The sequence below is a fragment of the Triticum urartu genome, chromosome 6A (assembly GCF_056163025.1).
Source record: "Triticum urartu cultivar PI428250 chromosome 6A, HENAU_Tu73, whole genome shotgun sequence".
NCBI classification, from domain to species: domain Eukaryota; kingdom Viridiplantae; phylum Streptophyta; class Magnoliopsida; order Poales; family Poaceae; genus Triticum; species Triticum urartu.
In genome coordinates, this window is record NC_141878.1 from 90084565 (window position 1) to 90156653 (window position 72089).

The 72089-nt window shown below is 46.6% G+C and overlaps 1 protein-coding gene and 1 long non-coding RNA gene across 2 annotated transcripts; one reads left to right on the top strand and one right to left on the bottom strand.

Annotated features, from left to right (window-relative positions):
- The first annotated feature begins 7106 nt into the window (after positions 1-7106).
- LOC147964146 (uncharacterized) lies at positions 7107-8897 on the top strand. The gene is made up of 2 exons (XR_015607306.1): positions 7107-7354; positions 8599-8897. It is a non-coding gene; the product is annotated as an uncharacterized LOC147964146 (long non-coding RNA).
- Positions 8898-22422: 13525 nt separating this feature from the next.
- On the bottom strand, positions 22423-23619 carry LOC147964147 (uncharacterized). Its single transcript, XM_087529853.1, has 2 exons — positions 23492-23619; positions 22423-22852 (listed from the first exon to the last, which is right to left on the bottom strand). The coding sequence occupies exons 1-2, from the start codon at positions 23617-23619 to the stop codon at positions 22423-22425; spliced, it is 558 nt and encodes a 185-aa protein (XP_087385979.1).
- Positions 23620-72089: the final 48470 nt, after the last annotated feature.

Genomic DNA, 72089 nt, shown 5'->3' on the forward strand with positions numbered 1-72089 from the left:
AGTCTGGCCATTTGGTCTATACGCACTAACCATCTACGCGGGAGTAGTTATGGGTATCCCGCCGTCGTGGTATCAGCCGAAGCCTTCGTGACGTCAGCGACTGAGTGGCGCGCGCCGGATTGGACTGGAAGGCCACTAGGCTAGGTCTGCTTTCGGCCGCGTTCGCAACATGCAGGTGTGCTAAGGGCGATGGGCCCAGACCCCTGGGCGCTTAGGTTTAGACCGGCGTGCTGACCTCTCTATTGGTCTAGGTGGGGCTGCGACGTGTTGATCTTCCGAGGCCGGGCATGACCCAGGAAAGTGTGTCCGGCCAAATGGGATCGAGCGTGTTGGGGTATGTGGTGCACCCCTGCAGGGAAGTTAATCTATTCGAATAGCCGTGATCTTCGGTAACAGGACGATTCGGAGTTGTATCTTGACCTTATGACAACTAGAACCGGATACTTAATAAAACACACCCTTCCAAGTGCCAGATACAACCGGTGGTCGCTCTCTCACAGGGCGACGAGGGGAGGATCATCGGTTAGGGTTATGCTATGCGATGATACTTGGAGGACTTCAGTCTACTCCCTTCTACATGCTGCAAGACGGAGGCTGCCAGAAGCATAGTCTTCGAAAGGATTAGCTATCCCCCCTCTTATTCTGGCTTTCTGCAGTTCAGTCCACCGATATGGCCCTTACTCCATTTGATACCCATGCATATGTAGTGTAGCTCCTTGCTTGCGAGTACTTTGGATGAGTACTCACGGTTGCTTTCTCCCTCTTTTCCCCCTATCCCTTCTACCTGGTTGTCGCAACCAGATGCTGGAGTCCAGGAGCCAGACGCCACCGTCGACGACGACCCCTACTACACCGGAGGTGCCTACTACTACGTGATGCCCGCTGACGACGACCTGGAGTAGTTAGGAGGATCCCAGGCAGGAGGCCTGCGCCTCTTACGATCTGTATCCCAGTTTGTGCTAGCCTTCTTAAGGCAACTTGTTTAACTTATGTCTGTACTCAGATATTGTTGCTTCCGCTGACTCGTCTATGATCGAGCTCTTGTATTCGAGCCCTCGAGGCCCCTGGCTTATAATATGATGCTTGTATGACTTATTTTATTTGTAGAGTTGTGTTGTGATATCTTCCCGTGAGTCCTTGATCTTGATCGTACACATTTGCGTGTATGATTAGTGTACGGTCAAATCGGGGGCGTCACAAGTTGGTATCAGAGCCGACTGCCTGTAGGAATCCCCCTTCCACACTTCTTGGCCGAAGTCGAGTCTAGACATTGCAAAACTTTTACTAACATGGCTGTGTGCCTTATGGGCCCACGTCGCCATTGGGTGGTACTAGGATCTTTTACTTCTCGACACTTACTCTGGGGTTCTGAACTCTCTTCTATTCGGGTTAAACGATTTTTACTAAAATCTAACTTTAGGTTCTCGAAAATACTTTCTCCCGGAGAGGCCTTTCAGTCCAGATGATCACCGACTGCACCAGAAGATTTCGGAGATACTCTTTGATATTCTCTCGAGACTTTGTGCCCATCACTTTTGCTATTCCCGACCACCGATAAATCCTTATGGATAACTACTTACACTTGCCATTCATGCAATCATCCCCCATTGATCTTGTTATTACAAGATGCCCCGAAGTTTTCTCTATTGTTCCGAGAATACTTCGTGCCTACTGCCTAGCAGTTCCTTGCCACATGAATACCCCTTCAAATAAATCCTCGCACTTGTCGAGTATCCGCTCATCCCTAGTTGTTCATGAGTTTCGCAAAAGTCTTCAAAATAATATTCGATCTTCCGAAAATCCTCTGGAGCCTTTGGCTCTTGAAATTCTTGCTTGCTTGCATTATGGTTAGTCCCATAAGTCTCGTAGTCTTAATGACATTCCTTGTCATTATCATTTTGAGTCTGTTGACTCAATATGTTTGCGAATACACGCAATCATCATTGATCCTTATAAATTACTTCTCCGGCTAAGCTGCCATTCTTTTAACTAGAATTGGTTCTCGACCAATCCAATTGTCGTTGATTGTACCCTAAGGCTATTCAACTTATCCATCTCTAATCAGAGCATTGCTTCTGATCCCTTGATTTGGAGATCATAATTCCTTTGCATTTGAAAATTGAGTTAGTCAGTTGTTTCTATAAATTGATCTCCTTGCACTCTTCTTCCTCTAGTTGAGTACCGATGCTCACGTCAGATCCCTTGTGGACCATTAGGTCCATTGTTGGATTTTATCCGTCAGCATCCTTCATATTCAATAACTTTGTGAGACCTTCCCCTGATGCATAATGCCTTTGGTAAATTGTATCCTTTCCTTTTGTCAACCATGCTCTGCTTTCGAGCTGGTAATATTTACTCTTGAAGCTTATGGTATACGTTCCTAAGATGCCTTGATGGGTTGAACGTATGCCCTCCTTGATATGTGTGAACTCGAAAATTTTCACGAGTCATACTCTTCCAGTGTTTTGCTAGATAAAGTTTAAACATTACAACTTCTCCAAAAAAATGAGAAGTGAATGGAAGGTTATGCATTGAGGGAGTGGGAGTCGACCTTGAACCTTTGTGTTCATGCCCATGGACACGATGTAGATCCTATCATGGAAGCTTCTTGAAATAATAACTATTCCTTTGGTATAAGTTCATCTTATATCTGGGATCTGGCCTTTTTCAATCGTGGTTCCGACCATGTTCTCTTTTAAATACCATTTCTCGTGCAAGATTAAGCACTTGTCTTCTGTAGAGCAATACCCCCAGTCCAACCTCTACTTTGGTCTGTCATCGAGTATTACCCCCCTGGTATCTCAAGATTATCATGGAACTGCATAACATCTTATGAGTTCTTCATCAAGTGCTACATTCCCACTGGTTCCAATTTTTTCACGGGCTTTGAGTTATTAAACACTCAAGGACACCGATAACTGACTCGAGTCCGCATCGCGATTAAGCAACTCTTGTAACCCTCATTACTTACGAGTTTGAACTCAATCACATCATTCCTAGCCTGATTGGCTATATCCTTGTCGTGCCGATCTTAACTGGGCTACCTGGTCCTTCTTCCCAGAGCGTAATTTTTTACGATGAGCTAAGCTTACGTCGAATTTTCCTCGTCATACCCTTTCACCTTAAGCAACAAGCTTGAGTTCGAGTTTGTGTCGTAACTGTGGTTCCAATAACCTTTCGCTTCACCATTCATTTGACTTGATGTCATCGCCGATCGATTACATCTTGAAATCTCTCGACAAAGTGTGTTGTGATCATCATCAATCCTATGAGCTCTTCCAGGATATCAAATGAGTTCCTGATGAGTAATACCATCCTTGCCCTTGATGATCTGCGTTATCATCGACCTTTATTGCCTTCCCACCCACACAAGCTTGTTTGTGTTTGGTGTTATACCTTGAGTTCCTTGCTACCCAGCATTGTTCTTCTTTACCTTGGAGAATTACCACCTTTTATGTCAAGAATGTCGTGGGAATTGCTCCACCTCTTAGAAATTCTCAGTAAGATGATACTTTTCACCATCACCATTCTTCCTTGGTCCCCGTGTTGTTTTTTTACCGGGATACCAATATGCTGACGATGCTGCTTGGGTTCTGTACTTCTAGCAACCCTATTGCTTTGAAGTTAATGATCGACAGTTCGATCTTAGACTGTTGGATATTGAATCGTCACTCTAATAGTGATCTTGCTACCTAAGGTCACTGTCACACCTTTCAACTAATGATTAATGGAGTATGTTTTCCTCGAGCATACAACATTATATCATTTGAATTGGCAAGTTTCATCTTCTTGCTCACATTATTATGGAAATCCATCCGTTTGGAATTCTCGATGAATTTTCGCTGAGCCCGTCAGCCATCTCCTCATCCTCTCATTGGGTTAATGATGAACTCTTGTTAACGGAAATCACTTCATAGTTCATTTCCCGAGAATCTTACAGTGTCATCCCGTCAATTTGTGTTGCACCTTTCTTCTCAGGCATCCTGAGCCTGAGGTATCCTGACACCAATCATACCTGAATCTCCGTCAGATATGATGGTTGGGACAACTTTCCAAGAGTTATGATGTTGATCCTTTGATGACCCGGTAACATGATGTCATGCCTAGCACCCCCCCCTCGGCTGGAGGACCTATCATTATAGATTCCTTTTCAGCAAGGTTATCCGTTCATCCATGAGGAAATTGTAAGACTTATTCTACTAGTTATTCCTGATGGATCCTTCGTGTTTCCAAAGTCTGATCTTCACCTGAAGACCATGTCAATGCTATCTCGAAGCATATCAATGGTACTCCGATTTTCAACAGGAACATTTGAAGCACGATGCTAAATTTTATTTATCATTTATCCTAACACCGTTGTATGGGTAATATCATGAGATTCCTCCCCCCTTACCTAAAGAGTTTTCTACATTATATCCTGCCACGGATATCATGCTCTGCTTGTCCTTGGGAAGGATATATCCCTGAAATATGTGTTTAAACACATTTTCCTTTCCATTGTTCTGTTTAATATGATAATCATATTTTACTTTCCATTGGTTGTTTGAACCTTTCTTGTGATCTATATGATCTAAGCAGCAATATTCTACTACTTATGTAAACTCCTCGGTGTGCAATTCTGTCAGTAAGACCCTGTTACTATTGTTGATGACATTCCGGTAGCCACCGATGGACGAGAACCTTGCCTATTGCTCCGCCTCGTTCAACGAGCAGGAAAGTGGTTCTCTTCGTCCCTCGCCCTTGGTACCAACGTTGATGCCGGCATAACTGACTTGGTACTCTCTGACATGCCTTGCTATCATGACCGTGAAAGATGTCACTGCTCCTATTAAAAAAAACCACATGGTGGGCCCATAACCCACAGTTCCACAGGATCGAAACCTGACTGTCCTGTACACCCCCTATTCCCAAAGTTATTCCTCGCGCGTGGACTCGTATGTAATCCACAGGCCACTGTCCTAGTGGTCTATTCTGGTATCAGACGCAATACTTACTCTCGCTACTCTGAACCCCTTTCTCACTCTGGTTCAGGCTTCGAGCAACTATCTATCCGCTTGGAGCCTATTATGGTACCTTCGTACCTTACTCTTGAGGTATTTCATATGTTCAACTCGAGAGATAATCTTATACTAATTCATGGGTTAACCCCAGATTGTTTCCCTCAAAAGCATTATCTCGTAGTGAGCTGCCCCTTATCTTTTCGTAAGTACGATGGAGTTCCCGAAGAAATGATGACAAGTTTATCATGATGCATCGGAATAAAGGATTGAAGACATCAACGAAAGGAATTAACTTCTTCGAGAAGATCCGTTAGAATATCGTAACCAGAACTTTCCCCTTACTCCCCTCTTAAATCTCGGGACGAGATTTCTTGTAGTGGAGGAGAATTGTGACGCCCGGGTAATTAAGCTACAGTAATCCCCACTAATGATACCAGGTCACCTCGGTTACTGTGGATAAACTTGTGTTAGTTTGGAACCTAGTTCGAATTTCAAATTCAAAATCGAGCAAACAATAAAAGTTTTCAAATATTAAAAGTTAAATGTTCGGAGTGAACCAAATAATACATAGGTAATTATGGTGGAGAAACCAAACTTCGATAAAATGTTTAAAGGCCCTAAAACAATTAAAACAATAGTGAAAACAATTATTTAAATACCTTTTGTAATTAATAAAATGTCAAACTAATTTGTTTGCGGATTAGACTTTTTGTGACTATGGACTAAGTTGAAATACTAAATTAAATGCTACGTGTATATTTTAATAAAACTAAAATAATAGGAAACAAAACTAAGACAGAAAAGGTAAAATAAATAAAAAGTAAAAACAAAAGAAAAGAAAAGGGACCCCCACTGGGCCAACCGGCCCAGCTGACAGCCAGGCCAGCCCAACTGGCCCACCCGCACGGCCCAGCCGACCCCCACTCCTCCCTTATCCTCTCACCCCCACCCGAACCCTATCCACTCGCCCCCGCACTCCCCCCCACGTCGTTTCCCCCTCCCGATCCAATCCGGATCGGGGACGAGACCCCCACTCGCCCCACCCCGCTCGCCCCCCTCGCCCCCCCTCCCCGATCTGGATCGGGGGAAAAGGCGCCCCACCGCCGCCCGGAACCCCCGCCGGAGCCGCCCCGCCGCGGCCTGCCTCGTCGACGGCCACCTCGCCGGCGTGCCCGCTGCCTGAGGTCTCCGTGGACGCCGCCATCGCCCCGCGTGCCTCGGCCTCCTCCTCGCCCCGTACCGAGGCCGCCGTTCCAGCGCCGCGCCCCCCGACCTCGTCGCCCGCCGCCCTCGTCGCCGGAACGCCCCGTCGCCGCGGAACGCCTCCTCGTCCTCCTCCTCGCCGGTCTTCCCCGACCGCCCCCAAGCCCACTGCCCCGTTGCCCTACTCCCCTCCCCCCCCCGTGAGCTCCCCCCTTCGCCCTCCTCTCCCCCTAGGTCGCCTCGGCCGTCGCCGCTCGACGCGCTCCGGCGCCCCTAGGTCCTCCTCGCCCGTCGATTTGGGCGAACGCCCAGTCGGGCGCCGCAACGCCCTGTGCCCGCTAGCACCCCCCCCCCCCCCCCGGGCCACTGACTAGGGGGCCCCGCCCCATAACGTTTTTTTTAAAAAGAAAAGGAATTAAAAAAATAAAATAAATATAATTAATAAAAATGAAAATGATTTAATAAAATTAAATTATTAATTAATTAATTAATTAAGAAATTAATTAAGTTAATTAATCCAGTTTAATTAATTTAATTAACTAGTTAAGTTTAATTAAACTGTAATTAGATTAACCTAAACCCTAATTAACCTAATTAGAGGATGACAGGTGGGTCCCCCCTGCACCCACATGTCAGGTTGACCAAGTCAACTCTGTTGACTGCTGATGTCAGCATGACATCATGCTGATGTCATTAAATCATTTTCAAATTAATTAAATAATTAATTAAATCTCAGAAATTAATAAAATCTTTAGAAAATCATATCTTTTAATCCGTAACTCGGATTAAAATATTTTCAACATGAAAGTTGCTCAGAACGACGAGACGAATTTGAATACGCAGCCCGTTTATCCGCCACACATCCCTAGCATAGCGAACACGCAACTTTCCCCCTCTGTTTCATTTGTCCGAAAACGCGAAACACCGGGGATACTTCCCCGGATGTTTCCCCCCTTCACCGGTATCACCTCATACCGCGATAGGGCACCCCTAGCACCGATACTTGTCATGTCATGCATCGCTACGCATCTGTTTGCTTAAATATTTATTGTTTCTCCCCCCTCTTCTCTCGCTAGAACCCGGGACCGACGCCGCCGCTACCCAGTACGACTACGGAGTTGACGACCACTCTCTCTTGCCAGAGCAACCAGGCAAGCCCCCCCTTTGATCACCAGATATCGCCTACTCTTCTCTATACTGCTTGCATTAGAGTAGGGTAGCATGTTACTGCTTCCCGTTAATCCTATACTGATGCATAGCCTGTCCTTGCTACTACTGTTGTTACCTTTACCTGCAATCCTAATGCTTAGTATAGGATGCTAGTTTATCATCAGTGGCCCTACATCCTTGTCCGTCTGCTGTGCTATACTATCGGGCCGTGATCACTCAGGAGGTGATCACGGGTATATACTATTTACTTTATACATGATACATGTGGTGATTAAAGACGGGTCGGCTTGAGGAGCACCCGCGAGTGGAGTTTTGAGGCGGAGCGGCAGGGCAGGTTCCGACCACCTAGGAGAGAGGTGGGCCTGGCCCTGGTCGGCGTTCGCGGATACTTAACACGCTTAAGGAGATCTGGGTATTTGATCTGAGTCTGGCCATTTGGTCTATACGCACTAACCATCTACGCGGGAGTAGTTATGGGTATCCCGGCGTCATGGTATCAGCCGAAGCCTTCGTGACGTCAGCGACTGAGTGGCGCGCGCCGGATTGGACTGGAAGGCCACTAGGCTAGGTCTGCTTTCGGCCGCGTTCGCAACGTGCAGGTGTGCTAAGGGCGATGGGCCCAGACCCCTGGGCGCTTAGGTTTAGACCGGCGTGCTGACCTCTTTGTTGGTCTAGGTGGGGCTGCGACGTGTTGATCTTCCGAGGCCGGGCATGACCCAGGAAAGTGTGTCCGGCCAAATGGGATCGAGCGTGTTGGGGTATGTGGTGCACCCCCGCAGGGAAGTTAATCTATTCGAATAGCCGTGATCTTCGGTAACAGGACGATTCGGAGTTGTACCTTGACCTTATGACAACTAGAACCGGATACTTAATAAAACACACCCTTCCAAGTGCCAGATACAACCGGTGGTCGCTCTCTCACAGGGCGACGAGGGGAGGATCATCGGTTAGGGTTATGCTATGCGATGATACTTGGAGGACTTCAGTCTACTCCCTTCTACATGCTGCAAGACGGAGGCTGCCAGAAGCGTAGTCTTCGAAAGGATTAGCTATCCCCCCTCTTATTCTGGCTTTTTGCAGTTCAGTCCACCGATATGGCCCTTACTCCATTTGATACCCATGCATATGTAGTGTAGCTCCTTGCTTGCGAGTACTTTGGATGAGTACTCACGGTTGCTTTCTCCCTCTTTTCCCCCTATCCCTTCTACCTGGTTGTCGCAACCAGATGCTGGAGTCCAGGAGCCAGACGCCACCGTCGACGACGACCCCTACTACACCGGAGGTGCCTACTACTACGTGATGCCCGCTGACGACGACCTGGAGTAGTTAGGAGGATCCCAGGCAGGAGGCCTGTGCCTCTTACGATCTGTATCCCAGTTTGTGCTAGCCTTCTTAAGGCAACTTGTTTAACTTATGTCTGTACTCAGATATTGTTGCTTCCGCTGACTCGTCTATGATCGAGCTCTTGTATTCGAGCCCTCGAGGCCCCTGGCTTGTAATATGATGCTTGTATGACTTATTTTATTTGTAGAGTTGTGTTGTGATATCTTCCCGTGAGTCCTTGATCTTGATCATACACATTTGCGTGTATGATTAGTGTACGGTCAAATCGGGGGCGTCACAATTGATGAGCTTCTTCTGAAGTTTTTGAAGTTGACTGAAGATTTGCCAACCTCTGGTGACAGGTTGAGGACAGTTACTGGTTTTTCCCTATTGGCCATGGCCCACAAGATGAAGATATTGTTGCTGCTCACAATTTTGATTGTGGCATGATTGAAAGCCTGAAGATTGCAGTGACGAATGTTCGGTCTTCATATGCTCAATTGAGACATTCACAAGAGGAAAAATGTGGTCGGTATGAGAAGGATGATGGGCATATTTTGGATGAAATGAACCATCATGACGCTGGCGTTGGCGCTGATAATGTATGTTCTAGGTTTTTTGTGGCGTTGAACCTCTTTTGTGTATTATCTGGACTACTTGTCACTATTTTTGTTTTTTGTGATAGGCTGGAGTGGAATCTTCTGGTGTCCATGGAACTAGGGACGATGGAATTGGTCAGGTACAAGTACTTCTGCCATTCGTCCCTCTTCTTAAACTTGCATTTGTTGCGTTCCATTTTTATTGTATTTTTTGGTGTACTTCACGGTTGTAAAGTGTGTACTGCTTGTGCATAGTTGAAGTTTTTTATTTTTTTGTCGTTATCATCTTATTTTTGTTTTTGTTTTGTTCTATGCCTGTAGACTGATGTTTCTGCTTGTGATTTGCACAAAGAGACCTACGATGGCTCTGGGAAGGATGAGTTCTTGGCTGATGCATCGTCCCCTCCGGATGTTGTAGCTGATAAGGTATAGTTGTATTACTTGTTCTGTTAGTGTGATGTAATCTAATTTTTTGTTGTTGTTGTAAACTTGATTTACATTGTTATGTTCACCATATGCATTTTCATTTACATATGTTAGCTGCAATAGTTTTACATGTGTGAGCTTCAGTCTTTGACATAAGTGAATTGCATTGCATTTCGCATGCGTGGTCCATAATGTTTTACATACGTAAGCTTCAGTATTTAACATAGCTGAACTGCAGCATTTGACAAAGTGAACTGTAGTTCTTTTTTATGTATATGTGGGTTGAAGTTGTAGTTGTTTTGATACACGTGGGTTGCAGTTGTTTTGCATATGTGGACTGCAGTTGTTCTGTGTATGTTGTCAGCAGTCTTTGACATAAGTGTCCTGTGTGTTGTTGTGTTAATTATCCCCACGCTCATTTTGTGTTATTGTGTGTGTTTTAAACTTTCCACAGCCTGGAGAAGAAAACGTGGAAGTTCACATTGATCTGAATCAGGGTGGTTGTGCTATTGATGGTGGTGGCAGTGTTGATGCTTCTGCATCGGTTTCCGTCGACTGTGCAGACCCTTCTATAGCTCAAGAATCCCATGATGTTGTTTCCCCTAGTCGTCATGAAGATTCTGCTTGGCATTGAAAAGCCGCTGGAGAATGTCGTCCCTGCTGTTAGTGTTGTTGCTTCCCCTGTTTGTCTAGCGACCAACAATGTTCCTGAAGTATCGAGAGTGGAGCCTCATGTAGCTGAAGTATCTAAGGACGTTGCGGTTGACCAGACTGTTGTAAATCCAGAGAATGCTGATGTTGCTGCAGAAGGGCAGTCTAGTGAGGTTGTGGTGGATTCGTCGCAACCTATCCAAGAAAATGTTTTGGTCAGCTCTGAAGAACAACAGCATGAAGACTCTGACACTGAAGGCAAGAGTTTTGTTTCGAACAGTGCAGTTGAAGTTTTTCTCATTTCATTTTGTTTAATTACTATGGTATCTGTATTAGATGTTTAATGATAAGTGGAACTTGATCTTTTGTTTATGATTTTCAAAATAGCTAGCAGAATTTCTTTATCTTAATATTTGAACTTCACTATCTTGGATAAGTGAACTTCATCTTTTTATTACAGATGACGAACTTCCTGTTGTGACACCGTCGAGCATTGATCCAGCTCTTCTGAAAAGATACAATGAGTTGTATGCTGCTGTTACGAGGGTTCGGAAGGACAAGAAAAAGAAGTATGGTTTTTTAGAAATTGTTTTGTTCATATGTATTTTCTAATTTTCGTTTTTAGCCCTTTTTCTTTGTTGTTATTTTTTTGAGTATCTTATGTTTCAGTTTTTCATGAAAAATTCAGGGACATGATTGCTTTTAAAACTGAGATGGGTGATATTACCATTGGCGAAGTTGGTCAATCCTTTTGGGATAAAGGGATGCTCACTACAAGAGTTGTAGATCTTGGGGTTTCTTTGCTGGTAGATAAGTTTAAGGGATCTCCGACAATGGTTGTCCCGTACCATATTTGTGTAAGAATGCAGAAATTTTTGTTTTATTTTTTTGATTTTATTTTCTGATTTCGTGCGAAGACATGTTTTCTTGAGCACTATTTGATTTTGGGTTTTGTATTGGCAAACAAATATTTGGAATGGTGGTACTATAGGTGGGAGTGTTAAAATGACGTTCTCTTCAAAAGCCGAGGAGCGTGTTGATAAAAAGGATATGGTGAGTAACGTTTTTATGTGTCGAAAACTATATTTTGCGTGTTTGTTTTTATAGTGTTCTGTTTCTTCTTCTTATAATAATTTTATTTATTTGTGCTTCGAACAGGTCCTTTTTGCAACTTTTGATCCGCCAGATACGAGGGATGGCGTTGGTCATTATTGTGTAGTTGTGTTAAATGTGAAAGAAAGGCAATTTGAATTTCTTGACTCACTCAATAAACCTGGCAGCCCTGATGCGATCAGGGTTTTTAGGAGGATGGTTAAAAATATCAAGCGTGCATGGAAAGAAGGAAGCTCAAGTTCTGATGAGCCGCTAAATCCTCCTACACTTGATGGATTTGTGTTGAAACATGTCATTGTCCCAATGCATACTAATGGGTGTGTTCCATACAGCCCCTCTTCACCATACTGCTCATGTTTTTTTAATCTTCATTTTTGTGAAACTGATGTTTTTTATTCTTTTATTGCAGGCATGATTATGGATTCTATATGTTTCAATTCCTGCAGACTTGGGATGGTGTCCAAGTTGCTCAGTTTGGGGTGGAGCACATTGGCTATATCAAAAAGTCCATGCTCTATAGTTGGCTCACATCGAGAAAGTGTCCCCTTGATTTAACATCACTTTTAATTTTTGCAGATAAAGGTTGTTTCACTGAACTTCTTTATCCTTCCTTTATTTGTTTTTTGTCTACTGCTTGCTTCCGGTTCTTACGGGCTTTTTTTAATAGTTTATTTAGTTAAGTTCGTGATTTAGAATGTATGTGTATATTTATTTGTTGTGTTAATGAGATGTGTTTTATTTTTTGGGCAAGTGAGCTGTATTGTTCTTTATAAGTGGGCTGCATTGTTGTATACAAGTGGGCTGCATTGTTGTATACATTTTTCTATTCTGCATTGTTGTAGACAAGTGGACTGCATTGCTGTAGACAATTGTGTTGCATTCTATTCTTTAGTGAACTGCATTTTTTATTTTAATTAGATGTATTATATGTTTTTTGGTTTTGTATTTTGTGCTAAGTGTTTCCATGTTTTTTCTACACGTTTTTAGGATTTTATGGGGGGCTTCATGAAGGTTGTATGTCACCGTTCGAGTCTCAGGGTTTTGATGTGGTTATGGTTGATTGCACTATTGAAATCTCTCCAGATAATTCTGGTTCTTTGGCTGGAGATGGTTTGAACACAGCTGTGGTGTCTGGACCTGATGGTGGAAGTGTTTCTCGACCTAGCTCTCCACGCGATGTATTTGATGTTGATGATGATGATTTTGTTACATCGTGTCCTCGCGTCACGAGGACTCGGAGTGCAGCAATTAATCGTCCTCCTGTGGATGGCATTGAAGTTTTTTTGAACAAGAGGGCGGGTGAGAGGGCTTTTAAGTTGAGATGCTCTATAGAGAAATTGAAGCCTCTGAGGTTCAAATATATTGATGAGGCGAGGAAAATAAAGGATCTTGTTCTCAACAAAGATTTTGTAACCAAATACTACGAGTATATTTTATGTATGTGCCCTTTGATCCTTTTTGTGTGTTTTGTTTTTAATTTGAATTTTATTGATCCCATCTCTGTATGTTTACTGCAGGAATGTGTTCTTTATAGTGAACAGTCCTTTTGGTGATCTTGATACTTACACTGTTGACTATATCTATAATACATTTGGCAAAGGAGCTTTAATTGATTCGTATCTCATGGATTTTGTCATCAAGTACTGGAAGCAAGATCCTGAAATGGGTTTAGTTTATCATTCTGGTGAACATGTGCTACTTTCACCCTTATTTATCACGGTAAACGTGTGCTGTCATTTTTTTTCTATTGTACTGGTTTTTTATGTCCATGCATGCATGCATTGTTTATTCTTTTTTCATGTCCTTTCTTTGTTCTTTTTTCTTTGCAGTATGTTCTTCAGATGGAAACCTTTTGTGACGAGAGATGACGAAGGAAACCCTATGTTGCCAGTTGTGCATAGCTCGTTTGTTTTACAAGATGCAGTTAACCAGTTCAAGGTTATTGTGAGTGACGACATAAACCTGTTGGATGCAAAACTGGTAAGTGCATTGTTTCCTGTCTTTTATTTTTTCTGGTTTATTGCATTTCTTTTTCTAGTTAATTTTTGGAACAGTGGTTCTAGTGCTACGTGTCGAAATAAGTTTTCAGCCCATTTTTGTTTTTTATGTGAACAGATTATGATGACGCGCTCCAAGGATGGTCATTATTCCTTATACACGATGAACCAGCATCGCCAGACGTTTGATATCCATGACACTAGGAAGTACACTGGCCATGCTGATGTCACGACAAAGTGGCACATGAGTGATTACCACTCAGATTGCACTGAAGTGGTATGTCATTTTTTCCCGCCAAGTGCAAAGCTTTTTTGTGTTTCTCTTACTGCATTGTTTTATAAACTGCACATGCAATGTTAGCACACATAGGACCACACTTGTTTATGTAGTGCACTGCAACATATGCATGACAGAACTGCATTTTTCTTAGACCCCCCATAATCCTTGTAAAAAAGGAGATAAAAGGAAATGACCTCACGTGCATTTAAAAGAGGGATTGTCTAGACGTTGAGAACAACTTTTGTATTTTTTTAGTTCGTCTGAATCGTAATTTGATCTGTGGTGTGTGTTATTTTTACATTGTGCTTCCTTTTTTGCCAGATGAGGAGGATGACTCAGTTGCTGAAGGCGATTTATGGTGAAAAAATGTATAAATCTAAGAACCACCCTGACTGTGTTAAATTGGCAGCGAAGCCCTCTTACCCGGTCGTGCCAGCGCAAGGAGCAAATGAGTGCGGAATCTATGTTCTAAGGGTGACGCAGTTGTATGATGGCCAACGTCTAGTTGAGAAAATTATCAAAACCGACGTAACACCTTCTCTGTTTTCTTATTTTTTGTGTTACTTTTTTCATTATTTTACCTTTTCACTTTTTGTTCTTTATGACAACCGTTTATTTAATCAATGTCTGCATTTTTTTAATCTTCTTTTTCAGCCTACTGTTGAAGATTGGAAGGCAGAGTACATGTTCCAGCTGCTGTTCAATTCTTCGAACATGTTGTGTTATGAAGGCATGCTGCTTGAACTACGAGAACTGATTGCGGACCTCGGGCTTACTTCCCTGTCGCAATCGCAGACGCAGTCGTAGACGCATTAACAATCTACTTGGTAAAAACCCTGTGTATGGACAAGAACTGGGGGTCATGTTGTGTACTGTGTGGTGTCTAAGGTATATAATGTATGAAAATACTTTTGTTTTCTGTTGTTGTGATTTTTGTCTGCTTTTTTGCAGCAGTGTTTTATGGACGGATTTGTATTTGTATGTGTATTTTATATAAATAATTCATACAGTATATATGTGTATATTTTTATTTTTGTTGACTTACACGTTCTGTGTGAACTGGCATTTTGTCATGCTTATATGTATCTTATGTGTCCCATAAACTGCATTGCATGTGATGCCGAACTTCTTCGTCCAACAAAAGGCATTGCATTTTTGTCTACAAGTTTGTGCTGCACCTGATTTTTTTTGCTGCACTTTTTGTCGCGGACCCTGCATTCATGTGTGTATCCTGGAACTGCGTTGCTTTTACGATACTGCACTGCTTTTCCTAACCAAGTGCACTGCTTTTGCCTAAAGATGCGTCCTTCAGTTGGTAATTTTTTTATTGTTTGTATTGTAAGGTAGGGGGTCCCCCCCCCCCCGCCCATTTTTTGGTTGTCTATAGATTTGTATTTGCTCTTTGTATTCCCTGTACTTAGCGTACCGTGTGCGTTAGCACGAGGCCGAGCAGGGGAGTGGGAGGGGGCCCCCTCCCCACCCCCCTGCGAGGCCGAGCCTGGAACGAGCCGGAGCAGGCGGCGACGCGGCGTGCCGCGGCGCCGCATGCGCAGGCGAGTCCGTCACACCCCATCGCCTCCCTGTCTATCTTAGGGGTGTGGCTCTGGGGTTGCGTGCATCCTATTGTTGGAAAACAGAATGTTCGCACTGCGCCTGTCAACCAAGCGCACTACGTGCGTTAGCGCGAGGCCGAGCAGGGGGGTGGGAGGGAGGTCGTGACCCTCCCTCCCCACCCCACTGCGAGGCCGAGCCTGGAACAAGCCGGAGCAGGCGGCGACGTGGCATGCCGTGGCGCCGCATGCGCAGGCGAGTCCGTCACACCCCGTTGCCCCTATCTATCTTAGGGGTGTGGCTCTAGGGTTGTGTGCGTCCTATTGTTGGAAAAACAGAATGTCTGCACTGCGCCTGTCAACCAAACGCATTGCGTGCGTTAGCGTGAGGCCGAGCAGGAGGGGTGGGAGGGGGGTCATGACCCCCCTCCCCACCCCCCTGCGAGGCCGAGCCTGGAACGTGCCGGAGCAAGCGGAACGCGGCGTGCCGCGGCGCCGCATGCGCAGGCGAGTCCGTCACACCCCGTCGCCTCCCTGTCTATCTTAGGGGTGTGGCTCTGGGGTTGCGTGCGTCCTATTGTTGGAAAAACATAATGTCCGCACTGCGCCTGTCAACCAAGCGCACTGCGTGCGTTAGCGCGAGGCCAAGCAGGGGGTGGGAGGGGGGTCGTGACCCCCCCCCTCCCCACCCCCTGCGAGGCCGAGCCTAGAATGAGCCGGAGTAGACGGCGACGTGGCGTGCCGCGGCACCGCGCAGGCGAGTCCGTCACACCCCGTCGCCTCCCTGTCTACCATGCGTAGACGAGTGCGTCACACCCCGTGCGCCTATCAACCAAGCCAGGATGTGACATGGGATTGTGCCGTTGTATCCAAGTGAAAAGATTCGCCATGGTAGTGTTTTTGATTGGCTGGAAAAAATATTCGTCTAAGCGAACTGCAATGCTTTATTGACAGCACATCTTCCGTCCCATACCAGACTGCACATCGGGCTGCATATTTTTAAGATGAGGGGGTACTGGAGTAACTTGCTAGTTGTGCGTCGTTGGGCTTTGTTTGTTTTTGGGCTGTGAGAATTTGTTGGGCCTGTGTTCGAGGAGTGAAGACACATTGGGCCCAAGTCGTTCTGTGAGCATTGGTTCCTGGTACATTGTGTGCAGCCTAATGTTTAGTCCCACCTCGCCCGCGGAAGGCGCGCCCGACCTGTTTATAAGCGTTGGCGAGGCAGCCATATCGAACTCCTCTGGTTACTTATTTGGGCGCTTATACACGGTGCTCGCTGCTCTATGCTCTATGACCTGTGGGCCCATATGTGCCCGCCCCCATGCATTGTGACTCAGAACGACTCGCCTTCTGTGGGCGCAGACCTACTATGAGACTGGCTGGGGACAGGTGCACCTGTGGTGGTCAATTTTTTTCTTTGTATTTTCTATCTTAAGTATTTTTTTTCAATGCAGGGGCGTGCTGATGAGGACATGACTACCTTGGATACGACCAAAAATATTGCATACATGCATATTTGTAAGGTGATTTCTAATGCAAACTATTCAATAATCTATTTATGTTATCCAGAACAAAAATACTTCACACACTTTTGTGTTTTGTCTAATTGCAGGTGTATGGGACATTTGTACAATCCACATATGAAGATAAGGGAAAAGGAGAAGTTTAGGTTGTGTTCAAAAAGTCCTCTCACGTCACTTTTGGGCCAAGAGAAGATAGAGTCCAAGTCTCTCACGTTTTGGATTCAGATTCGGACTGCACAGACATACCTGACTCAAAACGCCAACAACTTTTTCATACGGACTCCGAATTGGGTGATTCTTTTTTTGTTGGAAACTAGATTTCGTGCTCTTTCCAACCCAATTGGATTCACCTTCAAATTCTTCCGGAGCGTTGAGTTACGGACGAAACAATCTGACGTTGCAGCAGAATCCGAGTCAAACTACAAGCCCAAAGGTGTTGCATCACCTCCACTTGGGCCCATGAGCCTTGTACGACCTACGGTTAGTTTTAGGCTGCCTTGGGACGTCCTCCCACCTCCTTGGCCGCCACCCCTTGCTCCTATATAAATAGATCCATCTAGTAGCTTTTTCCTTGGGTTTTGTTTAGATTAAAAGTTCGCCATAGCTGCAACTTCGCGTACTTCGTTTGTGTCCAACGACCAGACCAAGACGTCACAGAACCCCACCTTGATCAATAAAGCTTTCATCTTATATTCGCAATATCCAGATTGCAATCTCAGTTTCTTGCTTGTTCTTCGTTTGCTCGCAGGAAACAGGCCCTCGTGGTCAGGTTGATCGTGCTCCGGCGTGGTCAATAACCCCTCGGAAGTTGGTTTAGCGATTGCTAAGGCGCGACGTCTCGCACGTTCGTAGTCGGATCGTCAAGGTCGACTCCCACAGAAAACGATAGCCTCCATCTCATCGAAACATCGGGACACCCTCGCCTCTATCAAGTGGTATCAGTTTTCAGGTTGCTCGGTGAGAATTTCCAGTTTTCCTAGGTTAGATTTATTTTCTTACCTATTGTCCAAGAAAAAGCCACAAAAAAGAGTTAGATCTATTCATCCTTGGTCCAAGCCAGTCTGAGCCTTTGCAATTTTCTTTTCATTGCTTGCATAGTTGAAATATCGGTTGCATCATCGTGTCGAGTTGCTGGTCTTAGTGTCTATTTCGTTTAGAGTTTCGAGTTCTGTTCACATTAGTCACGCCACCGCTGCATCATTATCTCTTCCGCTGTCCACCACCCATCCATCAATTTCCACCACGTGCTACCCACCATTCATTGTCATAATAATAGTTGAGATCGTTCACATCTTCACTTGATCCAATCTGCATCTTATCTAGTTTGTTTTGGAAAGAGGGAGAAAAAAAACGAGAGAAAAAAAACGAGAGAAAAAAAAAGTCAGAGAAAAAAAGGAGAGAAAGAAAAAAAAAGTGTGAGGAAAAAAAAATAGAAAAAAAACAAAATTCGGATCTTTTTAGACTCAATCTCGTAGTTGAATTCGGATTGGAATCTGTTTTGTGCACTGTTCAGTAAAACAGCTTGGCTGTTGTTTCACATCATTATCTTTACTGCCGTTGTGATCTTCACTTATATCTTGCTGTCCAGAGCTACTTAGTATCCTTCATTGATGCTGGTTGTGCTACGACGTGACCTCATTAGTGTTCTAGGCTCGCGTCTCTAGTTCGGTCTAGCCTAGGACCAGCACAGTACCGTCGTTGAGCGTTTATTCAACATTGCATCTCTGAATTGATTATTGCTAATCTTTTGCTACCATATATAGCCAACCCAGCTCCACATATTTCTACACCGTGTATACGCACGTTCCCCTGGCAATCGCTTTACACAATCTTCGGAGTTATTTGACACCGCTGGTTGCCTGTCACCACCTGCCGCATGGTAAGAACTTGTAAGATATTGATATTTGCTTTACTGTGAGCACTTTACAACCACATCCTAGTAGTTCATAGGAACATTATTCTCGAATTTTTTTTCTTGTTTCTACTAATCATGACAGGTTCCAGAGATAGAAGTTCTTGGACGACGGACACATCTTCACCATCACGAGAGTTGGGACAACACACACAAGCATATGGTCAGGTTATCTCTTTACCATCATTTGAGGGTAGATTTAATCCTGCTATTTATCTAGCTTGGGAGCTTGAAGTAGAACAAGTTTTTAGTCACCATGATTTTTCTGAACTTGAGAGAGTACGAGCTACCATTAGAGCATTTACTGGTTTTGCTTCTGTTTGGTGGAGTGTACATTGTAAGAAAAACATTGATAACCAACCCACAACTTGGAAAGTTTTGAAAGCTGTAATGAGACAACAATTTTTTCCTCCTTACTATCGTCGTGAATTGCGTTGCAAATTGGAGCAATTAAAACAAGGCAGTAACAATGTTCATGCTTACTACCAAGAGTTCAAATCTTATATGCATCATTGTGACATAGAAGAATCTGAGGATGATACAATGAATAGATTTTTTGGTGGTTTGAACCATGATATTCAGGCAAGATTTCGGTATATTCCTCGTTGCATTACTGGTATGTATGTCCGTGCTTGTACCTTTGAGAGACAGATACAGGAGGATGCATTGGGTGACTACAACAACTACTATTCCAGTTCATGCTCACCATCGCCGGTTGGTTACTCCACTATTGCACCTACTAGAGCAGCCCCACCTCGGATTGTGAGCGCAATATCATCTCAAGAGTATGGTACATTGTCAACGTCCGTACCTACATCAGCTACATCTTTGCGAGGTAACAGTAAAGGTATTGATGATATAACTTCACATGAGAATAAAGCATGCCTAGTTAACTTGAATGCATCATGTGTTGAGTTACCTGTTGATTTGAGCACACCACCTATTTTAGAGACTCTTGTTACTGTCATGAATGCGTCATGTGATCAAACAACTGAAATATCAACAATTTTGAGTGCACCCACTGAATTAACTGTTGATGCAAAAGAACCAATGTTTAATCATTTTGATATGACCTCTAATCTTGATGATGATTCTGTATCCAATGACTTATTGCATGTTTGCTTATTTAAGCATGTTGTAGCATGTAAATTTGATGCAAGTAAGGTTTATTCATCGAAGTTAGGATGGTTTAATGATGAACATTGCCAATCTTTTGAAGAGAATAAGAGCTTCACTTATATGTGCAAACTGAGTTCCAATATTTTCATGCCTTCTACTTCCTGTGATAATTTTTTGGCTTTAGATTTTATGAACAATGAAAGTTACTCATGTATACATGTGACATATGTGCAAAAATCAAGGGAAGTTAAAATGGATAACATATACATATACAACATGTACACCTTGTCTCTTTTGTTAGCCACATTTCAGATTAAGCAATGCCGAGGACGGCTTTATTTTCAAAAAGGGGAGGATGATGAGGACATGACTACCTTGGATACGACCAAAAATATTGCATACATGCATATTTGTAAGGTGATTTCTAATGCAAACTATTCAATAATCTATTTATGTTATCCAGAACAAAAATACTTCACACACTTTTGTGTTTTGTCTAATTGCAGGTGTATGGGACATTTGTACAATCCACATATGAAGATAAGGGAAAAGGAGAAGTTTAGGTTGTGTTCAAAAAGTCCTCTCACGTCACTTTTGGGCCAAGAGAAGATAGAGTCCAAGTCTCTCACGTTTTGGATTCAGATTCGGACTGCACAGACATACCTGACTCAAAACGCCAACAACTTTTTCATACGGACTCCGAATTGGGTGATTCTTTTTTTGTTGGAAACTAGATTTCGTGCTCTTTCCAACCCAATTGGATTCACCTTCAAATTCATCCGGAGCGTTGAGTTACGGACGAAACAATCTGACGTTGCAGCAGAATCCGAGTCAAACTACAAGCCCAAAGGTGTTGCATCACCTCCACTTGGGCCCATGAGCCTTGTACGACCTACGGTTAGTTTTAGGCTGCCTTGGGACGTCCTCCCACCTCCTTGGCCGCCACCCCTTGCTCCTATATAAATAGATCCATCTAGTAGCTTTTTCCTTGGGTTTTGTTTAGATTAAAAGTTCGCCATAGCTGCAACTTCGCGTACTTCGTTTCTGTCCAACGACCAGACCAAGACGTCACAGAACCCCACCTTGATCAATAAAGCTTTCATCTTATATTCGCAATATCCAGATTGCAATCTCAGTTTCTTGCTTGTTCTTCGTTTGCTCGCAGGAAACAGGCCCTCGTGGTCAGGTTGATCATGCTCCGGCGTGGTCAATAACCCCTCGGAAGTTGGTTTAGCGATTGCTAAGGCGCGACGTCTCGCACGTTCGTAGTCGGATCGTCAAGGTCGACTCCCACAGAAAACGATAGCCTCCATCTCATCGAAACATCGGGGCACCCTCGCCTCTATCACGTGCACTGCTTAGCAAAACATCCTTGCACTGCATTGATCATGGTTCTGTACTGCATGTGCACGCATTCCGTACTACACATGTTTGCGCTACATTTTTGTGCACTGCATGGGTAGCATTTTTCTTTATTATTTTTCCCTCTTACGTATCATTTTTCTAGTGTACGGGTGTGCACTGCTTTGTTGTTTCTATGTGCACTGCATTCGTCATAGTCCTGTGCTGCAGGTGTACACATTTTGTATTGCGTGCATCCTTCGTTGTGCCAAAGTTGTGACTGGTTATGCCAATGCTGCGGAATGCATGACTTACATTTAAGTACTGCATCAGGTGCATTAATTCTGTGTTGTGCACTGTGAGAAAGTGCTTCTCTTGTGGTTCATTTTGAGCATGTACCGCCCTTCATGAACACATATAGTGAACTTCCTTGTAAGACTTTGGAGAACTGCACACATTTTTAGAGACCTATTACAGGACTGGCTGGGGCCTGGTTGTAGCTGGGTGGTCAATTTTTTTTCTTATCTGAAGCATTTTTTCTTTTGGAGTATATATATTTCGTGGTAGTACAAATGATGTCATTTGTACTGCTTGCACCAACGTTGAGTACTGCACTGCGCGTACCAAGTCTGTATGTTGTGCACTGAAGGAAAGTTGCTGCAGCCCCTTCGTTCTGCATTTATGCATGTACTGCACTTCATGTATACACTCTGTGAATTGCCTTATATTTGTTATGTGAACTGTATTCATGTTTCTTTATAAATATTAATATTAATGTTCTTTTTCTATAATTACTTTCTGTGGACTGCATGTGTACAAATGTGTAGTACTTATTTTTTCGCATTGTGAACTGCATTAATCTTTCTTTTTTAGGTATGAGTTGTAGTCAGATTACTTAATTTTTTAACGTTGTTTTTTAATATGTTTTGTATGTGAATAGTATATTTTGGTATCACACATTAAATTTTTCAAAGTTTTCTGGATACTTGTTCTAACACAAACTAATTTTAGCAAAAGCAATTGATCAGAAGCAAACTGTGATACAAAAGCAAACAACAGAAATAAAGTTTAATGATAATTCTAAAACGACATTGTTTTTACAAAAGAAAAGTTCGATATGAAGCAATGGACATAATCAAAAGCTTGCATACATGAAACAAAGAACAACACAATGACTAAAGTAAAGTGAAACTAAAACATAGCCCTGAATTATTTCTAGTTGCTGTATTGGATTATAGACTTGTTCTTCTTCTGCTTTGCTTCTTTGTCTCTTTTTTCCCTATCCAGTCCCATGATGACATCGTAGATGATTCTCCATGACTCATATGTTGCGAATGCATCTATTGCTGCATACTTGATAAGCTTTTCTGGCAGTGGGCAAAATCCCCACAGAGTATGGTCCTCCTTGCGGTTAATTTGTTTCTTCATGTCATGGTAGTGAATGTCTATCATCGTGCCGGCAACATCAGCCAAAGAGTCAAACTTCTTTTTATTGTATGGGTCTCTCCATTCCACCTGAATATCAATGTAGTTGTCAGAGTTGATCTCCAAACCAGATAGCTTCAGCTTGCTTTTGTCTCCTTCAATAGCGAATCCGACGAAGGTGTACTCACCATTCATGAGGAATTTGTCTAGTTCCATTGGCCTGCAAGATGTTTGTATAGAGTGAATATAGTTTATTTTCTTAGAAGTACCAGTGTTTTTGTTTTTTCTCAAACTAAACTGCAATATGAGTATCTGAATCTATTGCATTGAGTAGTTGCTAATACTTTGTTCAGCATAACTAGTAAATCTGATAATATATTGCATGAACAATGCATGTTTTGTGCATGATTGTATTCTTGAACTGAATTTCATACATGTTTTGTATAGTAATGTTGAAGTTTTCTATTGTTCAGTCAAATAGTTTGTATTTGGTAAAACCAAACAAAACTGTGTGTATTGCTAGATCATTTAATTCAAGAATTGAACACATGAGTGACATACATGGAGCCAGATGAAAACTGTCAATGAATTCATATGCCGTGCTTTTCAAAAATGAAAACCAAAGTTTAAATATTGGCGACTGCAGTGAAGAAAATTTAAAATCAATATTGACAATCAATAGTACAGATTGATAGTTATTCTGACCTGTCTTTAGCTGTAGAGATGTGGTAGACAAGGCATTCTTTTTCTATGCATAGCTGGAGCACTGCTGCCCGCTGTGGCTTCACGTAGTGCGTGTACTCGACATCAACGCCGACTAGTTTGACGGGAATTCCGCCGAGCTTCCTCCTGAGTGGACAGCATCTTGTCCATGTCTTCACCCTTGCTTGTGCAAATGACGTGGAGCTTGTGGTTGCCGTGGAGGTCGACGTCGTGGAGCTCCCTGGTGTACTTGCGGTGCTGCTTGTAAAGAGGTGCATCCACCATGACTCTCCTCTGCTCTCTCGTGTTTGTTCTGGAGAGAAGAGGTTGGTGAAAGGAATTTTGGAGAAGAAGATGTAATGGGGTTTTTTGGGGTACGAAGCAGTTGTGTTTTCTCGTCTACTCTCCTCTGCACTCCTTGACAAGACGTGGGAGATGTGGAGCGGGGTGGCAGCGTCGTGAGGCTCTGTTTTTAGTTACGTGGCAACTACAGAGAGGTTCTGCTATGAGGAGGCTCTGTTAGTGTGTTGGAGATCCGGAACGTCGTGTCCTCTTTTTTGTGACTTGTTCAGGTATGCACGCAACTGTCAAAAAATGTGATGATTGTGTTTTCGGTGAATTTTCCTGTTAAGTGCACTTCTTTGCTATCAGAACAGAATTGCCTCCACATAGTGTACTGCATGGAAGTGAAATTTATTCTTCGTGCACTGAATTATATCGGATTAGGATTGATACACATGTACGCACATTTAGTTTCTTGATGGAGTTCTTTCATGCAGTTCTTTTTTTATAACGGACTGCTTTGCTTAACTAACAGGGTGGCATTCTTCATTTTAGCCATACTGCAATGCAGTAGAAGGAGAAATGCATTTCAGAAAAAATAATACTTCGTGCTTCCATGTGGAGAACTGCATTGTTTGGTGTCGCGGACTGCATTTGTATGTTTACTTCGGGCTTTCTATCTTTTATTTATTAATAGCGGGCTGTAGTTTCTAGCAGTGCCCACGCACATTTTCTTTTGTTGTTGTTATTCATTTAAAAAATGTTTCTCATTTTTCTTTGATGTTTTATTTTTGAAGTTGTCGTTTTTTCTTAGTGGGCCTTGTTGGGCCTGTGTTCGAGGAGTGAAGACGCATTGGGCCCAAGTCGGCCTGTGAGCACGGCTAGAACCCGATGCGTTGTGTGCAGCCTAATGTTTAGTCCCACCTCGCCCGTGGAAGGCGCGCCCAACCTGTTTATAAGTGATGGTGAGGCAACTGTATCGAACTCCTCTGGTTACTTGTTTGGGCGCTTATACACGGCGCTCGCTGCTCTATGCTCTATGACCTGTGGCCCATGTGCGCCGGCCCCATGCATTGTGGCTCAGAACGGCTCGCCTACGGTGGGCATAGACCTACTACGAGACTGGCTAGGGACGGGTGCACCTATGGTGGTCAATTTTTTTTCTTTGTATTTTCTGTCATGTATTTTTTTAATGTAAGGGCGTGCACTGCTTAGCAAACCATCCTTGTCATGGTTCTAAGTCTGACAGTAGAATGGGGGTTGGGATGTAGAAGCAGCATCCTAGCTATGGAGGAGTTGTACACGCGAGTTTTACGAGTTCAGGCCCTTCTCAGAGGAAGTAACAGCCCTATGTCTCGGAGCCCTGAGGCGGTCGGCTGGATTATATGCTTGTATGTTACAGGGGGTGCGAACCCTTGTGCCTGTGGAGGGGGGTGGCTTATATAGAGTGCGCCAGGACCCCAGCCAGCCCACGACATAGAGGGTTTAAGGTACATTGAAGAGAGAACGTTACTGGTAACGCCCATATTAAAGTGCTGTGAATGCCAATTAAGCCTATGAGTAAATGCTCGATCATTGCATATGCAGAGTGGCTTTAGCTCTTCTGCCTGTCGAGTGACTTCTGTGATGGTCGAGTGACATCGATTCTTCCGAGTGGAACGTTTCCGGTCAAGTGAATGACGATACTCTTTGGATGATCCTGGCTTTAGGGTGCTGTCCTAGGGGAGGATGTCTAGATCAGGTCTATGACCCTACCCTAGGTACGTAGCTTCATCATTAGACCCCGAATGGTTCAGGGTTCGAGTGGAGAAGAACTTGATGATCCTTCTGATTCAGCTTTTGTGCTTTGAGAGTGTCTCGTCTAGAGGTCGAATGAACCTTCATGATGGCTTCAACTGCTTGTTCAGTCGCCTTGATCCATTCTTGGTTTTGTCGAGTGAACTTTCGTTGTTAAGTTTCGAGTGTTGATATGGAAAAATCTTCCGTCTGAAGGGTTGTTTCGCCGCCTGCGGATTTCGCGGGATTCGAATTTTGGGAAGCGCGCCGGGTAGGGGAGGCCGCAGTAATCGGGACGGATTAGGCAGGCCGCCTCGGTCTCTGCACCACCTTTTTTGCCACGTATCGCATGCGCGACTGTTGCGGGATTTGATAAGATCGTCCGGGCCTACAAGTCAGTCACTCGGAAGTGACCTTATATAAGACGCCGGACCGGGGCCTTTGAATAGTGCATCCCCATTCTTCTTCCTCCTCCTCAGATTCCTCCGATGCGCCTGCTTCTGCAATCGGCGTCGTCGTCCCGCTCGAACTCGATTCGCTGCCATGGGGAAGGAGAAGACGGTAGCGTTGGAGCGTGCGAAGAAGGCGACGGCGAAGGTGAAAGGGAAGAAGACCAGCCGGGGCGGATCTTCATCGAGGTCCGACCTGCCGCTTGGCTGGATCTAGGGCGACTGGATCCGCTCGAAAATCAGTCAAGATGACATTGATGACTTGGTGGAGGGAGGACTGATCCCTCATGAGTCGGCACGGCTCTCGGGGAACGAGACCGAGCCGCAGCCGCAGGAGGATGAGTGCGTCCTCCTCGCCACTCATGTCGACCGTGGGTTTTCTTTGCCTCCCCACCCTTTCTTTCGCGGTTTCTTGAACTTATTCGGGGCTCAACTCCACCACTTTTCTCCAAACACCATTGTGTACCTCGCTGCTTATGTGTCTACGTGTGAGAATTTCTTGGGTTGCCAACCGCACTGGGGTCTCTTCAAGCACATATTCACATGTCGCTCCCAAACGGTCAAGAAAGCCAACCCGAGTGACAAGAGGACGCACGTGATATAGATGTGCGGGGGTATTGGAATCCAAATGAGGAACAAGAGCACCTTCCGAGCTATGATCCTACCCGACTCGGTCCGGGGCTGGCAGTCGACCTGGTTTTACTGCAAGGACCAGCCGACCCCGGGTCAGTCGACTGGACTTCCCCCCTTTTCCATGGCTCGAGTGGAGAAGCCCTCCTCCTTGAGAGTGATCCCGGAAGAGAAGGCGCAGGTGAAGGTGTTGGTCGAGCGGGTCGTCCAACTTGTCCGTAACAGAGTGACTGGTATGGACCTGCTGGAGGTCTTCCTCAGTCGACGCATCCAACCACTCCAAGCTCATGACCATCCGATGTGGATGTACTCGGGACTCGAGGATTCCACTCGGATCCACCCGGAGGATGTTAGTGAGGACACAGTGGAGAAGTGGCTGAGGGGTATTACCGGCAACAAGGATAATCCCTGGGGGTCCAGGAGGGTGGTTCCATTCAACCATTTGCGCCAGCCGGAACAGGTACGATTCTGCATTGTCGAGTATCTTCTTGATTCACTATGTAACATCTTGTTGACGGTCGATTATCTTTCTTTTGTTCATTGTCTTTTCAGGCTCTTATTGATATGTACTCGATGCCCAATGGAGTGCAGGAGCAAAATGTCGAGGAAGGGGCGAGCGGGGGTGAGAGTGGTGAGTGGCACTCGGATGCAGAGGAGGACGAGGAGAGCGACGACTCGAGTGATGAAGAAGAGGTCGACTCGCCTCCTCACAGAGAAAGGAGGTCCAAGCACGCTCACGACCCGGCAAACACCCCTGATCTGGAGGCCGCACCGATCGGGCAGTCTTCAAATCGCCCTCGGACGTCTTCTCCGGTGCCGACTGAGAAGGGACCGAAATAGCTCAAGACTGTGCCGCCTCCTACCCCGAAACTATTGAAGGCCACATCCTCCAAACCGCCGAAGGCTTTTCCCAGAATCAAAGTGACCATTCCCACTGAGGGAGTCCTGGATTAGGGGGTGTTCGGGTAGCCGGACTATACCTTCAGCCGAACTCCAGGACTATGAAGATACAAGATTTAAGACTTCGTTCTGTGTCCGAATGGGACTTTCCTTGGCGTGGAAGGCAAGCTTGGTGATGCGGATATTCAAGATCTCCTACCATTGTAACCGACTTTCTGTAACCCTAACCCTCTCCGGTGTCTATATAAACCGGAGGGTTTTAGTCCGTAGGACAACTTCATCATACAACAATCATACCATAGGCTAGCTTCTAGGGTTTAGCGTCCTTGATCTCGTGGTAGATCTACTCTTGTACTACCCATATCATCAATATTAATCAAGCAGGACGTAGGGTTTTACCTCCATCAAGAGGGCCCGAACCTGGGTAAAACATCGTGTTCCTTGCCTCCTGTTACCATCCGGCCTAGACGCACAGTTCGGGACCCCCTACCCGAGATCCGCCGGTTTTGACACCGACATTGGTGCTTTCATTGAGAGTTCCTCTGTGTCGTCGCTTTTAGGCCCGATGGCTCCTTCAATCATCAACAACGATGCATTCCAGGGTGAGACTGTTCTCCCCGGATAGATCTTCGTCTTCGGCGGCTTCGCACTGCGGGCCAATTCTCTTGGCCACCTTGAGCAGATCGAAAGCTACGCCCCTGGCCATCAGGTCAGGTTTGGAAGCCTAAACTACACGGCTGACATCCGCGGGGACTTGATCTTCGACGGATTCGAGCCACAGCCAAGCGCGCCGCACTGTCTCGATGGGCATGATATAGCTCTGCCGCCGAACAGTGCCTTGGAGGCCTCACACGCATTGGTTCCGACCATTGATTCGGAGCCTACTGCGCCGATCGAGGATCAGCAGTTGGACGCTGCCTCAGGGGCTGCGATCTCAAAGGCGACCGAGCCGAACTCCAGCCCCGCACTCCGCATGGCCCGTGACTCCGAGGAGCCGGATTCCTTTCCGAACTCTGAGCCCCCCGCGCCCCTGCCGATCGAATCCGATTGGGCGCTGATGATGGAGTTCACTGCCGCAGACATCTTTCAGCACTCGCCCTTTGGCGACATCCTGAATTCGCTAAAGTCTCTCTCTTTATCAGGAGAGCCCTGGCCGGACTACGGTCAGCAAGGATGGGATTCGGATGATGAAGAAATTCAAAACCCACCCACCACCCACTTCGTAGCCACTGTCGACGACTTAACTGACATGCTCGACTTCGACTCCGAAGACATCGACGGTATGGACAACGATGCAGGAGACAACCAAGAACCAACGCCTATAGGGCATCGGACAGCCACCTCATCTCACGATGTGTACATGGTGGATACCCCTAAAGGAAGCAACAACGAGGAAAATGGGGATGGAAAGAGGGATCGATCTCTCGAAAAACAATCAAAGCGTCGGCGTAAACGACGACCCAAGCCCCGCCTCGATAAAGACCCAGCCATAGAGCAGGATGAGCTGGTAGACGACGAGCATGCCTTAGAGCAACCGTCCCAACAAGACAACCCGGACAGAGAAACCGAACATCCCTCCCCCGACGAAAATGGCATTCCGGACGACCCTACGCCGGACAAGCCCACGAAGCAGAAGAACCTCCACAAACGGCTCATTGCAACCGCACGCAGCCTGAAAAAGCAGAAGCGGAAGCTAAAAACTGCGGAATATGGACTCAGGATCAGATGGCATAAAGTAATCAATACCGCAGACAAATACGGCAATAGTTGCCGCACTAAAAGCTATCCAAAGAGAAAGCTACTGCCTGAATTCGACGAGGAGGCCTTAGAGCCCTCGCATTCCAAAAGTGAGAAAGCCACACGGTCGGATAGACGACCCCATGGCCAGCATAAAGCAGCAAGCAGCGCCGCACTTAAGCCGGCATGCGACCCACTTAAGGATTCGCATCATGGCCCGGCCAGGTCCATTTACGGGCCAAGAAAGCAAGCTCTCGTAAGCAATGCAATAAAGCCATCATCAGAATTCGGCACACCCAAATACAGGGGTGCCGCACACCCCCTATGTTTCACCGATGAGGTCCTGGATTATGAATTTCCAGCGGGATTCAAACCCGTAAACATAGAGGCATATGATGGAACAACAGACCCTGGAGTCTGGATCGAGGATTATATCCTCTACATACATATGGCTAGAGGAGATGACCTCCACGCCATAAAATACTTACCCCTCAAGCTTAAAGGGCCAGCCCGGCATTGGCTCAAAAGCCTTCCTGAAAACACAATCGGAAGTTGGGAAGAGCTCGAGGACGCTTTCCGAGCAAATTTTCAAGGGACCTATGTCCGCCCTCCGGATGCAGACGATCTTAGTCACATAACTCAACAGCCCGGAGAGTCAGCTCGGCAATTCTGGAATAGATTTCTTACTAAAAAGAATCAGATAGTCGACTGTCCGGACACTGAAGCCTTAGCGTCTTTCAGGCATAATGTCCGAGACGAATGGCTCGCCAGACACCTCGGCCAAGAAAAGCCAAGAACAATGGCCGCACTAACAAGCCTCATGACCCGCTTTTGCGCAGGAGAGGACAGCTGGTTGGCAAGATGCAGCACCAGTGACCCAAGTACATCCGAAACTAGGGATGGAAACGGAAAACCGCGACGCAATAAGGACCGTCACCGGACTAAGGAAAAAAGTTCGAAGAGCACGGCAGTCAACGCCGGATTCAAAAGCTCACGACAGAATCAGAAAAAGCCGCCCCTCCAAGATAACAGGGACGACCTATCCAACCTAAACAAAATCTTGGATAGGATATGTCAAATACACAGCACTCCCGGAAAGCCTGCTAACCATACCCACAGAGATTGTTGGGTTTTCAAACAATCCGGCAGACTCAACACCGAACACAAGGGGCTCGACACACCAAGCGAAGACGAGGACGAACCCTAAAAGCAGAGTACCAGGAAACAAAAGAATTTCCCACAAGAAGTAAAAATAGTAAACTTACTCCACATAACAAAACGTGCGGCGCCCATAAAGGTACGCGCCCCATGGCCTATCCCAAAGGAATCCTGCCACCGGTTGTCAAAACCAATCATCTTCGATCATCTGGATTATTCTAGATGTATCAGGAACCCAGGCTGGACTGCCCTGGTACACGATCCAATAATTGGCGGACTCTAGTTTTCAAATGTCCTTATGGATGGTGGCAGCGGACTCAACCTGATATATCAGGACTCAATCCGCCACATGGGGATCGACCCAAAAAGAATTCGCCACAGCAAAACCTCCTTTCAAGGAGTAACGCCAGGTCCGGACACCCATTGCATGGGTTTTCTCCGGCTCGAGGTTATTTTCGGCTCTGCCGATAACTTCCGTCGTGAAAAGCTGACTTTTGTAGGATCTAGAAGTAGATGTGTCTAGAGGGGGGGTGATTAGACACTTAGTGCTAAAGTTGCAATTTTTAAGCTTTTTCGGTTTAAGTGGAGTTTTGGGCACAATTTCAACATACACAATACATATCAAGCAAGCATGCAAAGAGTATATGAGCAGCAGAATGTAAAGCATGCAACTTGCAAGAATGTAAGGGGAAGGGTTTGGAGAATTCAAACGCAATTGGAGACACGGATGTTTTTCCCATGGTTCGGATAGGTGGTGCTATCCTACATCCACGTTGATGGAGACTTCAACCCACGAAGGGTAACGGTTGCGCGAGTCCACGGAGGGCTCCACCCATGAAGGGTAACGGTTGCGTGAGTCCACGGAGGGCTCCACCCACGAAAGGTCCACGAAGAAGCAACCACCCACAAAGGGTCCACGAAGAAGCAACCTTGTCTATCCCACCATGGCCATCGCCCACGAAGGACTTGCCTCACTAGCGGTAGATCTTCACGAAGTAGGCGATCTCCTTGCCCTTACAAACTCCTTGGTTCAACTCCACAATCTTGTCGGAGGCTCCCAAGTGACACCTAGCCAATCTAGGAGACACCACTCTCCAAGAAGTAACAAATGGTGTGTAGGTAATGAACTCCTTGCTCTTGTGCTTCAAATGATAGTCTCCCCAACACTCAACTCTCTCACATAGGATTTGGATTTTATGGAAAGAAGATTTGAGTGGAAAGCAACTTGGGGAAGGCTAGAGATCAAGATTCATATGGTAGGAATGGAATATCTTGGTCTCAACACATGAGTAGGTGGTTCTCTCTCAGAACATATGAGTTGGAATTGTGTATGTGTTCTGATGGCTCTCTCCACGAATGAAGAGGAGGTGGAGGGGTATATATAGCCTCCACACAAAATCCAACCGTTACACACAGTTTTCCAATCTCGGTGGGACCGAATCAACAAACTCGGTCGGACCGAAAAGGTAAACCTAGTGACCGTTAGAGATTTTCGGTGGGACTGACATGCAACTCGGTAGGACCGATATGGTTAGGGTTTGGGCATAACGTAATCTCGGTGAGACCGATTACACAAACTCGGTGAGACCAATTTTGGTAATTAGCTAACCAGAGAGTTGGTCAGGCAAACTCGGTGGGACCGATTTGCTCTTTCGGTGAGACCGAAAAGTTACAAAAAGGAAACACTGAATTTACATTGCAATCTCGGTGGGACCGATTCGCTCTTTCGGTGAGACCGAAAAGTTACGAAAGGGAAACAGACAGTTTGCAATCCCATCTCGGTGAGACCGAGATCCCTATCGATAGAACCGAATTGCTAGGGTTTGGCAGTGGCTTATGACAAGTGAAACTCGGTGGCGCCGGATAGGAATAATCGGTAGGTCCGAGTTTGGCTTTGGGTTTAGGTCATATGTGGAAGTGGGAAAGTAGCTGAGGATTTTGGAGCATATCATTAAGCACATGAAGCAAGAGGCTCATTAAGCAACACCTCATCCCTCCTTGATAGTATTGGCTTTTCCTATGGACTCAATGTGATCTTGGATCACTAAAATGTAAAATGAAGAGTCTTGAGCTTGAAGCTTTAGCCAATCCTTTGTCCTTAGCATCTTGAAGGAGTTGCCACTCCATTGTTGAACTTATCTGAAACATGCTAGATAGAAATGTTAGTCCAACAGGAGATATGTTGTCATCAATTATCAAAACCACCTAGGGAGCACTTGTTCTTTCAAATTTCCACATCGTCCCATTCTCAAGTCGCTACCAAGCACTACTGGGACGCGAAGCTTTCGCCCGCTTTAACGCAATACCGCATTATGCATCTCTTACGCTTAAGATGCCCGGTCCACGCGGCATCATCTCCTTAAAGGGGAAGCAGTGCGAACACCTCCCCCAAGCGGAGGATTGTGCGGCCGCTTTAACAGCCCCACAATACAATGGCTTCACCAGCCAGAACATCGGAACAGGTCATTAAGACCACAGACACGGATAGACGAGTCCGGCACAAAAGTATCGTTGATAAAGGCTTAGTGGCCATATACCCCTACACTAGGGGCTTCACACGTATAAAATAAGAGACAATAAAGCTCAATTTTTCATATTTTACTTTACACTTTGTTTATTTCATATAACTTTTGTTCGGCACGCCCCTTTTTCAACTTAGTTGCTCTCTTTTTACAGATGAACGCCGTGCTGCGCCCGTCCAGGATACGGCACAACGGAGACATAGGCGCAGACGTGCAGTAGGGACCCGTTCCAAGGATTCTTTTCAGATTAAGACCCTGCGTAAACCTTTTTTGCTGTCTCTTGTTGATACACATCCCCTGGTTCTATGACCAAGGAGGAGGCTGGCGTCTTGGCATGTGGCCATGTCAGAATTCTTGCGCATACCTGGACACTAGGGGCTTATACCTCAGAGCGTTACCTCGCCCGCTCTCATAAAGACCGAATACCTTAGGGAGTGTTCGGCGTCGCGAGTTTGGCCTTATATGCATCAGCTCCGAGTCATGATTTTGGTCAAATGTTGGGTTGCCCGGCTCCTGTGTTTGGCCGCCTTACGTTCCGCTCTATCGGCTAAGGCGGCACCAGGAGAACTACTGCGATTGTGCCCTGGTTCGGCCAGGTGAGCACCTCAGTAGAGAAAGCCAAAAACCGACTGTCATGATATGGCGTGAGACTGGTCAACCACTGGATGACTCTCCGGAATCTGTAGGATTCCTCCGCATTAACGAAGGGCCGTTTCCAGGCCGGGCACATACGCGCCCCGAATTCGGGAGAGCGCAGTCACCACCAGGGGCTACCTAAATAGTCCCATTGTCAAGCTCCTATGGCTAAGTGAAAGTGTTAAAGCATTATAGTCCGGTTGCCTAGCTCGCTGCGCTATCACCTCCTTTGTAGGACCAAGACGTTGGATTAAGTGTGAAAATGCGCCTTCTGCGAGCACCCCCGCACTATGTGCGTGGGGGCTGAAGCCAACGACTGCAATCTTTCAGATTTTGTATATATATCTTAAAACGGCCGCACAGGAGGTGTTCCAAATACTTGAAGGCACGAGTATAAAAGGCTACTACAATTCATCAAAATATTGCTTTATAATTACATATGCTATCAGAACATAGCATCCTTCGAGCACTGCGCCTCTATTACACAAGCGCCTTCAAGGACTTCCTGAAAATAGTGCTCGGAGGGTACTCGGCTTTTGTCCGAATCTCGGGACGCAACAACGGTGGTCTCCATCTCTGCCCAGTATGTCTTGACATGGGCAAGAGCCATCCGTGCGCCCTCTATGCATGCTAACCTCTTCTTCACATTGATACGTGGCACCGCGTCAAGGAACTGCTGCACCAAGCTGAAATAACTTTTCGGCTCCGATCTCCCCGGCCAAAGATGACCCATGGCGTACTTCATGGCGAGTACGGACAATTTATTCAGTTCGGCCCATTGAGCCAGACGATCGTCCACTTCCAGTGGACGCTCTGGATTCTGGAACTGCGACCAGAAAATCCTTTACACTTTGCGATCTTCTTGATCTCGAAAGTATTCGGTCGCATCAGCAGCACTCGCTGCCAAATCCAGATAGGTGTCCTCCGCACTCCACATCCGGTCCAACGGAGCAAACTTCGGATCGCAAAACTTCCTCCACAGCATAAAGGGCTTTCCAGACGCAATCTGTCCGGCCTGACGCAGCTCCTCCTTCGCAACTCTCATCGCAGAGCGAGCGTCCTTGGCATCAGCAATGGCCTTCTCTAAGTCTGTTTGTCTCGCCCGGTCTTCTTTCTCAAGAAACTTGCAACGGTCAGCAGAACTTTTTAACTTCACGGCCATCTCGGCCATCTCCTTCTTGCTTCGGCAGTGAGCAGCCTGTTCGGCTCTCAGCTCTTCAAGGGCCTTCTCGGCAGCCGCATCACTTTTCCTGTCTTATTCCTTAGCTCGGGCAAGTTCCGCCCGAAGACTCTCCACGGCAGCCGCACCATCTGTGTCAAGCACACACATTGTAAGATACTGGCATAAAGCTCCTCTTACCAGATGCTGCCCGAGGAATTGCATACCTTGAGCCTCATCAAGCTGCTCGTTGACGAGCGCGATGTCGGCATCCGCCACGTCAAGTTACCGCTTTAATTCGGCAAAATCATCAGTTCAGCTCGATTCCGGACACTTCGCCACCTGTATACAAAGGCGACATTTTAGACCTGGGATTATGATCCTCTGCGCGCCGTCAATTTTGACAACGCACGGAGTCTCAGGGGCTACTATCTACACAGGGCGCATCTTGTTTATGCGCAACTGACAAAGAAGTACATTATCAAACGTACCTCAAAACCCGTCAGCAAACTTCTGACGGCCTCATGCAATCCGCTTTCCGCGGATGAAATCCTTCCAATCAGCGTACCCATCAATGCACGGTGCTCCTCTGAGATAGAAGCTCGCCCCAGCAGAATCATCAGCTCCTCCGAACGCGCATCGGACGGTGCCGGACTCGTCCTATGACCTCCATCAAAGGTCGGACGCAGAGAACCTCGGGGGGACATATGGCTACCTTCCACCCCTGCCGGATTCGGAGAAACCCTCCATGACAACACCTCAGGGTCGCCCGCCTCGCCAGGCGGTACGGCAGGGGGAGGCGTTCCACTCTCCATCATCTCCGGAAGAAGATCCCCCGAAGACGAGCTCTGCTGAGAAGGGCTAAGGTCCGAGCTACAAAGTAAAATTTTGGTTAATCTTCTCAGATAAAAAGCAAGGATTTCTCTCATCCCTCTTAAGGAAAATCTTTCTCTACTTATGGCTCGCTGGAGGGCTGATCCCTTTGATGGCGTAGTTCGGCCGAGGATCTCCCCGGCGTCGGACCCTCTGACGAGGACTTTTTCCCCCGCTTTGAGGCCATGGCCTTCGGGTCATCAGAGGTGGCCCTCTTCTTCCCCTTAGGAGAGGAATTGTCGGTTCCTCCCTTCGGAGCAGCCTCCTTCAAGGAGGCCATAGTTTCCTTGTCCTCCCCCTCACTTCCCTCCAAAGGCACGATCTTCAAACATCCTGACTAGCACGGGATCCGGCCTGGTCTCAGGAAGGGGAGCCGGACACCTGATCATCTTTGCCTTCGCTATCCACTCCTGTTTAAAAGGACAGCTCTTTTAGGGGCGAAGTTATGACAATTTTACGGATAGCGAGTCCGGGCACAAGGTTACTTACTTGAGTATCCGGGCGATTGCAGCTTAAACCTGCATCCTCGGTCAAATCCGGACACATTGCTTGTGATCCAAAGAACATTTTATACATCTCCATGGGCGTTGCACCCATAAAATGCTGGAGAGCTCATGGTCCCTCCAGATTAAACTCCCACAGACGAAGGGAGCGACGTTTGCCGGGCAGTGTTCGGCGAATCAGCATGACCTACGTCACTTTGACCAGGTTGAGGTCTCTTTCTAAGAGATCCCTAATGCGGCCCTGCAACAAGGACACGTCTTTGGATAACCCCCAATCTAATCCTTTGTTGACCCATGACGCTAGCCGTGGTGGGGGACCCGAGCGAAAGGCAGGAGGCGCCACCCACTGGGTGCTCCTGGGAGCGGTGATATAGAACCACTCTCATTGCCACAAGCCGAGCTCCTCTTGAAAGGAGCCCTCGGGCCATGGAGCCTCAGCATTCTTACTTATGACAGCACCTCCGCACTCTGCGTGCCGTCCCTTGATCATCTTTGGCTCCACTCCAAAAGTCTTGAGCCATAATCCGAAGTGAGGAGTAACACGGAGGAATGCTTCGCACACAATGATGAATGAGGAAATGTGGAGGATGGACTCCGGAGCTAAGTCATGAAATTCCAGCCCATAATAGAACATCAGCCCCCTCACGAAGGGATCCATCGGGAAGCCTAACCCCCGAAGGAAGTGAGACATGAACACTACGCTCTCACCGGGCTGGGGACTGGGAATAACCTGCCTTTGAGCAGGCAACCTATGCGAAATTTCGGCGGTCAAGAACTTAGCCTCTCTCAACTTTAGCACATCCTCCTCCGTGACGGAGGAGGGCATCCATCGGCCTTGAAGGTCAGAACCGGACATTGTCGAAGGTCCGAAGCGCCTGGAATCTGGAGCCTAGGGTGTTGGAACTCGAGGCGACGGGCGAACTTGTTTTGAGATTGGAGAAAAGGAGTAAGGCCCTGGTCTCTTTATAAGAGGTTGAATACCAGGAGCCCTCCCCGTAACCGTTTGGGACTCACCTTTAATCGAGAAGACATGCTAACGGGCATGATTGGGTTACCCACGTCCGTATTGATGAGAATCCCGTAAATAAAGGGGACATGATCTCTGCTTTGACAAGACGTGCCAAGGAAACCGCCTCGCAAAACACGCTGAGGTGGAAAAGTGAAAACGATTCGAATAAAGGCTTGGCCGTAGTGTGATGTCACGCTGCGGAATATGTCAGCAGATTAGATTTGTGTTAATATTATTCTCTCTGTGGCAATACGTGGAAACTTATTTTGCAGAGCTGGACACTACTCTTGGTGTTTACTAACTTTTATGAACAATTTGGAGGAGGAACCCGCCTTGCAATGCCGAAGACAATCTACGCGCCGGACTCGTTGTCATTGAAGCCTGGTTCAGGGGCTACTGAGGGAGTCCTGGATTAGGGGGTGTTCGGGTAGCCGGACTATACCTTCAGCCGGACTCCAGGACTATGAAGATACAAGATTGAAGACTTCGTTCTATGTCCGAATGGGACTTTCCTTGGCGTGGAAGGCAAGCTTGGTGATGCGGATATTCAAGATCTCCTACCATTGTAACCGACTTTATGTAACCCTAACCCTCTCCGGTGTCTATATAAATCGGAGGGTTTTAGTCCGTAGGACAACTTCATCATACAACAATCATACCATAGGCTAGCTTCTAGGGTTTAGCGTCCTTGATCTCGTGGTAGATCTACTCTTGTACTACCCATATCATCAATATTAATCAAGTAGGACGTAGGGTTTTACCTCCATCAAGAGGGCCCGAACCTGGGTAAAACATCGTGTTCCTTGCCTCCTGTTACCATCCGGCCTAGACGCACAGTTCGGGACCCCCTACCCGAGATCCGCCGGTTTTGACACCGACACCCACCATCTCCGGGTAATCATCTGACCCGATCTTTTGGTCGACTCGAGCAACAGAACATAACCGACTGAAAGTTGACATTTGCAGTGCTGCTACCTCTGGAACTTCTTCCCGCCAATACCGAGACGAGGAAATGGAAGACACGGTGACCTCCAACCCAGGTAAAATTCTCGTGATCTTGTTCTTGATTATTTGGTCAATCAAATTCTGGCGATGCACTTGGGGTCGACTGATTTATTTGCAGCCCCACCCAACATTATCGAGCTTCCGGATGATGAAGAAGATGTGGCCCCGAGGCCCAGAAAGAACAAAAAAGTAGCGGCTGGCAAGACATCTCGGCCGGGGCTGACGACGGAACCAACTGTCCAACAACCTGAAGATGCAGGTGGGGCCTCTGTAACTTTTGTTGTCCCATTGTCGAGTGAGCGCCCTGCACCGTCGATTGTACCGGTGTTTCCTTCAGCCGCCCAACCCCATGTCTCAGAGCTCCAAGCTGCCGCATCTGGGCCGTCTGCCCCTTTCTTCACCAACTATCATGTTCCGGAAAGCCAGTCGGACGCCGTTGTGGAGGCTATCCGTTAGGCTAACGTGATGGTGGAGCGGATGAAGACGGTGCACGAGAACAGCCAGGCTGCTTACGATGCCAGCGCGGCTCTTCGGGCCAATGTCCAGGTAAGTTGGCTTTCGACTGACCTTGTTCTATTAGGATATGCTACCTGAAATATTTTCTTTCATACAATCTCTTATTGTTTTGCTTCGAATCTGTACACCCACTAGGTGTTTTGTTGTCTTTGGTATTTGCGCTCTTCCACTCGGCCTGGGCGAGTGGGATCTGAACCGGTGGGGGCACGCTAAGTGCACCCACTGGGTGTAGTCCCCGAGACCGCAGTCGACTGCGGGCAGTTGACTGGGGTCTGAGTGATTTTCACTTTCCTTTCTTCCACTCGACCCGGGCTGACCGGCCGAGTGGGATCTGAACCAGTGGGGGCACGTCAAGTGCACCCACTAGGTGTAGTCCCCGAGACCGCGGTCGACTGCTGGCAGACGGTCGGGGTCTGAATAGTTCTTTTCTCTTTCTTCTCTCTTTTTTTACTCGACCCGGCCGGACCGGTCGAGTGGGGTCCGAATCAGTGGGGGCACGCCAAGTGCACCCGCTGGGTGTAGTCCCCAAGACCGCGGTCGACTGCGGGCAGTCAGCTAGGGTCTGAGCAAACTTTTAAGTTTTATTCACTCGGAAGTAAATAATCTTTGATCTTGTCGATTGACATGTCTTTTACCTTCTGCAGAAATCTTGTACTCTCATTTCTAAGTTTGCCGAATTTGAGGAGAAGCAGAGGCAACTTAACCTTGACTTGGAGCTGGCCCAACAAAAGTTGAAGAAAGCTCAAGATGAAGCTGCTGGTATGGAAGGTAACTGCTTGTCGACTGTTCACGTCCATCATCCTTTTAAAATATTTCTTCGATCTCTTGTTTGATCCGATTGCTTATTTTGCAGATAAAATGAGGTTGGCTCTGGAAAAGGACTTGGACCTTGCAGCTGCGCAGAAGGAGGCTCAAGACAAGACTGCCCTTGCAGACCAGAAGCTGGCTTCGGTCGGAGTGCTGGAAGATGAAGTAAGCAAGCTGAAGTCCTCTCTCACTGAATCCAACCGAGAGGTAACTCGTCTGAAGAAGGATAAGATGGCTCTGAATGAGAAGCTGGAATACGCGACTCACAAGAGAAATGATGTGGAAGCTTATCTAAGAACTCTTGCCAAGAAGCTCTATCTTATGCTGGAAGGTACTCCTGTTAATCTGACTGCTTTACTGCTTGCGAGTTAATCCTGTCTAGTCGACTCACTGGCTCTTTGACTGTAGAATTCTGCCAAAACTTTGACGAGGAAACTGGATGGATCGAGACGGGTTTAGACCCTATCGTTTCTCCGAGACGAGGCTGCCATGAATGTGCTTCGACTGGAATCCCGTGTCGCCAGTGTCACAAGTTACCTCGCTCGTCTGAAGGTGGCAGTTTCATGGATCGACTCATCACTCTGTCTAAGGGCGACGCTTCAAAATGACCTCGAATCTCTGATGACTCGGCTCAACAAGGTTCCTGGTCGAGTGCAAGAGTGGAAGAAGTCCTCTGCCCGGTGTGGTGCTAACGTGGCATTGTCCTTGGTAAGAGTCCACTGCAAGGAAGCTCGCGAAGACAAGCTGGCGGCGATCAAGGTCGCCAACACCAAAAGGCATGATTTCCGGTCCTTTATGGAGACTTTCATAGCTGCCGCCACTCGGATTGCAGATGGAATCGACTTGGATGAATTCGTTGAACCTGCCAGCCCTCCTCCTACCGAATGAACAAACTTTGAGATTTAAACTTGCCTTAAATTTGCCTCGGGATGCCGAGTGGTTGTTGTAACCATTAAACTCCTTCGGGCTTGATGCTCGAATACTTTTGATCCATCGCCTGGAATTTTTTGGATCTATCTGAACTTGGTTTATTTTTGAATATGTTTGTATTTGCCTTCACATGGAATTTGCTCTTTGGGATGTAGCCCTGAACTGGAGAGTTCAATCGACTTGTGCCTCGTCGTCCCTGCGGGTAGGGATGGGGCGCACGTTGTATTTGTGGCGTAGCTCGGAGAAGAAGGCCTCGGTCGACCTCAACCTCGTCGTCCTTGCGGATGGGGATGGAGCGTACATTGTACTTGTGGCGTAGCTCGGAGTAGAAGGCCACGGTCGACCTGCACCTCGTCGTCCTTGCGGATAGGGATGGAGCATACGTTGTACTTGTGGCGCAGCTCCTAAGGGGAAGGTTGCAGTCGACCTGTACCTCATCGTCCTTGCAGATAGGGACAGATTTTAAACCTTGGGCGAATACTAGACTGCAGCTAAGCCTCCGAGTGGGAGGGTTGATCACCACTCGGTAGGATTTTTTAAACTTAGGCAAGTACTGGACTGCAGCTAAGCCTCCGATTGGGAGGGTTGCTCACCACTCGGTAAGATTTTTTAAACTTAGGCGAGTACTGGACTGCAGCTAAGCCTCCGAGTGGGAGGGTTGCTCACCACTCGGTAGGATTTTTTAAACTTAGGCGAGTACTGGACTACAGCTAAGCCCCCGAGTGAGAGGGTTGCTCACCACTCGATAGGATTTTACAAACTTAGGCGAGTACTGGACTGAAGCTAAGCCCCCGAGTGGGAGGGTTGCTCACCACTCGGTAGGATTTTTTAAACTTAGGCGAGTACTGGACTGCAGCTAAGCCCCCGAGTGAGAGGGTTGCTCACCACTCGGTAGGATTTTTTAAACTTAGGCGAGTACTGGACTGCAGCTAAGCCCCCGAGTGAGAGGCTTGCTCACCACTCGGTAGGATTTTCTTTTGAACGTAGGCGAAACGGATTCGCCGCTAAGTCACCCACTGGGGGATTTCAGACGCAAATAAAAGCAACAACAATTATTCAAGAGGACTGTAAAGCTCTTGTCTTTGATAAACAAATTACGATGGTATTTCTTATTATATTTATTCGAATGAGTACTTAAGTATAAAAGGGGCGGAGCAGCTCCGCATTCCAAGCCCGTGGCTCGTCCTTCTTATGCTCGACATTGTAAAGGTGGTATGCTCCATTGTGGAGCACTCTGGTGACAATGAAGGGACCTTCCCAAGATGGGGCGAGCTTGTGTGGTTTCTGCTGATCACTCGAACAACCAAGTCACCCTCTTGAAAGGCTCGACCCTTCACGTGTCTAGCGTGGAATCAACGCAAGTCTTGCTGATAAATGGTCGACTGGATCAAGGCCATCTCTCTTTCTTCCTCTAGGAGGTCGACTGCGTCTCGTCGAGCTTGTTCTGCTTCATCTTCAGAGAAGAGCTCAACTCGTGGTGCATTATGAAGCAAGTCACTCGATAGAACAGCTTCAGCCCCACATACCAAGAAGAACGGAGTTCGGCCAGTCGACTGATTAGGAGTTGTCCTCAATCCCCAGAGAACTGATGGAAGTTCATCAACCCAGGCGCCCGCTACGTGCTTGAGATCTCGCATCGGTCGGGGTTTTAGTCCTTTGAGAATCAGGCCATTTGCTCTTTCTGCTTATCCATTCGACTGGGATGGGCGACTGAAGCATAGTCGACTCGTGTGCCTTGTGAGGCGCAAAAGGTTCTGAACTCATCAGAATCGAAGTTCGATCCGTTGTCAGTGATGATACTATGCGGAACCCCATATCTGAATATCAACTCTCTGATGAAGCTGACAGCAGTACTAGCTTCAAGATTCTTAATAGGCTTGGCTTTGATCCATTTGGTAAACTTGTCGACTGCTACAAGCACATGAGTGAAGCCACTCCTACCAGTCCTCAGTGGACCAACCATGTCCAATCCCCAAACAGCAAAGGGCCAGACGAGTGGAATGGTCTTCAGGGCTGATGCAGGTTTGTGCGACATATTGGGGTAGAATTGGCAGCCTTCACATCTGTCGACTATATCTTTCGCCATTTCATTTGCTCGTGGCCAATAAAATCCAGCTTGGTATGCTTTAGCCACAATGGTCCGAGAGGACGCATGGTGACCACAGGTCCCTGAATGGATGTCATGGAGGATCACTCGACCTTCTTCTGGCATTATGCATTTCTGGCTGACTCCAGTTGCACTTTCTCTGAACAGTTGTCCTCTTATTACAGTAAAGGCTTTGGATCGACGGACGATCTGTCGAGCCTCTTCTTCATCCTCTGGGAGCTCTTTCCTAAGGATATATGCAATGTATGGCACCGTCCAGTCGGGAGTGATGACCAACACCTCCATGATCAAGTCGACCACGGCTGGGTCCTCGACTTCAGTCGGATCTGTGGCACTCTTAGGCTGCGGGGGCTCTTCAGCGAAGGGATCTTCTTGAACTGAAGGTGCATGAATATGCTCCAGGAACACATTACTAGGAATAGCTTCTCTCTTGGAGCATATCTTTGCTAAATCATCTACTGCTTGATTTTTCAGTCGGGGTACATGATGGAGCTCTAACCCCTCAAACTTCTTTTCCAACTTCCTCACCGCATTGCAGTAACCAGTCATGGCTGGGCTTCTGACGTCCCATTCCTTCATCACTTGATTGACTACCAAATCTGAGTCGCCATAGAACATGAGGCGATGGACGCCGAGTGAGATGGCCATACGCAACCCATACAAGAGTGCTTCATATTCTGCTTCGTTATTGGAGGAATCAAAGTGAATCTGGAGGACATATCTGAGCTTGTCTCCTCGGGGGGATACCAGTACCACCCCAGCACCGGAACCATTCAGCATCTTGGAGCCATCAAAGAACATGGTCCAGTGCTCCGAGTGAACTTGAGTCGGCAGTTGTTGTTCAATCCATTCGGCGAGGAAATCCGCTATTGCTTGGGACTTGATAGCTTTCTTTGCCTCGCACTTGATATCTAAGGGAAGGAGTTCAATCGCCCACTTTGCCACTTGACCAGTTGCATCTCTGTTGTTCAGAATCTCTGATAATGGAGCGTCGCTGACGACTGTGATGGAGTGATCAGAGAAGTAATGTGCAACCTTCTTCGTGGTCATATAAATCCCATAAACAAGCTTCTGATAATGTGGATATCTTTGCTTTCATGGAGTCAAAACTTCAGAGACATAGTATACTGGGCGCTGAACTTTGTAGGCTTTTCCTTCTTCTTCCCGCTCGACCGTAAGTACTGTACTGACGACTTGTCCAGTGGCTGCAATGTAAAGCAGTAAAGGCTCTTTGTTGATTAGAGCAGCAAGCACCGGCTGGGTGGAAAGCAGGGCTTTGAGCTCTGCAAATGCTGCATCAGCTTCAGGAGCCCACTCGAACTTATATGACTTCTTCATCAGTCGGTAAAGAGGCAGTGCCTTTTCACCGAGGCGAGAAATGAATCGACTTAGGGCGGCCAAACAACCAGTAAGCTTCTGGACATCATGCACACGCACAGGGCATTTCATCCGAAGTATGGCACCCACTTTCTCTGGGTTAGCGTCGATCCCTCGTTCGGAAACGAGAAAACCGAGTAATTTTCCACCTGGAACTCCAAACGTGCACTTTGATGGATTGAGCTTGATATCATACCTTCTGAGGTTGGCAAAGGTTTCAGCAAGGTTAGCCAGTAGGTCGGAACCTTTCCGTGACTTGACCACAATGTCATCCATGTATGCTTCCACATTCCGACTGATCTGAGTGAGCAAGCACTTCTGAATCATCCGCATGAACGTGGCTCCAGCGTTCTTCAAACCAAATGGCATAGTGACATAACAGAAGCACCCAAATGGGGTGATGAAAGCTGTTTTTATCTCATCGGGTCCATACAGACGGATCTGATGATACCCGGAATAAGCGTCCAAAAAGGACAAACGCTCACACCCCGCAGTCGAGTCGACTATTTGGTCGATGCGAGGGAGAGGAAAGTGATCTTTCGGGCAGGCCCGATTGATATGTTCGAAGTCGATGCACATGCGAAGTGAATCGTCCTTCTTTGGGACCATGACAACATTAGCTAACCACTCGGAGTGGTAAATCTCTCGGATAAACTCAGCTGCTAGAAGCCGAGCCACTTCTTCACCGATTGCCTTCCTCTTCTGTACAGCGGACCGTCGAAGACGTTCTTTGACTGGTTTCACCTTTGGGTCGACTCGCAAACGATGCTCAGCCAGTCCCCTGGGAACACCTGGCATGTCAGAAGGTTTCCATGCAAAGATGTCCCAGTTCTCACGAAGGAACTGGATGAACGCTTCTTCCTATTTGGAGTCGAGTGTTGTTGAAATGTGAGTCGGGGCAGCATTAGGATCTGTTGGGTGAATATGAATTGGCTTCGTTTCACCAGATGACTGGAATGTTGAATCTGTGGCAGGCTTCCTAGCTCGCAACAAATCACTCGGATCTGCATTTTTTTGAAACTCCTGCAACTCCACTACTGCCATCCGTGCATCGGTGATCTTTGAGCCCTTCTAGAAGCACTCTTCTGCCTTCTTTCGACTGCCAGTGATAGTGATCACCCCTTTAGGACCAGGCATCTTCAGTTTGAGGTACACGTAACATGGTCGAGCCATAAAACGTGCATAAGCTGGCCTGCCTAGAATAGCATGATAAGCACTCTGGAAATCCACAACTTCAAATGTCAACTTTTCTTTGCGGTAATTCTTGGAATCACCGAAAACTACATCAAGGGCGATCTGACCGAGTGACGCAGCCTTCTTGCCAGGAATAACTCCATGGAAACTCATATTACTTTCACTAAGTCTGGACATCGGAATGTCCATTCCTTTCAACGTCTCTGCATATAGTATATTCAGACCACTGCCACCATCCATCAAAATCTTAGTCAATCAAGTGCCTTCGACTACTGGGTCGACCACCAGCGCTTGCCTCCTAGGGGTGGCTATGTGCGTTGGGTGATCGGACTAGTCGAATGTAATGGCAGTCTGAGACCACTTCAAATAACTGGGTGTCATTGGAGCGACTATGTTCACTTCTCTGTTGATGACTTTCAGTCGACTCTTACTCTCAACATCAGCGAAAATCATCAGAGTGGAATTGACGTGGGGGTAACCATCATCGTCTTCCTCCTCATCCTCAACTTTGTCCGCTTCCTTCTCCTTTTCCTTGGGTTGTTTCTCTCGGAATTGCTGGATTAGGAGTCGACACTGTCGAGTGGTATGCTTCGGGTAAATGAAATTACCCTCTTCATCTTTTTTGGTGTGAATGTGGCATGGTAAATCTAGCACATCATTTCCATCTTGATCTTTTACTTGATTGGGGTTCCACGGCCCTTTGGGTTTCCCTTTGAACTTTCCTTGAGTCACAGCCAAGGCTTCACCAGGAACGGCTGGCTCGGCTTTGTGCTTCTGCTTCCGGCTGGAGTTCCCTCCTCCGGTTTCATGGGCGACTGTTTTGTGCTCGCCACTCCGGAATCGGTCTTCTTCTTCACCATTGGCGTACTTGGTGGCAATCTCCATCATCCGAGTCAGAGTCATATCTCCTATCTGACCGAATTTCAGGTTCAACTCCCAATACTTAATGCCTTCTTTGAAGGCACAAATTGCCTGGTGATCCGACACATTCTCCATCAGGTGGTGCAGCATGATCCATCTCTGGATATAATCTCTCAAAGTTTCATTCGGTTTCTGAACGCAACACTGCAATTCTGTCAGGCCTGCTGGCCGTTTGCAAGTACCTTCAAATGTTCTGACAAATACTCGGGCAAGATCTTCCCAAGTATAAATACTACCAGGCGCTAACTGATTCAGCCACGCTCTGGCCGAGCCCTCCAACATCAAAGGAAGGTGCTTCATGGCCACTTCATCGTTGCCACCACCAATCTGTACAGCCACTCGATAATCCTCAAGCCAAGTGTCAGGCTTGGACTCGCCAGTGAACTTACTGACTCTAGTCGCCAACCTGAAGTTGGGAGGAATCACCGCAGCCCTTATGGCTCTGCTGAAGCACTCTGGACCTGAGATATGTACCCTGCTGCTGGTTGGGAAATCTCTGTCGTGACCTTCTCTGTGAGCTCTGTTTTTGTCGACCAGACCCTGAACGAGAATAGATCTCGCATCAAAGCCCGACTCCCTGGGGTCGACTGGAATCCTTCGCCCACCACTGTGAGGACGTCTGTCATCATGCTGCCGAGGCACGTATGACTCACTTCTTGGGGGAGGCGTGGGCACTCGACGATGATCATCATGATCGAGTCGGTGATCATACTGCTCGCGGTTTTTGTACCGATCTCGCCGGTCCCCATGTCCTTCACGCCTCGGGGGCGATCTCGGGCTATGAGCCGACTGGACTGTGTCTGCAACCACGGATCTGCTATGGATCCTATTCCGCGACTGAGATACTGTTGTATTCTGCTCTCCCGCCGCACGGAGCAAAGCCCGGATCTGCACCAAACCTCGGCCAGCTTCTGACTGGGAAGGTTGGATTGACTCCGCTATGCAGGCCGTAGCTGCAAGATTCTGTATCGAAGTTCGGTATACCTGAGTCGGAGGCAGAAAAAGTTGGCGTCGACTGGACTCGGGGATACGCTGCCGAGCACACTCGTCGAGTGCGCGCTGGAGGTTCTCTAGTCGAGTGCGCTCAGCCAAGTTGGCCAGGCGCGCCTCCTCCAAGGCCTGGGCCTCAGGGGTTTCTCCAACGGTAGGAGTGTGAAGCGCATCCATGTTCCGGCGGTGAATTTCTTCCCTCCGCTGCGAAGAGAGGGGTTCGGGGCGGTACTCCTCGTGAACACAAGACGGATCTCCACCCCCGTCGCCTCCGTCTTCAAGAGTGAAGCCAGGAGGACTGCGTGGTCCATTGACCATCAAAACTTCCGCCGTGGGGTCACTGTTGTTGCACTCGGATGCAGTCTCTACGGAGCTAGTCGAACAAGCCGTAGAGAGTTTCATCGGGCTCGATTGCCGTGACTTGGGGGGTGGCCGACTGGCGAGCCACCGCATGCCTCACCCACTGCTGGAGCCTCGATCGACCGGAACGCTTGCTCCAGCGGGCTGCAGGGAGGGAGGTCAGCACAGGAGCCGGCCGATACTGAGTCGACGACTGCCGTAGGAGGACGCCACGGACGCACGCGTGAAAGTGCGTTGCCCCGCGGACGGGGAGCGCCTCAACGTCAAGTGGCGCTTCTTGGAGCCAAGCGGAGTCGTCGGCGACGAATACGAGCGCACCGAGACGGATCTCGCGACCCTCGGCCAAACCTCCGCTCGAAACCATGTTGATGGGGATCGGAAAAAATGCAACTTCTCCAACAAGTCGCTAAGGCACCTGCCCCAAGGTGGGCGCCAACTGTCGTGGTTCTTAGTCTGACAGTAGAATGGGGGGTAGGGATGTACATGCAAGATCCTAGCTATGGAGGAGTTGTACACGCGAGTTTTACGAGTTCAGGCCCTTCTCAGAGGAAGTAACAGCCCTACGTCTCGGAGCCCGGAGGCGGTCGACTGGATTATATGCGTGTATGTTACAGGGGGTGCGAACCCTTGTGCCTGTGGAGGGGCGTGGCTTATATAGAGGGCGCCAGGACCCCAGCCAGCCCACGACACAGAGGGTTTAAGGTACATTGAAGAGAGAACATTACTGGTAACGCCCATATTAAAGTGCTATGAATGCCAATTAAGCCTATGAGTAAATGCTCGACCGTTGCATATGCAGAGTGGCTTTAGCTCTTCTGCCTGTCGAGTGACTTCTGCGACGGTCGAGTGACATCGATTCTTCTGAGTGGAACGTTTCCGGTCAAGTGAATGACGATACTCTTTGGATGATCCTGGCTTTAGGGTGCTGTCCTAGGGGAGGATGTCTAGATCAGGTCTATGACCCTACCCTAGGTATGTAGCTTCATCAATCCTTGCACTGCATTGATCAGGGTTATGTACTGCATGTGCACGCATTCCGTACTACATGTTCAGGTCTCATTTTTGTTTTCATGTTTTTGCTCTTATGTAATCTTTTTTCCAATGTAGGGGAGTGCACTGCTTAGTAAACATACTGTACTGCATTGATTATGCTTCCGTACTGCAGGTTCATATATTTTTGCACTACATTTTTTTCAATGTAGGACGAGCAAATCATCCGTGCATTGCATTGATCAGGGTTCTGTACTGCATGCGCACGCATTCCGTAGTACATGCACAGTTCTCATTTTTTTCCTGTTTTTTCTCTTATGTAATCTTTTTTCCAATGTAGGGGAGTGCACTGCTTAGTAAATCATACGTGTACTACATTGATTATGTTTCTGTCCTGCAGGTTCATATATTTCTGCACTACATATACAGGTCGCATTTTTTCTTTTTGTGTTTTTGCTCTTATGTATTCTTTTTTTTCAAATTTAGGGGCGTTCACTGCTTCGTTGGGTATGTGTAAACTTCATTCGACGGAGTCTGTGCTGCATTCGTACACACTGCATGTGTTCTATTTGCACACTGCAACTTATTTTCGTTTTGTGCACTGCTCGAATCTAATGATTCATAAGCAAACAATAGAAAACAAATTATCATAGGCATTCTGTACGAAAAGTTCAGCATCAGCAAACTAAGTTCAACAGAAAGCAATCTAACATAATCAAAGTTCACATCATTACAAGCGATTCTACATGGCAAGCAAACTAAGTTCAGCAAAAGAAAATGATCACAAGCAAACTAACGATACGTAAGCAAACAACATAAAGCAAATTTGATGATAATTCTAAAAGGACGCTTGCATTGTTGGCTCTTTGGCCGGCACCATCTTCTTCTTCACCAGTTAGCGTCTCCCCATCCCTAGCTGCTCCTGGCGTGCTTCTTGGGGGGCTCCTCCTTCTCCAGCTGTGCACGGCAAAGCCCGTCCTGGGTGAGGGTGATGCGGTTCCATATCTCGTACGCTGCGTAGGCATCCTTTGCCGCGTACTCGATGTTCCTCATGGACAGAGGCAGGGTGGACCAGCGCTTGTGCTCATCGTCGGTGATCTTCTTCTTCATGTGGTTGTAGTAGTCGTCGATGAGCATGCCAGAGACGTCTCCAAGGGAGTCCAACTCCTTGGTTGCCTCGGGCACCCTCCACTCCTTCTGGATGTCGACGAAGTTGGCGACCTCCAGATTGACACGCTCTAGCCTGGTTTTGTCGCTGTCGATGGAGAAGCCTGCAAAGGTGTACCTGGGGTCGGCGAGGAAGTTGTCGAAGACGGTGCACCTTTCAGTGGCGCTCAGTTGGAAGAGCAGCACCAGGTGTTTCTTACCGATGGAGAGTTGGCAGAGGGCGGGTTTCTACGTCGCTTCAGGCACATTGTTGTACTCGAGATCAATGCCGACGATCTTGTGGCGCTGGAGGCTGAGGTGGCGCTCGTACTGCGTGAGGGTGATCGCCATCTGCTTCTTGCCGTTGGTGTGGATGACGTGCAACTTGGTGTTGCCGTGGGCCTCCACGTCCTTGTACTCGTCGGCGAACGCTGATAACCCACAAGTATAGGGGATCGCAACAGTTTTCGAGGGTAGAGTATTCAACCCAAATTTATTGATTCGACACAAGGGGAGCCAAAGAATATTCTCAAGTATTAGCAGCTGAGTTGTCAATTCAACCACACCTGGAAACTTAATATCTGCAGCAAAGTGTTTAGTAGCAAAGTAATATGATAGTAGTGGTAACGGTAGCAAAAGGTAACAGTAGTAAAAGTAAAGTTTTTGGTATTTTGTAGTGATGATAGCAATAACAATGGAAAAGTAAATAAGCGAAGAACAATATATGGAAAGCTTGTAAGCAATGAATCAGTGATGGAGAATTATGCCGGATGCAGTTCATCATGTAACATCATAACCTAGGGTGACACAGAATTAGCTCCAGTTCATTGATATAATGTAGGCATGTATTCCGAATATAGTCATACGTGCTTATGGAAAAGAACTTGCATGACATCTTTTGTCCTACCCTGCCGTGGCAGCGGGGTCCTTACGGAAACTAAGGGATATTAAGGCCTCCTTTTAATAGAGTACCGGAACAAAGCATTAACACATAGTGAATACATGAACTCCTCAAACTACGGTCATCACCGGTAAATATCCCGATTATTGTCACTTCGGGGTTAACGGAAGGTGACTATAGACTTGCAAGATAGGATCTAGAACTCTCATATATTGATGAAAACATAATAGGTTCAGATCTGAAATCATGGCACTCGGGCCCTAGTGAAAAGCATTAAGCATAGAAAAGTCATAGCAACATCAATCTCAGAACATAGTGGATACTAGGGATCAAACCCTAACAAAACTAACTCGATTACATGATAGATTCCATCCAACCCATCACCGTCCAGCAATCCTACGATGAAATTACTCACGCACGGCGGTGAGCATCATGAAATTGGTGATGGAGGATGGTTGATGATGATGATGGCGACGGATTCCCCTCTCCGGAGCCCCGAACGAACTCCGGAACAGCCCTCCCGAGAGGTTTTAGGGCTTGGCGGTGGCTCCGTATCGTAAAACGTGATGAATCCTTCTCTCTGATTTTTTTCTCCCCGGAACACAATATATAGAGTTGGAGTTGGAGTCGGAGGAGCTCCAGGGGGCCCACGAGGTAGGAGGCGCGCCCCCCACCCTCGTGGACAGGTGGTGGGCCCCTGGCCTTCATCTTTTGCAGGTATTTTTTATATTTTCCAAAAAGTTGCTCCGTGAAGTTTCAGGTCATTCCGAGAACTTTTGTTTCTGCACGTAAATAACACCATGGTAATTCTGCTGAAAACAGCGTCAGTCCGGGTTAGTTCCATTCAAATCATGCAAGTTAGAGTCCAAAACAAGGGAAAAAGTGTTTGGAAAAGTAGATACGACAGAGACGTATCAACTCCCCCAAGCTTAAACCTTTTCTTGTCCTCAAGCAATTCAGTTGACAAACTGAAAGTGATAAAGAAAAACTTTTACAAAATCTGTTTGCTCTTGTTGTTGTAAATATGTAAAGCCAGCATTCGAGTTTTCAGCAAAGATAATAACTAACCACATTCGCAATAACGCTTAGGTCTCAAGTTTACTCATATCAATTGCATAATCAACTAGCGATCAATAATAATAAATCTCGGATGACAACACTTTCTCAAAACAATCATAATATGATATAACAAGATGGTATCTCGCTAGCTTTTTCTGAGGCCGCAAAACATAAATGCAGAGCACCTTTAAAGATCAAGGACTGAATAGACATTGTAATTCATGGTAAAAGAGATCAAGTCAAGTCATACCCAATGTAAACTAACAATAATGAATGCAAATGACAGCAGTGCTCTCCAACTGGTGCTTTTTAATAAGAAGATGATGACTCAGCATAAAAGTAAATAGATAGGCCCTTCGCAGAGGGAAGTAGGGATTTGTAGAGGTGCTAGAGCTCGGTTTTGAAACAGAGGTAAATAATATTTTGAGCGGTATACTTTCATTGTCAACATAACAACCAAGAGATGGCGATATCTTCCATGCTACACACATTATAGGCGGTTCCCAAACAGAATGGTAAAGTTTATACTCCACCTTCCACCAACAAGCATCAATCCATGGCTTCCTCAAAACAACAAGTGCCTCCAACTAACAAGAGTCCCTGGGGGAGTTTTGTTTGCAATTATTTTGATTTACTTTGCATAAAGCATGGGACTGGGCATCCCGGTGACCAGCCATTTTTCTCGTGAGTGAGGAGCGGAGTCCACTCCTCTTGAGAATAACCCGCCTAACGTGGAAGATACGGACAGCCCTAGTTGATACATGAGCTATTCGAGCATACAAAACAGGATATTTATTTGAAGGTTTAGAGTTTGGCACATACAAATTTACTTGGAACGGCAGGTAGATACCGCATATAGGAAGGTATAGTGGACTCATGTGGAATAACTTTGGGGTTTATGGAGTTGGATGCACAAGCAGTATTCCCGCTTAGTACAGGTGAAGGCTAGCAAAAGACTGGGAAGCGACCAGCTAGAGAGCGACAACATTCATGAACATGCATTAAAATTAATCAACACCGAATGCAAGCATGAGTAGGATATAATCCACCATGAACATAAATATCGTGAAGGCTATGTTGATTTTGTTTCAACTACATGCGTGAACATGCGCCAAGTCAAGTCACTTAAATCATTCAGAGGAGGATACCACCCTATCATACCACATCATAACCATTTCAATAGCATGTTGGCACGCAGGTAAACCATTATAACTCATAGCTAATCAATCATGGCTGAATCAGGAACGATGGCACAAGGTAAACCATTATAACTCATAGCTAATCAAGCATGGCTAAATCAGGAACGATGGCACAAGGTAAACCATTATATCTCTAGTTGTCATTGCAAACATTTTTATTCATAATAGGCTGAATCAGGAACGATGAACTAATCATATTTACAAAAACAAAAGAGGTCGAGTTCATACCAGCTTTTCTCATCTCAGTCAGTCCATCATATATCGTCATAATTGCCTTTCACTTGCATGACTGAATGATGTGAATAATAATAATCATGCACGTGCATTGGACTAAGCTAGAATCTGCAAGCATTCAATAAACAGGAGAAGACAAGGCAATATGGGCTCTTTTGTCAGATCAACAATAATGCATATAAGAGCCACTTCAACAATTTAATCATGGTCTTCTCCTATCGACCCCCAAAGAAAAGAAAAGAAATAAAACTATTTACACGGGAGAGCTCCCAACAAGCAAAAGAAGAACAGGAAATATTTTTGGGTTTTCTTTTTAATTACTACTACAAGCATTGAAAGTAAACTAATTAAAAGCTACAACTAATTTTTTTGGTTTTTCTTAAGGTTTATCAAACACACAATAAGAAAGCATAGAAAGGAAAGTAAACTAGCATGGATGATACAATGAAAAAGTATGAGCACCGACATCTAGCAATGATTGTGTGAACATAAATGTAATGTCGGTGGGAAATACGTACTCCCCCAAGCTTAGGCTTTTGGCCTAAGTTGGTCTATGGCCACGGCTGGCCTGGCGGATATCCATAATAGTAGTTGGGGTCGTACTGCGAAGAAGAAGAAGACTCCGATTGCCACTGGTTGGCAATCATCTCCGGATCTCACTGGTAATTAGACTGTCGTGAAGGATCAACTTGTGGTTTCGGCTTTGGCTCCATGGCTGGTGCAGGGTTTCGGTAGGCGTGAATAGCCTCTAACAGAACAAGGTACTGGCCTGCAGATAAATCAAACAAAGAAGGAGCAGGCAGGGTAATAGTCTCAGGATGATGTTTATCAAAGAACAATTTGTATTTAAGCTCTCCTTCCCTATTCTTAACAATGAAATCATGTGCCACCATACTCTTATAATCTAAATAAACACGAGGCAGCACTTTTTCTTCCTTCTCATAATGCCTAATAGGTATGTTAAAATGTGCAGCTAGGCGTGAAGCATAGATTCCTCCAAAGATGGGGCCCTTTGTATAGTTCAGGCTTAACTGTTTAGCAATAATGCCGCCCATACTAACAGAGTTATCACCGAATAAACCGTGGAGAAAAATAATAATATCAGGGACACTAAGGTTTCCACAGTTTCCGCGGCCAATTAAACAACGACTAGCAAATAATGCAAAATAGCGTAAAACGGGAAAATGTATGCTAGTGATTCGTGCATCGGAAACCTCCCTTGTTTCCCCTACAGTGATAGTATCAATAAACCCATCCACATCCTCGCGATGTGGTTCCTCTATCTTGCCCTCGAAAGGACTAAACAAACCCGACAAAAATCATAAAGTGACATCTCCTTATGCTCATCATATAAATGAAACTCCACCGTAGGTGGTGAGCTCCTAGAATGGAAATGAAGGTTTTGCACAAAGATATTTGTGAGTAAGAGATACTGATCACGTTGGTCGTGGAGGAAAGCGGTGAGGCCTGCATTCTTAGCCAATTCATAAAAATCTTCATAAATCCCGGTTGCTCTCAAGAAATCATCGGAAGGCCATTCACACAACCGAACCTCCGCAGTGCGAGGCAGATTATACTTAGGCTTCTATGCCTTTTCCTTTGAGCTTCGGCTCGATGAGCCCCTCAAAAGTCTCTTCATCATTTTCTGAAAAATTCTGAAATTTTAGTAACTTCAAAATAACAGTAAACCAAACTCAATAATATTGATAGCAACTACTCCTACAAGTGCCTAGAGCCTATATCATGCATCAAAACTACTTGGAACCATATAAATTTGACATGCAAGCTCAAGAACATGGTCACCTGGGCAGCACAAATTTGCAATGAATAAAGCACTAGAACAAAAACTAATTGGACCAATGGAGGAGTCACATACCAAGCAACAATCTCCCCAAGCAGTTTTGTGAGAGGTGCTTTGAGCAAGGAGATCGAAAATGGCAGCAAAACGAGCTTGGACTCGGGTTTGAGCTGGTTGTTCGTGTTTGTGGGAGGAAGAAGGAGTGTGTGGGTGAAAGGATAAGTGGAGGAGGGCCACTATGGACCCACGAGGCAGGGGGCACGCCCAGGGGGGTAGGGCGCGCCCTCCACCCTCGTGGCCAAGTGGATGGCCCCCCTGCTGTGTTCTCAGTGCCAAATATTCTCAAATATTCTAGAAAAATCATATTTAAATTTTAGGGCATTTGGAGAACTTTTATTTTCGGGGTATTTTTATATTGCACGGATAATCAGATAACATACAGAAAAATATTTATTTTTATTTTATTTAATATAAATAACAGAAAGTAAAAGTGGGGTACAGAAGGTTGTGCCTTCTAGTTTCATCCATCTCATTCTCATCAAATGGAATCCACTAACAAGGTTGATAAGGCCTCGTTAACAAACTCATTCCGAATAACATGGAACCGGAGAAATTTCGAATAACACTATGTTACCTCAACGGGGATATGCACATCCCCAATTATAATAATATCATATTTCTTCTTGAAAGTAGGAAGAGGAAATTCAAAACCTCCAAATATAATCGATGGAATTTTTCCAATAGAGTTGATACTATGAACTTGAGGTTGTTTCCTCCGAAAGTGTACCGTATGCTCATTACCATTAACATGAAAAGTGATATTGCCTTTAGTGCAATCAATAACAGCCCCTACAGTGTTCAAGAAGGGTCTTACAAGAATAATAGACATACTATCATCCTCGGGAATATCAAGAATAACAAAGTCCGTTAAAATAGAAACGTTTGCAACTACAACAGGCACGTCCTCACAAATACCGACAGGTATAGCAGTTGATTTATCAGCCATTTGCAAAGATATTTCAGTAGGTGTCAACTTATTCAAATCAAGTCTACGATATAAAGAGAGAGGCATAACACTAACACCGGCTCCAAGATCACATAAAGCAGTTTTAACATAGTTTCTTTTAATAGAGCATGGTATACTTGGTACACCGGGATCTCCTAGTTTCTTAGGTATTCCACCCTTAAAAGTATAATTAGCAAGCTGATGTCTACTACACAACCTTCTTCTTGTAGACGTTGTTGGGCCTCCAATTGCAGAGGTTTGTAGGACAGTAGCAAATTTCCCTCAAGTGGATGACCTAAGGTTTATCAATCCGTAGGAGGCGTAGGATGAAGATGGTGTCTCTCAAGCAACCCTGCAACCAAATAACAAAGAGTCTCTTGTGTCCCCAACACACCCAATACAATGGTAAATTGTATAGGTGCACTAGTTCAGCAAAGAGATGGTGATACAAGTGGAATATGGATAGTAGATAAGGGTTTTCGTAATCTGAAAATATAAAAACAGCAAGGTAACTAATGATAAAAGTGAGCACAAACGGTATTGCAATGCTAGGAAACAAGGCCTAGGGTGCATACTTTCACTAGTGCAAGTTCTCTCAACAATAATAACATAATTGGAACATATAACTATCCCTCAACATGCAACAAAGAGTCACTCCAAAGTCACTAATAGCGAAGAACAAACGAAGAGATTATGGTAGGGTACGAAACCACCTCAAAGCTATTCTTTCCAATCAATCCGTTGGGCTATTCCTATAAGTGTCACAAACAGCCCTAGAGTTCGTACTAGAATAACACCTTAAGACACAAATCAACCAAAACCCTAATGTCACCTAGATACTCCAATGTCACTCAAGTATTCGTGGGTATGATTATATGATATGCATCACACAATCTCAGATTCATCTATTCAAACCAACACAAAGTACTTCAAAGAGTGCCCCAAACTTTCTACCGGAGAATCATGACGAAAACGTGTGCCAACCCCTATGCATAGGTTCATGGGTGGAACCCGCAAATTGATCACCAAAACATACATCAAGTGAATCATCTGGTACCCCATTGTCACCACAGATACGCACGGCAAGACATACATCAAGTGTTCTCAAATCTTTAAAGACTCAATTCGATAAGATAACTCCAAAGGGGAAACTCAATCCATTGCAAGAGAGTAGAGGGGGAGAAAACATCATAAGATCCAACTATAATAGCAAAGCTCGCGATACATCAAGATCGTGCCAAATCAGGAACACGAGAGAGAGAGAGAGAGAGAGATCAAATACGTAGCTACTGGTACATACCCTCAGCCCCGAGGGAGAACTACTCCCTCCTCGTCATGGAGAGCACCGGGATGATGAAGATGGCCACCGGAAGAGGGATTGCCCCCTCCGGCAGGGTGCCGGAACGGGTCTAGATTGGCTTTCGGTGGCTACGGAGTCTTCTGGCGGCGGAACTCCCGATCTATTGTGCTCCTCGATAGTTTTAGAGTACGTGGGTATATATGGGTGAAAGAAATACGTCAGGGGAGCCACGAGGGGCCCACGAGGGTGGAGGGCGCGCCCTAGGGGGGTCGACGCGCCCCCCTGCCTCGTGGCCCCCTCGTTCCTTTCCTGACGTGCACTCCAAGTTTTTCCGGTAGCTTCCCTTCCAAAAATAACTTGTCCATTTGATTTCATTCCGTTTGACTCCGTTTGATATTCCTTTTCTTCGAAACACTGAAATAGGCAAAAAAACAGCAATTCTGGGCTGGGCCTCGGGTTAATAGGTTAGTCCCAAAAATGATATAAAAGTGGATAATAAAGCCCAATATTGTCCAAAACAGTAGATAATATAGCATGGAGCAATCAAAAATTATAGATACGTTGGAGACGTATCAAGCATCCCCAAGCTTAATTCCTGCTCGTCCTCGAGTAGGTAAATGATAAAAAAAGAATTTTTGATGCGGAGTGTTACTTGGCATAATTTCAATGTAATTCTTCTTAATTGTGGCATGAATATTCAGATCCGAAAGATTCAAGATAAAAGTTCATATTGACATAAAAATAATAATACTTCAAGCATACTAACTAAGCAATTATGTCCTCTCAAAATAACATGGCCAAAGAAAGTTCATCCCTACAAAATCATATAGTTTAGTCATGCTCCATTTTTGTCACACAAGAACGCTCTCATCATGAACAACCCCGATGACAAGCCAAGCAATTGTTTCATACTTTAGTAATCTCAAACCTATAAACTTTCACGCAATACATGAGCGCGAGCCATGGATATAGCACTATGAGTGGAATAGAGTATAATGAGGGGGTTATGTGGATAAGACAAAAAGGAGAAAGTCTCACATCAACGAGGCTAATCAATGGGCTATGGAGATGCCCATTGATTGATGTTAATGCAAGGAGTAGGGATTGCCATGCAACGGATGCACTAGAGCTATAAATGTATGAAAGCTCAACAAAAGAAACTAAGTGGGTGTGCATCCAACTTGCTTGCTCACGAAGACCTAGGGCACTTGAGGAGGCCCATTGTTGGAATATACAAGCCAAGTTCTATAATGAAAAATTCCCACTAGTATATGAAAGTGACAAAACAAGAGACTCTCTATCATGAAGATTATGGTGCTACTTTGAAGCACAAGTGTGGCAAAGGATAATAGCATTGTCCCTTCTCTCTTTTTCTCTCATCATTCATTTTTTTGGGCCTTCTCTTTTTTTATGGCCTTTCTCTTCTTTTTTTGAGCCTTCTCTATTTATGGCCTTTCTCTTTTTTATGGCCTTTCTCTTTTTTTATTCCTCACTTGGGACAATGCTCTAGAAAATGATGATCATCACACTTCTATTTATTTACAACTCAATGATTACAACTCGATACTAGAACAAAGTATGACTTTGTATGAATGCCTCCGGCGGTGTACCGGGATTGCGATGAATCAAAAGTGACATGTATGAAAAATTATGAACGGTGGCTTTGCCACAAATACGATGTAAACTACATGATCATGCTAAGCAATATGACAATAATGAATGTGTCATGATGAACGGAATGATGGAAAGTTGCATGGCAATATATCTCGGAATGGCTATGGAAATGCCATAATAGGTAGGTATGGTGGCTGTTTTGAGGAAGATATAAGGAGGTTTATGTGTGAAAGAGTGTATCATATCACGGGGTTTGGATGCACCGGCGAAGTTTGCACCAACTCTCAATGTGAGAAAGGGCAATGCACGGTACCAAAGAGGCTAGCAATGATGGAAGGGTGAGTGAGGGAGTCCTGGATTAGGGGGTGTTCGGATAGCCGGACTATACCTTCGGCCGGACTCCTGGACTATGAAGATACAAGATTGAAGACTCCGTCCCGTGTCCGGAAGGGACTTTCCTTGGCGTGGAAGGCAAGCTTGGCGGTGCGGATATGAAGATCTCCTACCATTGTAACCGACTTTGTGTAACCCTAACCCTCTCCGGTGTCTATATAAACCGGAGGGTTTTAGTCCGTAGGACAACATACACATCAACAATCATACCATAGGCTAGCTTCTAGGGTTTAGCCTCCTCGATCTTGTGGTAGATCTACTCTTGTACTACCCATATCATCAATATTAATCAAGCAGGACGTAGGGTTTTACCTCCATCGAGAGGGCCCGAACCTGGGTAAAACTTTGTGTCCCTTGTCTCCTGTTACCATCCGTCCTAGACGCACAGTTCGGGACCCCCTACCCGAGATCCGCCGGTTTTGACACCGACATTGGTGCTTTCATTGAGAGTTCCTCTGTGTCGTCGCCATCAGGCTCGATGGCTCCTACGATCATCGATAGCGATGCACTCCAGGGTGAGACCTTCCTCCCCAGACAGATCTTCGTCTTCGGCGGCTTCGCACTGCGGGCCAATTCGCTTGGCCGTCTGGAGCAGATCGAAAGCTACGCCCCTGGCCGTCAGGTCAGATTTGGAAGTTTAAACTACACGGCTGACATCCGCGGGGACTTGATCTTTGATGGATTCGAGTCACTGCCGAGCGCGCCGCACTGTCACGATGAGCATGATCTAGCTCTGCCGCCGAACAGTGCCCTGGAGGCCGCACCCGCATCGGCTCCGACCCTTAATTCGGAGCCAACTGCGCCGATCGAGGATGGGCGGTTGGACGCCACCTCGGGGGCTGCGACCCCAACGGCGATTGAGCCAAGCATCAGCCCCGTACTCTGCGAGACTCGTGACTCCAAGGAGCCGGACTCCTCTCCGGACTCCGAACCCTCCGCGCCCCTGCCAATCGAATCCGATTGGGCACCGATCATGGAGTTCACTGCCGCGGACATCTTTCAGCACTCGCCTTTCGGCGATATCCTGAAGTAACTAAAGTCTCTCTCTTTATCTGGAGAGCCCTGGCCGGACTACGGTCAGCAAGGTTGAGATACGGACGATGAAGAAATTCAAAGCCCACCCACCACCCACTTTGTAGCCACTGTCGACGACTTAACCAACATGCTCGACTTCGACTCCGAAGATATCGACGGTATGGACACCGATGAAGGAGATGATGAAGAACCAGCGCCTACTAGGCCCTGGAAAGCCACCTCGTCATATGACATATACATGGTGGACGCCCCAAAAGAGGGAGATGGCGATGGAACAGCGGAGGATGACCCCTCCAAGAAACAGCCTAAGCGTCGGCGTCAGCGGCGCCGCTCAAAATCCCGCCAAAACAAACACGATGATTCCAGCATGGGAGATAATAATACTCCAGAAAGCGTCGAAGAAAACCCCCTCCAGCAAGATTTAGCACAGGAGGATGGAGAAACCAGCCCTCATGAGAGAGCGGCAGACAGAGAGGTCAAGGACGATAATTATATGCCTCCCTCCGAAGATGAGGCAAGCCTCGACGATGACGAATTCATAGTGCCAGAGGATCCCATCGAGCAAAAGCGTTTTCAACGCAGGCTTATGGCCACGGCAAGAAGCCTCAAGAAAAAACAGCAACAGCTTAGAGCTGATCAAGATTTGCTAGTCGACAGATGGACTGAAGTCCTTGCGGCCGAAGAGCATAAACTCGAACGCCCCTCCAAGAGCTACCCAAAGCGCAGGTTGCTACCCCGATTAGAGGAGGAAGCACTTGATGCGGCCGACCGGCCACCTCGTGGTCGCGAAAGAGAGGCCTCTCGGCCCTCCACTCAAGCCGCACCCCGTACCAAGGCACGGGAATATGCGTCGGACTTACGAGACATGCTGGAGGACAAGGCAAGGAAAACAAGATCGATCTACGGATCGCGTGGGCGCCCCACGGCTCGAGACGGTAACCGTCACGCCGGCCACAAATTTGGCGGGGCCGAACACAATAGACAAGGCTCATTGGAGCTACGTCACGATATAGCCCAGTACAGAGGCGCCGCACACCCACTCTGCTTTACAGACGAAATAATGGATCATCAAATCCCCGAGGGTTTCAAACCCGTAAACATCGAATCATATGATGTCACAACAGATCCCGTGGTATGGATCGAGGATTATCTCCTCCATATCCACATGGCCCGCGGCGATGATTTCCACGCCATCAAATACCTCCCACTCAAGCTTAAAGGACCAGCTCGGCATTGGCTTAACAGCTTGCCAACAGGATCAATCAGTTGTTGGGAGGACCTAGAAGCCGCATTCCTCGACAATTTCCAGGGCACTTACGTGCGACCCCCAGACGCCGATGACCTAAGTCACGTAATTCAGCAGCCAGAGGAATCGGCCAGGCAATTCTGGACACGGTTCCTAACAAAGAAAAATCAAATAGTCGACTGTCCGGACGCTGAGGCCCTAGCAGCCTTCAAACACAATATCCGTGACGAGTGGCTGGCCCGGCACCTTGGACAGGAAAAGCCGAAATCTATGGCAGCACTCACGACACTCATGACCCGCTTTTGCGCGGGAGAAGATAGCTGGCTTGCTCGTAGCAACAATATGACCAAGAACCCTGGTAATTTGGACACCAGGGACAGTAGTGGCAGGTCGCGTCGCAACAAGCAGAAGCGCCGCATTAACGGCGACAATGCTGAGGATATGGCAGTTAATGCCGGATTCAGAGGCTCTAAATCCGGTCAGCGGAAAAAGCCATTCAAAAGGAATCCTAGGGGCCTGTCCAGTTTGGACCGAATACTCGACCGCTCGTGCCAGATACATGGCACCCCCGAAAAGCCAGCCAATCACACCAACAGGGATTGTTGGGCATTCAAGCAGGCAGGCAAGTTAAACGCCGAAAATGAAGACAAGGGGCTGCATAGCGATGATGACGAGGAGCCTCGGCCGCCGAACAACAGTGGACAGAAGGGTTTTCCCCCACAAGTGCGGACGGTGAACATGATATACGCAACCCACGTCCCCAAAAGGGAGCGGAAGCGCGCGTTAAGGGACGTATACGCGGTAGAGCCAGTCGCCCCAAAGTTCAACCCATGGTCCTCCTGTCCGATCACCTTTGATCGAAGGGACCATCCCACTAGCATCCGTCATGGAGGATTCGCCGCATTGGTTCTAGACCCAATTATTGACGGATTTCATCTCACTAGAGTCCTTATGGACGGCGGCAGCAGCCTGAACCTGCTTTACCAGGATACAGTGCGGAAAATGGGCATAGATCCCTCGAGGATTAAGCCCACCAAAACGACCTTTAAAGGCATAATACCAGGTGTAGAGGCCAACTGTACAGGCTCAGTCACACTTGAAGTGGTCTTCGGATCTCCGGATAATTTCTGAAGCGAGGAGTTAATCCTCGACATAGTCCCGTTTCGCAGTGGCTATCACGCACTGCTCGGGCGAACCGCATTCGCTAAGTTCAATGCGGTACCGCATACCTTAAGCTCAAGATGCCAGGCCCTCGAGGAGTAATTATGGTCAATGGAAACACCAAACGCTCCCTCCGAACAGAGGAGCACACGGCGGCCCTTGCAGCGGAAGTTCAAAGCAGCCTCTCCAGGCAGTTCTCCAGTCCGGCCACTAAACGACCGGACACCGTCAAGCGCGCCCGGAGTAACCTACAACAAGACCGCCTGGCACGATCCGAGCAGGCGTAGCAATGCGTCCCCAACCCCAACCCTCGCAAAAAGGCGACGCCAGTACTTCGCGTACATAACTACGCTCTAGAGATACCATGGGCACAGGGGGAGGGGCACCATCACGGCATGCCCAAAACACGGCTTAAACCGTACCAGGGGCTGCCGATTTTTTAATTTTCTCTTACTTTCAGGACTTCATCCTTCGGAAGGCCTATTCGGCAGTTCAATTGCCGCACAAACGATGCAAGAAACAGGGAAGCAGACAAGCCACGCCGCACTACGGAACTCCCAGGTGGTCTCTATCACGAGCAGTATACCCGTTCCGCATACTATTCCACAGCTTGCCCCTGGAACGGACATGTTAACTAGTCCAACCTTCCACTTATCGCATTATTCGTATCGTTCTGCTTTGATCGCAGCCCTTTTTAATAAACAATGCATAGCTTTTGTCTATTTTTGCATTAGCTTTTTTTCTTTATATATGTTCCTTAACGACATGTTGCACCTGTACACGTTGGTACGGCCAAAATACGCCAGGGGCTTTAGTACCCCTCAATATGGTGTGAGAAGTCCGAACACTTTAACAAGTGCAGCACCCCAAACTTATAGCATTATATGCATCGGCTCCGAATCATGTCTTGGGTCAATAGTTGGGTTTGCCTGGCTCCTATGTTTTGGTGCCTTACGTTCCGCTATATCGGCTAAGGTAGCACTAGGAGAACCACTGCGATTGTGCCCCGGTTGAGCTAGGTTAAGCACCTCAGTGGAGAAAGCTAAAACTGACTGTCATGATGAAGCGAGAGTTGGTCGCTGTTCGAGAGGTTTTTTCGAGTCCCTAAAGACTTATGCCGCTTAGGGCGAGGAGCCGGCTCTGTCCGGCCAAGGCGTGGATAGCGCCCTGAACTCGGTCTTCCGAATACCAGGGGCTTCGCTGAAATTTAAAATTATAGAATTCTATGGCTAAGTGAGAGTGTTCATGCTTTATAGTCCGATTGCCTTGTTCGTTGGGCTAAGCGCCTCCCTCAAAGGACCCAAACATGGGGAAAAGAGCGCTCAGGTTTATCCTCGAACACCCCAGCACTAGCGGCACGGGGGCAGAAGCCGACGACTCGCCATCTCTCAGAATTGATAAACAGCCGCACAGAAGGTAATATTTTAAATTCCAACAGCATTGCTTAGCGCATATGAACAAGTTTTCAGCGCACAGGACAAAACGAGCAAGTTTCACTCAAAAATTACATCCCTAGAACATTCATCCGCCACAAGGCAGGCACCCTTCAGAACATCCTTATAATAATTCTCAGGCTTGCGATGCTCTTTCCCCGGCGGTGGCCCGTCCTTCACAAGCTTCTCAGCATCCAGCTTGCCCCAGTGCACCTTAGCACGGGCAAGGACCCTACAGGCACCCTCAATGCAGACGGAGTGCTTGATGACTTCGAGCCTTGGACAGGCCTCCACCAGCCGCCGCACCAGCCCGAAATAGTTCCCAGGCAGAGCCCCTCCAGGCCACAGCCGAACAATGAGGCCCTTCATGGCCTGTTCGGCCGCCTTGTGGAGCTCGACCAGTTGCTTCATCTGGTCGCTCAGGGGCACGGGGTGTCCGGCCTCAGCGTACGGAGACCAGAACACCTTCTCCGTTGAGCTGCCCTCCTCGGCTCGTTAGAATGCGGCGGCATCGGACACACTCTGGGGAAGATCTGCGAACGCTCCTGGAGAGCTCCGGATTCGGGTAAGTAACAAGTAACTCACGTTTATGTGTTTGCTTTGCATAAAGAATGCCTTACCCGCCTCTATCTTCTTCACCTCATCCAACTCCTGGAGGGTCTTCTAGGACTCGGCCTTGGCAGACTTGGCATTTTCAATAGCCACCACGAGCTCGGACGCTCGCGTCTTTGAGTCAAGCTCCAAACTCTCATGTTTTTCCATGAGAGCCTGGAGCTCTTGCCGCACCTTGCCAACCTCGGCCTCATACTTCTCCCGCTCGGTGCGCTCCGAGGCTGCCCTCTTCTCGGCCTCATCCAGTGCTTACTTAAGGGTCGCCACCTCAGACGTAGCCCCTACAATAGCCACGATAATCCTGTCATTTTTTGCAATTGCACCTTATATATATATATATATTTAAAAACAAGGTATTTCTTACCTTCATGGTCCTCGAGCTGCTTCTTGGCATGCCCGAGCTCTTGCTCGGACCGCTCGACGTCCTGCTTTAGCGTGTCCACTTCGACAGTCAGTGCGGCGGACGCAAGCAAGGTAGCCTGCACATGCATATTGACTCATTTTTGTTAGACTCCTGCGAATTCTATTTGATCCTCTATTCGGCTTTTCTTCCCGAATGTCAAACAGAGCATCAGGGGCTACTGTCTATGCGGTACTATTATTTACACTTTCTTTACTTACCTCAAAGCCTGTCAAAAGGCTAGTACAAGCTTCAGTCAGTCCGTTTTTGGCGGACTGAGCCTTCTGGACCACCGCACTCATAATAGTGCGGTGCTCCTCGTCAATGGAGGCGCCTTGGAGCGCCTCCAACATATTGTCCGGCGCCTCCGGTTGGACGGGGGCCGCCGGCTCGGTGGACTTGCTCCTCTTGGAAGGAGGTCCCCCGCCGGACTCTGGAACCTTTGAAGGTTCCGGAGCGGTGTCCGGCCTCGAGCCGGACTTGGAGCCCCGGGGGGTTTCATCCCCTTTACTCCTGGAGTCTGGGAGGTCGCCTTGCGGCGCCTCCAGGACCACCTCTTCCCGGCTTGGAACCTGTTGGGACAACACTTCGGTGTCGTCCGTAGGGCGGGGGGAGGAAGCCGTCGGAAGCGAGTTCACATCCGACGAGTCCAGTGAGCCGCTCGACGACGCGTCGAGCCGGTCTTTGGGTGGGCTGCATAAACATATTCGACGTAAGGGGAAGCTGTGCAATAAACGAATACTGTGAATTACTCTGGTATCCGGATACTTACGATTTTGCCACGGGCTTGGCCCTAGGCGCCCACTCCTCTCCGCCGCCGTCGGCGTCAGTGGAGCAGTCCGGAGGAAGGGTTTTCCCCTTCTTGGACCCTTTGGCTCCCCAGTTGGGGCGGCCTTCCTTTTCTTCCCTTCCCCCACTGGAGAGGGAGGGGTCTCTTCTTCCTCCTCCTCGTCTTCACGGGAGGAGTGCGTCTTGGATTCGTCGGATGATGAATCCGACACCTCCGGGCACCGGGCACTCTTTCGAGTCCCCGTGGCCTTCTTCTTGACCTTCTTCTCCGGCACCACATAGGGTGCTGGAACCAGCAGCCTCGCCAAGCGAGCGTCCGCTGGGCCTTCGAGCAAAGGAGCCGGACAGTTGATCTGTCCGGACTTCGCCTGCCAATCCTGTCAAAGGTAAGGGAGCTTAAATCCCGCACAGAGTTAAAACTATGAAAAACTAGTGCCCTGTAAAAGGTACAAAAAACTTACCGTGCTAGCGTGACGCTGCGCGCTGAATCTGCGATCCTCGGTAGCGGATGTGGGAGCCTCGGCACCCTTGAAAAGTACCTTCCAGGCATCTTCGTACGTCGTGTCGAAGAGCCTGCTCAGAGTTCGGTGCTGCGCCGGATTGAACTCCCACAGATGGAAGGCCCGTTGTTGACACGGGAGGCTCAGGCGTATGAGCATAACCTGGACTACATTGACGAGCCTGAGCTGCTTGTTCGCCAGGGATTGGATGCATGTTTGCAGTCCGGTCACCTCTTTTTGGCTACCCCACGACACGCCCGTCTCTTTCCAGGACGTGAGCCGCGTTGGGGGTCCGGACCGGAACTCGGGGGCTGCGACCCACTTAGGGTCGCGTGGCTCGGTGATGTAAAACCACCCCGATTACCACCCCTTCAGGGTCTCCACAAAGGAGCCCTCGAGCCATAGGACATTGGCCATCTTGCCCACCATGGCGCCTCCGCACTTCGCCTGGTTGCCGCGCACCACCTTCGGCTTGACGTTGGAAGTCTTGAGCCATAGGCCGAAATGGGGGCGGATGCGGAGGAAAGCCTTGCACACGACGATAAACACCGAGATGTTGAGGACAAAATTCGGGGCCAGATCGTGGAAATCCAGGCCATAGTAGAACATGAGCCCCTGGACAAATGGATGGAGAGGGAAACCCAGTCCGCGGAGGAAATGGGGGAGGAACACCACCCTCTCATGGGGCCTAGGGGTAGGGATGAGCTGCCCCCCTTTGGGAAGCCGGTGCGCAATGTCGTTGGACAAGTATCCGGCCTTCCTTAGTCTTTTGATGTGTCCCTCCGTAACGGAGGAGACCATCCACTTGCCTCCCGCTCCGGACATGACTGGAGAAGGTTGAGGTGGGGAGTGCGGACTTGGGCGCTGGAGCTCGAGTGTGCAAGAATGGATAGGCGAAGGAGGAAGAAGGCGTAGGTGAAAAGGTGGATCTTTATCCTCTTATATGGGTGGACGCAACTACATGTCCCCACCAGCCTGGTAAAACTCGCTTATCTCCAAGCGCCGTAATCGATGGCGCGGTTGGGTTACCCACGCCGTATTGATGAGAATCCCGGGATAAGGGGACACGATCTCTGCTTTAACAAGACGTGCCAAGGAAACCGCCTCGCATGACGCGCTGAGATGGGATAATGAAACGACTCGAATAAAGGCTTGGCCGTGGTGTGACACGCTACGGAATACGTCAGCAGATTAGATTGGTGTAAATATTATTCTCTCTATGGCAATATGTGGAAACTTATTTTGCAAAGCCGGACACTATCTTTGTGTTCACAATCTTCTATGAAGTACTTGGAGGAGGAACCCGCCTTGCAATGCCGAAGACAATCTGCACGCCGGACTCGTCGTCATTGAAGCCTGGTTCAGGGGCTACTGAGGGAGTCCTGGATTAGGGGGTGTTCGGATAGCCGGACTATACCTTCGGCCGGACTCCTGGACTATGAAGATACAAGATTGAAGACTCCGTCCCGTGTCCGGAAGGGACTTTCCTTGGCGTGGAAGGCAAGCTTGGCGGTGCGGATATGAAGATCTCCTACCATTGTAACTGACTTTGTGTAACCCTAACCCTCTCCGGTGTCTATATAAACCGGAGGGTTTTAGTCCGTAGGACAACATACACATCAACAATCATACCATAGGCTAGCTTCTAGGGTTTAGCCTCCTCGATCTCGTGGTAGATCTACTCTTGTACTACCCATATCATCAATATTAATCAAGCAGGACGTAGGGTTTTACCTCCATCGAGAGGGCCCGAGCCTGGGTAAAACTTCGTGTCCCTTGTCTCCTGTTACCATCCGGCCTAGACGCACAGTTCGGGACCCCCTACCCGAGATCCGCCGGTTTTGACACCGACAGTGAGAGTGCGTATAATCCATGGACTCAACATTAGTCATAAAGAACTCACATACTTATTGCAAAAATCTACAAGTCATCAAAAACCTCGGCACTACGTGCATGCTCCTAGGGGGATAGATTGGTAGGAAAAGACCATCGCTCGTCCCCGACCGCCACTCATAAGGAAGACAATCAAATAACACCTCATGTTTCAAATTTGTTACACAACGTTTACGATACGTGCATGCTACGGGGCTTGCAAACTTCAATACAAGCATTTCTCAAATTCACAACTACTCAACTAGCACGACTTTGATATTATTACCTCCATATCTCAAAACAATCATCAAGCATCAAACTTCTCTTAGTATTCAATACTCTATATGAAAGTTTTTACTATTCTTGGATGCCTAGCATATTAGGATTATTTAAGAAAATTACCATGCTATTTAAAACTCTCAAAATGATATAAGTGAAGCATGAGAGTTCATCTATTTCTATAATACCATGCTCTAACAAGATATAAGTGAAGCACTAGAGCAAACGACAAACTACTCCGAAACATATAAGTGAAGATCAATGAGTAGTCGAATAATTATGCAACTATGTGAAGACTCTCTAACATTTAATAATTTCAGATCTTTGTATTTTATTCAAACATCAAGCAAAACAAAATAAAATAAAATGACTCTCCAAGCAAAACACATATCATGTGGCGAATAAAAATATAGCTCCAAGTAAAGTTGTCGATAAACGAAGACGAAAGAGGGGATGCCTTCCGGGGCATCCCCAAGCTTAGGCTCTTGGTTGTCATTGAATAATACCTTGGGGTGCCTTGGGAATCCCCAACCTTAGGCTCTTGCCACTCCTCATTCCATATTCCATCGAATCTTTACCCAAAACTTGAAAACTTCACAACACAAAACTTAACAGAAAACTCGTGAGCTCCGTTAGCGAAATAAAAGAAAACACCACTTCAAAGTACTGTAATGAACTCATTATTTATTTATATTGGTGTTAAACCTAAAATATTCCAACTTCTCTATGGTTTATAAACTCTTTTACTAGCCATAGATTCATTAAAATAAGCAAACAACACACGAAAAACAGAATCTGTCAAAAACAGAACAGTCTGTAGTAATCTGTAACTAACGCAAACTTCTGGAACCCCAAAAATTCTAAAATAAATTTCTGGACCTGAGGAATTTATCTATTAATCATATGCAAAAATAATTAACTAAATATCACTCTCCAAATAAAAATGGCAGCAATTCTCGTGAGCGCTAAAGTTTCTGTTTTTTACAGCATGATCAACAAGACTTTCCCCAAGTCTTCCCAACGGTTCTACTTGGCGAAACACTAATTAAAACATAAAAACACAACCAAAAAAGAGGCTAGATAAATTATTTATTTCTAAAAAGGAGCAAAAAGCAAGGAACAAAAATAAAATTGGGTTGCCTCCCAACAAGCGCTATCATTTAACGCCCCTAGCTAGGCATGATTATTTCAATGATGCTCATATAAGAGATAAGAATTGAAACATAAAGAGAGCATCATGAAGAATATGACTAGCACATTTAAGTCTAACCCACTTCCTATGCATTGGTATTTTGTGAGCAAACAATTTATGGGAACAATAATCAACTATCATAGGAGGGCAAAACAAGCATAACTTCAAAACTTTAAGCACATAGAGAGGAAACTTGATATTATTGCAATTCTTACAAGCATATATTCCTCCCTCATAATAATTTTCAGTATCATCATGAATGAATTCAACAACATAACCAGCACCTAAAGCATTCTTTTCATGATCTACAAGCATAGAAATTTTATTACTCTCCACATAAGCAAAATTCTTCTCATTCGGAATAGTGGGAGTATCATAAGAAACTCGAATACTATAAATTGTTTCCACATTAAAAGAGTAATGTTCAGAAAAGGGGTAACCATAATCATGACAAGTTTTATAAATATAATCACTACTTTTTATAGCATAAGTATCATCACAATAATCATCATAAGTAGGAGGCATGCTATCATCATTATAAATTTGCATATCAAAACTTGGGAGACTAAAAATATCATCTTCATTGAACGTAGAATCCCCAAGCTTGGGACAAACATTAATTGCAGCAAATATATTCTCAAAAACATCATCTTCATCAAACATAGCATCCCCAAGCTTGGGCCTTTTCGTATCATAAGCATAATCACTCTCATCATTAATAGTATGGATATTCAAGGAATTCATACTAACAACATTGCAATCATGCTCATCATTCAAATATTTAGTGCCAAACATTTTAATGATTCTTCTTCTAGCACTTGAGCACAATTTTCCTTCCCATCATACTCACGAAAGATATTAAAAAGATGAAGCGTATGAGACAAACTCAATTCCATATTTTTGTAGTTTTCTTTTATAATCTAAACTAGTGATAAAACAAGAAACTAAAAGACTCGATTGCAAGATCTAAAGATATACCTTCAAGATCTAACCTCCCCGGCAACGGCGCCAGAAAATAGCTTGATGTCTACTACACAACCTTCTTCTTGTAGACGTTGTTGGGCCTCCAAGTGCAGAGGTTTGTAGGACAGTAGCAAATTTCCCTCAAGTGGATGACCTAAGGTTTATCAATCCGTAGGAGGCGTAGGATGAAGATGGTCTCTCTCAAGCAACCCTGCAACCAAATAACAAAGAGTCTCTTGTGTCCCCAACACACCCAATACAATGGTAAATTGTATAGGTGCACTAGTTCGGCGAAGAGATGGTGATACAAGTGGTATATGGATAGTAGATAAGGGTTTTTGTAATCTGAAAATATAAAAACAGCAAGGTGACTAATGATAAAAGTGAGAACAAACGGTATTGCAATGCTAGGAAACAAGGCCTAGGGTTCATACTTTCACTAGTGCAAGTTCTCTCAACAATAATAACATAATTGGAACATATAACTATCCCTCAACATGCAACAAAGAGTCACTCCAAAGTCACTAATAGCGGAGAACAAACGAAGAGATTATGGTAGGGTACGAAACCACCTCAAAGTTATTCTTTCCAATCAATCTGTTGGGCTATTCCTATAAGTGTCACAAACAGCCCTAGAGTTCATACTAGAATAACACCTTAAGACACAAATCAACCAAAACCCTAATGTCACCTAGATACTCCAATGTGACCTCAAGTATCCGTGGGTATGATTATATGATATGCATCACACAATCTCATATTCATCTATTCAAACCAACACAAAGTACTTCAAAGAGTGCCCCAAAGTTTCTACTGGAGAATCACGATGAAAACGTGTGCCAACCCCTATGCATAGGTTCATGGGCGGAACCCGCAAGTTGATCACCAAAACATACATCAAGTGAATCACGTGGTATCCCATTGTCACCACAGATACGCACGGCAAGACATACATCAAGTGTTCTCAAATCTTTAAAGACTCAAACCGATAAGATAACTCCAAAGGGGAAACTCAATCCATTACAAGAGAGTAGAGGGGGAGAAAACATCATAAGATCCAACTATAATAGCAAAGCTCGCGATACATCAAGATCGTGCCAAATCAAGAACACGAGAGAGAGAGAGAGAGAGATATCAAACACATAGCTACTGGTACATACCCTCGGCCCCGAGGGAGAACTACTCCCTCCTCGTCATGGAGAGCACCGGGATGATGAAGATGGCCACCGGAGAGGGATTGTCCCCTCCGGCAGGGTGTCGGAACGGGTCTAGATTGGCTTTCGGTGGCTACGGAGGCTTCTGGCAGCGGAACTCCCGATCTATTGTGCTCCTCGATAGTTTTAGGGTACGTGGGTATATATGGGTGAAAGAAATACGTCAGGGGAGACACGAGGGGCCCACGAGGGTGGAGGGCGTGCCTAGGGGGTCGGCACGCCCCTGCCTCGTGGCTCCCTCGTTCCTTTCCTGATGTGCACTCCAAGTTTTTCTGGTAGCTTTCCTTCCAAAAATAACTTCTCCAGTTGGTTTCATTCCGTTTCGACTCCGTTTGATATTCCTTTTCTTCGAAACACTGGAATAGGCAAAAAACAGCAATTCTGGGTTGGGCCTCCGGTTAATAGGTTAGTCCCAAAAATGATACAAAAGTGGATAATAAAGCCCAATTTTGTCCAAAATAGTAGATAATATAGCATGGAGCAATCAAAAATTATAGATACGTTGGAGACGTATCACAAGCATGGTGGAAATTTCAGCTTCCGGTATCTTTCTTTTATTAGTGACAATTTCTTTCATA

Excerpts from the sequence above, each read along its gene's own strand:
- LOC147964147 (XM_087529853.1), bottom strand. The coding sequence starts at position 23,619 with ATGGTGGATGCACCTCTTTACAAGCAGCACCGCAAGTACACCAGGGAG. Across the intron at positions 22,853-23,491 it reads GAAGACATGGACAAGATGCT|GCCAATGGAACTAGACAAAT; the intron begins GTCCACTCAGGA and ends AACATCTTGCAG.